A 72089-nucleotide genomic window follows, 5' to 3' on the forward strand; every position below is an offset into this window, starting at 1 on the left:
TTTAAGAGCTTATTTTAAAATATTATTGATTAGATCCTGCCATGTTTTGAAAAAAATCTGTACAGATCCTCTAACTGAGTATTTGATTTTTTCCAATTTAAAAATAGCATAAAACATCGGTTTCCCACTGACTTAAAAGAGGAGAGTTTGGGTTCTTCCAATTTATCAGAATGAGTCTGCATGCCAAGAGTGTAGTGAATGCAATCACAGTTTGTTTGTCCTTCTCCACTTTAAACCCATCAGGAAGAACATCAAGAACAACTGTTAATGGGTTAGGAGGGATTGTGAGTCCAAGGCTGTCTGAAAGGTAATAAAAAAGTTTGGTCCAGAATGATGTTAATTTGGTGCAGGCCCAAACCATGTGCCCCAGTGAGGCTGGGACTTGATTGCAGCTTTCACAGGTTGGATCTTGCCCTGGAAGCATTTTGGAGAGTTTTAGGCGAGACAGATGTGCTTGATATATAATTTTGAGTTGAATAATTGTATGCTTTGTGCATATGGAGCTCGAGTGAATTCTCTGCATTGCTATTTTCCACTCCTTTTTTGATATATTGATTAAGAGATCTTTTTTCCAGTGTCCTCTTGGATCTTTGAAAGGGAGGGACTGTAAAATAATTTTATATATTGCAGAGATGGTGTCTAAGTACTTGAAATTGAGCAATAGTTTTTCCATGTATGGACGAGGGTGCAAGATAAAGAAAATAGGGCAGGTTCTGTTTAACAAAGTTCCTAATTTGAAGATAATGAAAGAAATGTGTAGCTGACTGTCTATATAAAGATCTCTAAGCAAGTTAAACCCAAATTTTTTCCAGATATTAAAAACTGCATATGTTTGCGAAGGTTGAAAGAGGTGGTTCTCATGCAGAGGTGCCACAGATAAAAGCTTCTCCATCTGAAAATGCTTTCTACATTGGTTCCATATTCTGAGTGAGTGAAGCACAATTGGGTTGTTAGTATATTGCCGATAACTTGCATTTATTGGGGCACAAGGAAGGGAATATAAAGAAGTACTGCAGGATTTTACTTCTATTGCTGACCAGGCCTGTGTATGTTCATCTATTTGTGTCCAGATTTTTATAGCTTGTATGTTTGCTGCTTAGCAATAAAACTGGAAGTTAGGTAGAGCCATGCCACCTTCTGCCTTAGGTCTTTGTAGAGTCGCTCTTTGGATATGTGGATGTTTTGAGTTCCAAATAAATGAAGTTTATTGTTGAATCTAATTGCTTAAAAAAATATTTATTGATGTATATTGGAATGTTTTGAAATAAAAAAAGAAGCTTAGGAAGAATATTAATCTTAACAATGTTAATGCTTCCAGCTAGAGTGAGATGAAGGGTTGACCATCTATGCAAGTCTTGCTTAATTTTTTCCATGCAGATGGCAAAATTTTGTTGATAAAGATCTTTATGTTGTGATATTTACCCCTAGGTATTTAAACTGTTATGCAATGATAAAAGGTAGGGTGTCTAATCTAATATTATATGCTTGAGAGTTCACTGGAGAGAGTACACTTTTATTCAGATTAATTCTGAGACCAGAGATCTTTTGAAATTCTGTGAGTGCTGTTAAGACTGCAGGCACAGAATTTTGTGTGTCTGATATATACAGTACCATATCATCTGCATATAGAGAAATTTTCTGTGCCAGTCCTTCTCTGATAATCCCCTTTATCTGATCAGCATTTTGACAGTGAAACGTCAGTGGTTCAATGGCCATTGCAAATAGCAGCGGTGACAAGGGTCATCCATGTCTGGTACCTCGTTCTAATTTAAAGTAGTCTGAACAAATGTTGTTGATACAAATTGAAGCTTCTGGATTAGTATACAGTAGTTTGATCCATGCACAAATGTTTGGGCCAAACCCAAATTTCTCCAATGTTGTGAAAAGGTATTTCCATTAAATCATGTCAAATGCTTTTTCTGTATTGAATGATGATAATATTTCTGGGCTGTTTGACTTTGTTGGTGAGTATATTACATTAAACGGGCGACAAAGATTGTAAGATAAGTGTCAACCCTTGATAAATCCAGTTTGATTTTGTGATATTACCGAAGGGAGCACTTTCTCCATCCTTCTAGCTATGATTTATGAGAGTATCTTAACATCATTATTTAAAAGTGAAATTGGTCTCTATGATGCACATTGTAATAAGTTCTTATTTTGTTTAGGAAAGACGGTGATTAATGCTTGGTGAAAAGTTTGAGGAAGAGTTTGATTGTCTCTAGCTTCTGTAAATGTTGCTAATAGGAGGGGAGCTCGCTGAGCTGAGAATGTCTTATAAAATTCTGCAGGGTAGCCATCAGGGCCTGCTGCTTTCCTGCCTTGAAGTGACTTTATAGCATCTAGTAATTCTGATAGCACCAGAGGTTTATCCAGTTCCTATGCACTAAGAGTATCTATTTGTGGTATCTGTAATGTATCCAGAAATGTATTAGATTATGTGCTGTCTTCTTTAAATTCAATAGAATATAAAGATTTATAGTAGTCTCTAAATGTGTGCATTATATTTTTATGGTTGATGAACTGTCTGTTCTAATAATATTGAGCACAAGACTTGAATCATGAGTGGATGGAGTAGCGGTGAACTGCAGAACACACTCATGCACATTCCTTTACTCACACTTATAGTCGCCACTTAATCCTATATGAATGCCATAGGGGAGGAAAACAGGAATACCCAAAACAAATGGAGAATGTGCAAAATCTACTCGGGCAGTAACCAGGCCAGTAACATCTAATCACTACACCACCATACCATCCATCTTCAGATATATTTGGAGCAGTCTGAGTCCATCCGTGGGGTGGAGTGGAAAATATAACAACATTCTCAAACTCCTTTAATCCAATTTATGGTTAGGATATTGGCCCTATCACAGTAGCATTGGGTACTGGGCCATAACCATCACTGGACAGAATACCAATCTGTTGTAAAGCCCACTGACATGCACATACCACACTCACACATCGTTTGAGGCTAATTTAGAGTCACCAGTTAACCTACCTGCACATCTTTAGTGATGTAGAAGGAAAATTCCACAAGAACAACAATTTGGCATGAGATGTGAACCCAGGAACCTGGATCAATGAAGCAGTAGCACTAAACACTACCCTACCTTAATTGCCAAGTGGAAGACGTAATTGACTCAAGTGTCATGTCTTTCTTCTTATGTCAGAAAGATAAGTGAACTTGTAGGCCAACAATAAAATGTAATTTCCTATGTGCTTTTGTTTTGTTACTGTGGACACCCGGGGGCACTCTAATTCCCCAAACACCCACCACAAGCAGGCCCAGACACAAGTTTAAAGCACAAAGGGTCTTTATCGTGGGAAACCCTTCCACACCAAGCGTTTCTTGCCACAAATACACAATAAAGCACAAGGTAGCATACAGCAATTCTGTGTTCTCTCTGTCTCCCACAAATCACTGCCTCCTCCACTCTTTCCTGCAAGCTTTGTCCTCTTTCTTCCAACTCTGGATTCTGGAGCAGTGGCAGTGGGCTTCTTTGATCCTACACCTGGGAGTACTTCTGGTGGCCTATTAATGTGGTCTGGAAGCATTTCTAGGTGAGAGGGAAGCCCAACAAAGTAGCGCTCTGCATTCCCAACAGCACCCCCTGGTGGTACCCATGGAATTCAACAGGGCTGTACCGAACTCCAACCCCTATGGCAGTGGTTCTCAATCTGTGGGGCGGGCTCCCTGGGGGGATCACGAAGTAACAAAAAGGGGGATGCGAAGATGTGTAAAAAAGAAAACAAGAATCAAAAATATGAAAAATACATCTATTGAAACCAAAACAAATTAACTTAAACTACATTCTGATACTAGAAAAATAAATATAGAGTTAGATAAATGTCGATAAAAGTTAAGCAGCTATAATAAAATATGCATCTATGATATATCATTAATAAAAAAAGAACAAAGTGGTATTAGTGGGCTCCTTTCCAAAAAACTTTGGGTTTGCGCCATTAAAACTGTTATGAAAACTCGGGTCGCAGATACTTAAAGGTTGAGAAATGCTGTCCTGTGGAGCCATGTCGGAAACTGAGGCACTGCTGCAGTAGGCTTCCATCTAGCATGCTGGGGAAGATAATGGCCTGTGCATATTCTCTAACTCGGTCCTTCCTTTTTTAAAAATTGAACTGGCCTGGTGAGGGCACTGGCCGTCCATCACACTACATATGATCATCTGTCATAAGTGTTGTGTTGTATTGCGCTGTTTTGTATTATGTAGCGCCATGTAAACATTCTGAAGCAAAGTTTTGCTAAGAGTTTATCCACATCACCTACTTTTTATACCTGCTTAATCCTCCTCAAGGTTATTGGAAGGTGGAAAGACTTAAATGGGTAGCCAGTTCACCCGAGCACATACTTACACACCCTCATTATTTCATGCCATCTCTGTTTCTCTATTTTCTGAATCTACTTGATACCCTGATCCAGCCCCACTGTAATGCGGGACATTTGACTATTCTAGCAGCACTGGGTGCTAGGCAGGAACAAGAGCTAAACAGAATGGCAGTCTCTTGAAGGATACAATCCCACATTCTTCACCCTTCTCATCCATCTGTTTCTTTAAGCTATTTAATCTTCACATGTGGAATCATCTTTAAATGAAACAACGGTCTTGTGCAGGGCACTGGATCCTAGATGCCTACATGAGTGACACCTTCCCAATGTGGAATCTCAAATGAAACCGACATATACTGTATATCTTTTGGAGTGCAGACATAATGCATCCTGTGGGGACTCAACACAGAAAGTAACTGAGGTTCTTGAAGGTGTGAGGCAGATACCATACTATTTATTTCAAAGACACAGACTTAGATGTAAAAAAATATTCAAATAAAAACTGGCATCTGACTAATAGTTTAGTTTAAATGAAAATCATAAACTACAGCTTCTCCCTTCCCTAATTTAACAGTCCTAATAAGAACGAAGTCTAAGTACTGTCTGTTTTAGCTCTTAGCTTTTTTACCGCTTCCACAGTTACATTTCGCTTTGCATTAATTGTTTATCAGCAGCACCAAACCGGACAATTCCATCCGCCTTATCTCTTGAAACCAGACTAAATGAAACAAGTGAAGTTGTACAGACATACTTGGGTGATACAGAACTGCGTGCAGGTGCCACACCAGTGCACTTTATCCTTTTGGTCTTGATTCTCCTTGCAGATTAGACAAGCACTGATAAGTGGATTGCTCTACACGTAAGCACCACTGTCAAACCTTTAAGCAAAGAAAAAAAAGAGTTTTCATTAGTACGATGAATGGAATACTGAATCAGAAAAATTACAAACTTAAGTTTTTTTTTTCTTTGTTACAATGCAAGAATCCATTGTTTTTTATAGTCAAATATTTCAATGCTACCCGCAATCTGAATCTTGTGTACAAAGTAGATTTGGGTTTAGAGTCACCTGTTACCACAAAACAGTTCTGTCCAGGGCTGCTGCTGGTATACTGAACTGGATAAGTAATTCAAAAATCTGTACATAATTAAACAAATGAATGAAATGTTTTGATATGAACAGGACATGCAGCTCAGTTTGGCTTGTTAATTTCTATTATTTTAAGGCCTAAATCACTTCTTGTGAATAACTTTTATTACTTTAAATGAGCCTTTACAAACCTTTACAGTGAATGAATAATTTACATAAGGAATTGCAAAAAAAGGACTACACTTGATGAATAAATGATTTTTTTAAATGTGAAGAAGAATTATATACTGTTCATTTAAATTAACATATAAAAGATATTTACAAAGTGTGACTTAGCATTTAATGGCATTTAATTATTTAAAATACTAGGGGGCTCTGCCCCCTGCTCGCTTCGCTCGCCACCCCCTGTGTGGGCGCTATGTGCTAGCCACTTCACGGCTGTGCTGCTTACGTATAGGGAATCTGATGTACTGTACAATTTAAACAGATTTTTATTTTCTTGGGAATTGTTACATATGCATAATAGACCTAACTATTTTATACTATAGCGAGCAATTAGACAACGTAACATATAACTGCCTATGAGTGAATATCGTTTCTGTCTCTTTAATAAATAATCCAACTTTTTTGAATGTTTGTCCCTGTGATTTGTTAATTGTCATAGCAAAAGCTATTCTAAATGGGAAACTGTAAATGTTTTAATACGAATGGCATATCAAGATCTCCTTTGGTGTCTAAAGTTTTCCACGGAAGATGTACTACATTGCCTTTCTTGTCAGAATTGTTCGACCAATTTTGAAAACAACTAATCTTGTCCTATTGCGTAGCCCATCACTCATACATAAATTACGCAGTAACATCATCATCAGTAATTCGGCCGGTGGGAGACTGGATGGTGTTAATGTTTGTAGATATTCTTCGTGATATTATAAGTTGATGTTTTCAACTTCCGCACAATCACCACCACCAACTGCTTCAGCATAGTCTATTGATACACATTTAACCAATTTCCTGTGTAACCAATCGACAATTTTCGTGTAAATTTGTTTGACTTCATTGTTTCCCCGTGTACTCATTTTTTCTGTTGATAACCCTTTGGGATAAAATTCTTCATTAAGATTTGGACATAATAAGTCTTCTTTTATTTGGAATGTAAAGTGAGGAAAAAGTAAAAATTTATGAGTTGAGAGCGCAGGAACTATGTCTGACAAAAGCATTCACATGAATGAGAGGTGAGAGGAGTGTGGACATGGGCCATTAACCGTAAATGGCTGAGAGGAGGGCGGGGCTTGATAAAATCTCTTGGCAATAGTCTCTTCTCATCTCGTCTCAAGACTTTTTTTATAATAGGTATGAGCTGACAATCTGTAAAGCATTAGATAGTATTTGCAAAAGGCAAATTAATGAAAGTAAAGTATCAAGCATATCAAGGTGCCCAGGCAAGGATATATTATTGAAAGATTAAAATGAATGCCAGTAGCCATAAGAGACATGGCTGGGTAGTGGCAATATCAAGAAGTGAAGGCTTTTTTTTATCTGGAAGGTCCTGCAGTCCTGCTAGTTGTACTGGCATTTCTACAGGCAAAGAACACAAATGGCCTCTGTTTCTCAAAAATCTATTATTTAGATGAATTACCATTGATAGTACAGGATTCAGTCCTGGGTGTGAATTATCCACTGTCCTTGGTCACATTTACAATGCTGTTTGTGACCAAAGCAACTGTGATAAGCATGGCATGTGGGTGACAGAGCAAGAACTAAGTAATATAATTGATTGCCATGCCCTGTTTTCTGTGTGTCTGCTTAATTACCATATAGCCATGTAATATAGCACAATTATATCTGACCTTGACAGGTACAGTGTACTCAGCAACTTAACTGCTTTTCAAAGATTAGACAGTGATAATGGCAATAGGTCAGGATTTGTTTTTTCCTCCTTTTTTTTTCTTTCTTTTTAACTTTAGTCTGTTAGGGTAGTTCCAGGAATCTGCAGGGTAACCTTTCACCAACAGATCAACTGGCAGTTTAAATTATACCTAGAAGTGAACAGTCAATCCATAGTCGATATTCACATTTAGGCAATCCATCAGAAAGGAGGCTGCGGATCAGCTGATTATGATACAATTGGTTGATTTGGTCAGAGTGACCTGAACAAAAGAAAATAATTTCGTTTATTGTCGTTTCATTTCCTTTAAATAAAATATGCTGAGTAGGATCATAAAAATGTAGTTTATCGTGCCAGTCTTTAACTACATTTTCATCAGGCACAGTGACATACTAAACTGTATAAATTATACTGATAAGCGTTATGGAAGAAAATTTGCTAAGCATTTAGTAAGTATTTTATACAGGCTGGAATGGTGGCAGTTGGCAGCTAAGAGCACATGGAATGTCACTAAAGCAAGTGTGACTGTGAATTAAAACCGTGAAAAGTACGCCGTTTGTACTCTAATAATAATAATAATAATTCTTTACACTTATTTAGAACTTTTCTCACTTCTTCAAAGCGCTTTGCAAACTTCACACAGAGAGGACGTGGGATGCAAACCCATTATCTCCATACTGGCCAAAGCCCTACCAGTAATGAGTCTCGGTCAGCATACTGTTTTTGTTTAGTAGCCAGCAGAGGCAGTTCTTCATGTTTAACAAGTGCTGAAAAGCTCATGTTGCACAACGAGCAACAAGCAGTATTTTTGTAAGGTCTGAATAACCATGAAAAGTGTCAGATTGTGGAGCACTGCAGACTTTTTATTTCATTCAGTAGCCTTTTATCTAATGTTAGATTTTGTTTGAAGACATGAAAACATTTGATGTCAACCACTTGCAATAATGGAGAAACCATGAAGGGGACAGATGCATTTTATAGCACTGTCAAGTAGTTTTAATTTGTGTCAGTGAAGATCGCACTAGGTCACCTGCACTGTCCTAGACTTTAAATGCTGTCTGTCCATGCAGTCTCATGGTGGCACAGTAGTTAGCACTTTTAACTTATAGCTCAAGTATCTGGGGTTCCATACCAGGTGTGGGCTCTCTTTGTTTGTTCATGCAGGGTTTCTTCCCCCATCCAAAAGTCGTTCAAATGGTGACTCCAAATTGGCCCAGTGTGGGTGAGTGGGTGGGCGAGTGTCCTCCGCTATGGACTAGCACCTGTGTTATAGTGGGTCTGGCAGTTTTTACAAAATAAATAATGAACTCGCTTGTGCTGGGGAATGCAGCAGGTGCAAGCGATCTGCCATGAAGATGCCCTATCTCTGTGTTGCCTTGCTGGCATGTGTGAGCAGTCTGATTGCCTTATTATCAACCTGGTGCGGCAATCAGGCAATCTCATCTGGAACAGCACCCCAGCATATAAAAGGGGAGCGCATGTTAAGAGAGAAAAAAAAAGAAAGTAAAAGGATCAAGAAAAGAGAATGGAGGTTGAAAGACAGGAGAAGAAGCAGGCAGGAGAAAGAGAGAGAAAAACAAGTCTGTGTAATGTACAGAAGCAGGTGGACGGGAGTGAAACCCTAAGAGGAGTGTGTGGCCATCGCTCAGGAAGTTGCTGTGGGTCACTCCTGTTGAGCATTTTGGGAGCAGGAGCGACCATCATGCTCAGAAGTACTTTCGCTGGGTGGAATCATTGGCAGAGGTGGTAGCGCAGATCGCCCACGCTGGGTGGAGCCTGGATTGGCAGCAGTTCAGGTTGAGTAGGGCTCGGGATTGCCTGCAGATGTCGTGGGACTGGAGCTGGGGACACAGGCAGGATAAGATGGGTGTCTGCACCTGCTGGTCGACGTCTCTCCAGGCTACGAGGTCCGAATAGGATAAGCTGGAGAGGCGTCTGTTTTAAAGGAAGGTACCAGGGCTTGCAGATTTTCAAGAGTTTCTTGCACTGTGTTGTTTTAACCTCGTTTTTAATGGATTTTTCTACTTATTGATTTTTAACCTCCACGGAACACTTTGTTTTATGGATTATTTATTTATTGACAGCACTGAATGCTTTTATTTGTTTTAAAAAAAAGCACTTGTACTTTTCAATAGACCTCGAATGACGAACAAAAAATTTGGTCAGCGTTTTCCCGCGCCCGGACGTGGGTCACCGGGGCCCCCCTCTGGAGCCAGGCCTGGAGGTAGGGCTCAATGGCGAGCACCTGGTGGCTGGGCCTGCACTCATGGGGCTCGGCTGGGCACAGCCCTAACAGGGTCCTCCTCCCCATGGACTCACCACCTATGGGAGGGGCCAAGGAGGTTGGGTGCAGTGTGAGTTGGGTGGTGGCCGAAGGCGGGGACCTTGGCGGTCTGATCCTCGGCTACAGAAACTGGCTCTTGGGGCGTGGAATGTCACCTCTCTGAAGGGGAAGGAGCCTGAGCTAGTGCGCGAGGTCGAGAGGTTCCGGCTAGATATAGTCGGACTCACCTCGACGCACAGCTTGGACTCTGGAACCAATCTCCTTGAGAGAGGCTGGACTCTCTACCACTCTGGAGTTGCCCGGTGAGGCGCCGAGCAGGTGTGGGCATACTTATTGCCCCCCAACTTTGAGCCTGTGCATTGGGGTTTACCCCGGTGGACGAGAGGGTGGCCTCCCTCCGCCTTGGGTGGGGAAGGGTCCTGACTGTTGTTTGGGCGTATGTGCCGAACATCAGTTTGGAGTACCCACCCTTTTGGAGTCTCTGGAGGGGTGCTAGAGGGCATACCTTCTGGGGATTCCCTCATACTCTTGAGAAACTTCAATGCTGACGTGGGCAATGACAGTGAGACCTGGAAGGGCGTGACTGGGAGGAATGGTCCCCCCGATCTGAACCCGAGCGGTGTTTTGTTATTGGACTTCTGTGCTTGTCATGGATTGTCCATAACGAACACCATGTTCAAGCATAGGGGTGTTCATATGTGCACTTGGCACCAGGACACCCTAGGCCTCAGGTCGATGATCGACTTTGTGGTGTGTTGTGGACTTGCGGCCATATGTCTTGGACACTCGGGTGAAGAGAGGGGCGGAGCTGTCAACTGATCACCACCTGGGGGAGGGTTGGCATTGATGGTGGGGGAAGATGCCGGTCAGACCTGGTAGGCCCAAACGTGTTGTGAGGGTCTGCTGGGAACGGCTGGCAGAGTCCCCTGTCAGAAGTAGCTTCAACTCCCACCTCCGGCAGAACTTCAACCACGTCCCAGGGAGGTGGGGACATTGAGTCCAATGGGCCATGTTTCGTGCCTCTATTGTTAAGGCGGCTGACCAGAGCTGCGGCTGTAAGGTGGTCGGTGCCTGTTGTGGTGGCAATCCCCGAACCTGTTGGTGGACACCGGCGATGAGGGATGCCGTCAAGCTGAAGAAGGAGTCCTATAGGACTTTTTGTCCTGTGGGTCTCTGGAGGCAGCTGATAGGTACCGGCAGGCCAAGCGGAATCGGCTTCGTTGTTGCTGAGGCAAAACTTCGGGCATGGGAGGAGTTTGGAGGCCATGGAGAACGACTTTCGGACGGCTTCGAGGAGATTCTGGTCCACCGTCCAGCGTCTCAGGAGAGGGAAGCAGTGCAGTGTCAACACCATATATGGTGGGGATGGTGCGCTGCTGACCTTGACTCGGGACGTTGTGGATCGGTGGGGGAGTACTTCGAAGACCTCCTCAATCCCACTAACATGCCTTCCAATGAGGAAGCAGAGCCTGGGGACTCTGAGGTGGGCTCTCCCATCTCTGGGACTGAAGTCACCGAGGTGGTCAAAAAACTCCTTGGTGGCAGGGCCCCGGGGGTGGATGAGATACACCCGGAGTTCCTTAAGGCTCTGGATGTTGTAGGACTGTCTTGGTTGACCGTCTCTGCAACATCGCATGGACATCAGGGACAGTGCCTCTGGATTGGCAGACCGGGGTGGTGGTCCCCTCTTTAAAAGGGGACGGAGGGTGTGTTCCAGCTACAGAGGGATCACACTCCTCAGCCTCCCTGGAAAAGTCTATTCGGGGGTTCCGTCGGATAGTCGAACCTCTGATTCAGGAGGAACAGTGTGGTTTTCGTCCTGGTTATGGAACAGTGGACCAGCTCTTCGCCCTTAGCAGAGTCCTGGAGGGTGCATGGGAGTTTGCCCAACCAGTCTACATGTGTTTTGTGGACTTGGAAAGGCATTGACCGTGTCCCTCGGGGAATCCTGTGGGGGTGCTCGGAGTATGGGGTACGGACCCCTGATAAGAGTTGTTCGGTTCCTGTACAACCGGTGTCCGAGCTTGGTCCGCATTGCCGGCAGTAAGTCGAGCCCGTTTCCAGTGAGAGTTGGACTCCGCCAGGGCTGCCCTTTGTCACCGATTCTGTTCATAACTTTTATGGACAGAATTTCTAGGCAGCCAGGGTGTTGAAGGGGTCCGGTTTGGTGGACTCAGGATTGGGTCACTGCTTTTTGCAGATGATGTTGTCCTGTTTGCTTCATCAGGCCGTGATCTTCAGCTCTCTCTGGATCGGTTCGCAGCTGAGTGTGAAGCGGCTGGGATGAGAATCAGCACCTCCAAATCCGAGACATGGTCCTCAGCCGGAAAAGGGTGGAGTGCCCTCTCAGGGTTGGGGAGATCCTGCCCCAAGTGGAGGAGTTCAAGTATCTCGGGTCTTGTTCACGAGTGAGGGAAGAATGGAGCGTGAGATCGACAGGCGGATCGGTGCGGCATCCGCAGTGATGTGGGCTCTGCATCGGTCTGTCGTGGTGAAAAAGGAGCTGAGCCGTAAGGCAAAGCTCTCAATTTACCAGTCGATCTACGCTCCTACCCTCACCTATGGTCATGAGCTATGGGTAGTGACCGAAAGAACAAGATCGCGAATACAAGCGGCTGAAATGAGTTTCCTCTGCAGGGTGTCTGGGCTTTCCCTTAAAGATAGGGTGAAAAGCTCAGTCATCCGGGAGGGGCTCACTACTCCTCCGCATCGAGAGGAGTCAGATGAGGTGGCTCGGGCATCTGATCAGGATGCCTCCTAGACGCCTCCCTGGTGAGGTGTTCCGGGCACGTCCAACCGGGAGGAGGCCCCGGGGAAGACCCAGGACACGCTGGAGGGACTATGTCTCCCGGCTGGCCTGGGAACGCCTTGGGATTCTCCCGGAAGAGCTGGAAGAAGTGGCCGGGGAGAGGGAAATCTGGGCCTCTCTGCTCAAGCTGCTGCACCTGTGACCCGACCTCGGATAAGTGGAAGAGGATGGATGGATGTACTTTTCACTATCTCCTTGCTTAGTGTGTTTTGTCCTCATCTGTCATGCTCATCCCTATCATGACTGGTTCAAGAGGCTCCCAAAAACGAAGATGGAGCAAAGAGCCAGCCCGCACCGTCACAGCACCCTGCTGGTTTAACCAGATATTCTTGCTACTTCAAATACCCTGAGGTTGTAGGTTCACATCCTGCTACTGACACTGTGTCACCATGAGCAAGTCACTTGACCTGCCTGTGCTCCAATGATAAAACCACAAGAAATGTAACCAATTGTATCATAAATATTGTAAGTCACCTTAGATAAAGGTGTCAGCCAAATATGTTAATGTAAATGATCTCCTTTGAAATGGTCAAAAGGAATCTAGATTTTAGAAAACCAGTAACAGCATGGTATCATCTCCATATTTTAAATTTGTAAGGGAGGTAAATTTACCAGATCAGTCATTAATATACTAGCTGTGTTACCTGCCTTCTCCTTGGAAATATCCAAAGACAACTGGCCTCAGTTATAGTGCTGAGGGCTAATCTGATGCATCATAAGCACAATGTAAGTAACTGATGAGATTTTTTGATACAATATTTTATTTTTTTGCCCAGGAATAAAACATTCCTGTTGTAGATCAATTTCTGCTTTTCCTAGTGACTGACTTTGGCTTTGTTAGAGTGTATTCTATGCATGGCTGCCTTTCACTCCTTTTCTGAGATGTTAAGTGAAAGATCCTTTCCCCATTGTACATTGGGATCTTGGAATGGAAGGGACTTTAAAATGTTTTTATAACTTGTAGAGATGCTGTCTAGGTCTTCAAGACTGATCGATATTGCCTCTGGAATAGAAATGGGTGTGAGGTGAGGAAAATTGGTCAGATTCCTTTTAGCAAAGTTTCTGATTTGAAAGTAGTGGAGAAAGTGTTGATTGGAAGTTAATTTTGAAAAGTAATTGTTGATTAGGAAAGACATTATCTACATGCAATTCTCTAGGGTTTTGGATACTTGTTTTTGGATACAAGTGGTTGCAGTTTAGAGTATAATCGAATGGGGGAGGTGGGGCTGGGCCCCCCTTGGTGTGACGCATGTGTACTGTGTCCGTCCCCTCTCTTCTGACATCAGTCACTGTTTACTGCCTTGAGGAAGCCAACTCCTGTATTTCTCTCTCCCTCCCAGGCAGCTGGTCTTGAAGTGTATTGCACATCTTACTTCAGCTTCAGTGAACCTCCTTCTTCCACATCAGTGATCACAACACCTCCATCCATGTACACCATTTTTGAGTGATGCTGTTGGGCTAGCGCCGTTTAATTGGCATCCTGTCTGAACCGAGTAGGGGAAAAAATAAAGGTAGGGGACCTCATGTACAACGCCTGAGGATTTACACTAAAAAGTTCCATGCGCTTCCCCTTTATAAATCCCATTCAATGCGAATTTCAACGCATATGCACACACCTACAGCACAACCCAACTCCTCTCAGAATTTGCATATTTGAATATGTAAATCAATATAAGTAGCCATTGCATTCAGTGTTATGTTAAAAGACAATAGTAAAAGCATGTGCCAAAAAAGAACAATGTGAAGTGGAGGTCCTACTCAGTGAAGCTGCAGGCAAGGGAAAACATACAATTTGGTGGCTTAAACACTGGTATGAGCAACAGAATGAAACTGATGGAGTGGCACTCAAATGTTCAAGTTCAGAATGTCACACAGTGCCTAAAATAAAAAAAGAAGTGGTCAGATGTCAAAGTCAACATGAAAAGGTGAGTACCTGAGTGTCATACAGAAGTGTATTAGAATCACAGAGAAGAAAAAACAAAAATGGGGACAAAGTGGAGAAAAAAATGTTTATTTTGTCATTCAAGTAGAAAAAAAATTGTCATTAAAGTAGAACATCGTAAACTCGATCTTAAAATTGATGTTTAATTTACTAACATTTCTCAAATCCCATTGTAACTGCTGTAATGCGCGAGACCCTGGATAGAATAATTTAGTGCAGGTGTACAGTCTCTTTCAAATGTACTAACTCTCAATTCCTGTCCTTCCATTTTCTGTCTACACGTAACCAATTGCTACACAAGTGTCTGTAATAAATGAAAGACCAGATCCAATGCTGATTCTTCAAAACTTTTAAGGAACACTGAAGAATTTCTGTAATGCATGTTTTATTATTCCATCCCATCAATCTATCCTGGGTCACGCCAGGCAAGCATAGAACGCAAGACAGGAACAGTTCCCTGGATGGGGTGCCAGCTCATGGCTACTGCTGTGCCACCGTGCCACTACATGTTTAATCATTAAAAGTATACTTTATTAAATATTAAATAAAGTTAACAATTTGTAAAATGTAATATACATACTATAATACATTTCATCATAAAAATGATATCAAGTGTACATCCCAGTATTCTAACAGTACACAGCTCCAAGAGGATCGCTCATGGAAATCTAAATCGACTTAGAAGTCAGTTGTAATCTGTAAATATGTGCTTTCTTCTGTTGAATTGAATTTAATTTGTTTATTGTCATTGTATGGTACAATGACATTCAATACGCAACACCTACATAAATGTATTTTTCTATAAAATGCTGAAAAAATATTAAAAATACAATGAAAAACACAATATGAAAGCATAAGTAAAATATATACTTGTACATGCAGTGCAGATACTGCAAATGATTCATATGATTGTGCAGTGTTACAGTTGTTGTGCAATTTTACAGTGAGGTAACTGTGATTATAAGTACAAGCAGGTCTATTCGGAGCACTTGATAGGCCGATTAAGCGCATTTATAGCTCTTAGGCTGAAACTGTTTCCGAGCCTCAAGCTCCGTGCAGAAAAAGGTCTGAAGTGCCTGCCAGATGAAGGAAGTTCAAATAGACTGTGGCACAGGTGAGTGGAATCCCATGCAGATGCTAGTGGCTTTCTTGAAGCAGCTATATATGTCCTCCAGGGCTAGAAGATGTATCCCGATAATCCTCTGTACCACTGTAGAGCTGTCTGATCAGGTGCTGTGCAGCTATGACCATACACAAATACAATAAATAAAATATTCTTCGGTGCATTGAGAGTAGCAACGCTAAAGCAGCAGTGGTATTTGGAATAGTTTGGCCATTCCTTGCACCATTATATTGTTTCAGAATGATTACAATCAAGTGGTTTAAATTTGTAAACAATATGCAATTATTTGGTATATCTGATAAATCCCACATCATGGATTCAATTCTAAAAAAGAAAGGGAAACGACACAGAAACGGTAGCACTGCTTTGGCGCTGGGTGCCACCAGTTTTGGAAAACTGAGCAGAAACGTGTGGATGAGGCTGCCATGAAAATGTGCTTGGGCTTTACGCCAAGTTTAGTTTGTATACATCTCGAAGTGTGGAAACGGGCGTATGCACGGTTTATACATGATGCCAAGGGTGTCTTAAAAATGGCCCACCTGCAGTAACATTATTATTGACAAGTACAGTCAACCCTCGTTTATCGCGGTTAATCCGTTCCAGACTCTGCCGTGATAAATGAATTTCCGCGAAGTAGGATTCTTTATTTATAAATCGAATATTTTTGCAGTTAGAGCATAGAAAACCTGTTTACGACCTTCTAAATACAGTAATCCCTCCTCGATCGCGGGGGTTGCGTTCCGAAGTAGAAACCATATGTTTGTATGGTTATTTTTATATATTTTAAGCCCTTATAAACTCTCCCACGCTGTTAACATTATTAGAGCCCTCTAGACATGAAATAACACCCTTTAGTCAAACGTTTAAACTGTGCTTCATTACAAGACAGAGATGGCAGTTCTTTCTCACAATTAAAAGAATGCAAACATATGTTATCTTCAAAGGAGCACCGTGAAGAGCAGATAATGTCAGAGAGAGCGCTCGCTAAGAAAAGCAAACAATCAAAAATCAATACGTGCTTTTAAGTATACAGAAGCACCACGATAAAGCGGCATTTTGTAGAGGAGCGTCCTATCTTCTAGGCAAACAGCCACTGTGTAAACAGCCCCCTCTGCTCACACCCCCTCCGTCAGGCAGAGAGAGTGAGAGAGACAGAGAGAAGCAAACAAAACAAGCGCCACGCGGGAAGCATATCTTATAGTATTGAGGAGTTTTAGTTAATATGTAATACGTGCCCTGATTGGGTAGCTTCTAAGCCATCCGCCAATAGCGTCCCTTGTATGAAATCAACAGGGCAAACAAACTGAGGAAGCATGTAACCTAAATTAAAAGACCCATTGTCTGCAGAAAGTGGCGAACCAGCGAAAAATCCGTGATATATATTTAGATGTGCTTACATTTAAAATCCGCGATAGAGTGAAGCCGCCAAAGTCGAAGCGCGATATAGCGAGAGATTACTGTATCAACTAATAAAATAAAATAGTCCTGACATTTAAATCAAATCTAAGTGTTTTTCAGATTTGGGGTTACTTAGTTTTTCTTTTGTAGATGGAGGTTTTTACTGTTAATTATGGGTAGTTTGATATGTCCCTTCTTAGAGGATGCCTACAGGCCTTGATGTACCATCCTGCCAAATTTCAGCTTTTTAACCGAATGGGAAATAGTGCTTTTGTTGGTGAGTGAGTCAATCAACATTGTATTTTTTATATAGATATTGTATCTAAAACACATACAAAACATAAAACATTAAATTGATATGTCTGCTTCAAGTTTGTCTGTTGGCTTGTAATTAGTGAGGGTGCTTTTTAACCAAATGACGTGTGACATTATCAGTGAGTTCACTAAGTTTTTCCTGATGTTAACTGAAGGTGAAGTATATTAGAAGTCAATAAAGGTGATTGTTGGAATTTTGTACTCCAACATGTCATTTAAACGTGTATATCATTATGAGTAGGGGTTGACAGGGACCTTCCTAAATGGCATGGAACAAGAGTACTGCACAGGGTGCAGAAAACCTTCACTGCCTAGAAGACAGCGAGGACATCTACTTGTCTGGCAGGCACAGAACAATTCTACATGCCTTGGGGAGAAGTAGACTGCCCTCTGCACAGTGGCGTAGCGTGGGTGTCAGCCGCCCCTTTATTTAGGTATTTCAATTTAAAAGACTAAATTATACAGTAATTCTAAAGAATTTTTCGGCACGAATAATCATCATTATTGTGTATTGTACAGGTTACAAATAAAAAAGTCATGTATACATGTTTTACTGTACTGAGTACAGACGGTGTTGCCAGTCACTACAATGAGCAAGATGTCATTATTATACATTCTGGATTCCCCAGTTTCGTCACAGAATAAGTAATGAAAAATTCCGTGCTCATTTCAATCGGTCTAAATGGTAGGAGCGTCAAAAATCTGAAATGAAATGGTTCAAATTTTTACAAGATATTATTATTATTATTTATTGTGAAATTGTTTATTATTTATTGTGAAATTTTGCAGCCCGGGGCGGTCCGCCCCTGCTGCCCCCACTACGCTACGCCACTGCCTCCGCAAGGTGTTTTGGAAGAGAAACCTCGAACTCCACCGTGGTGCCTTAAAGAGAATCTAAACAAAGTACCTCAGCACAGCTGAAAGTGGCCGACCCTCCACTAAAACACAGAGAGAGAATACCAAATAATAATAAGGCTGGCACAAAGTACAGTATTATATGATCCATAGCCTGGAAAACTGGGATAATGTCAGTCTGGAATGGCTAGGATGCCAGTGCTGTCCCTCTAGTTCCTAGTGGGCAGCACATGATCCCCTGTTTGGATAACTCTGGTCATGTTGCTCCCTTTAAATTTCAAGCTGGAATGTGATGCTGTCTTAAGGGTCTGGTCCTTTACAGACGGTTAAGGACTTCTGTTCTTGTAAGAAAAGCAGGCTGTCTGTGGTCAGAGTGTGACGGAGCTGAGAGACGAGTTCACTGGTGATGCGAAGGGAGGTGGGGTTCGAAAGAGGCAAACTGACCGAAAGAAGGTGAGTCACCAGAACTGGTTTGTACTGCAGATGTTTACTGTCATTTCACAACATATACTATACAATGACTCTAGAGCGTCTGTTTACTGATATATTACAAGTTAAAACCAAATTAGCTGTTGTATTGTGCTTTTACAAAACTCAAGTCGTTTTGACTCGTATTTAATTTCCTTTTTTGTGTTCTCTGTGTTGATAGCTGAACTGAAGACTTCTGCTCAAAACATTATTATCAAGTCAATTTTAATTTTTCACCTTCTTTCCATTCATCATTCATCAGTATTCCATTTGAAATGTAATAAATGTATTTTCTTTTGTAAAACACATAATGACACTAAAGGGCCAGCATAATGACAGGTAGTATAAATTATAAGAATCTGTCTTGGTGCAACACAAAATTCAGAGCAAAATATAAAATGCATGACACTGTCAGTATCAATAACGTGGCATAACATCCTCTTGAACTGAGACAGACTAAGGCGAATGAGAACACACAACAAGAGTGGTGCAAAACTAACTTCCTTTTGTGAGGAAGTTAAAACCAACAAATAAATACAGTAAATAAATACTTCATAAACACAAGGATAAAACCTAACCAGAATTGCCTTTAAAATTCTTTATCCATTGCCCTCTCCCTCTCTCTCAAGCCCTCATCTTGCCCCACTTACCTATCTTCAGAAATGCAGAGCGGGACCAAAACCCTGGCTTCCATCTCGGCCACTATCCCTGGGTGTCCACCAGTATGCACTGAGCCCGATTCAGTGTTCTCTGGGCCGCAGTGTACACTGGATCTATAGGAGCCCCTCCTCGACTCCTGTCCCAGCCACCGTTCCTTGATGTCCACCGGAATGTACAGAACTCCACCTTCTTTATTGCCTCCATCAGAGTCTGCAGGATTTCTAGGAGCCCAGATTTGTTCTGTTCTCCATAGCATGGCAGAAGCGATTCAGTCCTCCCCTGGCATGCCTCTCATGCGGCTCCACCGCGGGTCTTGTGATCGCTTCACCACCTTCTCGCCACACTGATCCCAACTGATTCTACTCTTTGGCCATTCCTTTTATATACGTCTTCAATTCATTTCCACGCTTTTCATTCCCGTAGGCTCGTTTTATTCATCGCGGGTGCAGATGCCGATCGAAATGATCGCATATGCACATGAAAGTATCAGCCGCCAATCAGGCCGGGCAGTGTGGTGTAGCAGTTAAGGATTTGGATTTTAAACCCTGAGATTGTGGGTTCAGATACCACTTGACCTGCCTGTGTTCCAATTGGAAACACAAAAAAAGAAATGTAACCAATTTTATCGTTAATGTTGTAAGTCGCCTTGGAAAAAGGCATCAGCCAAATAAGTAAATGTAAATTTCCTCACATGAAAGTGACCAGGGACCACAACTGGCTTAGGACCTACGACATGCAGTGGGAAAAGTGCCTGATATCATTGATCATTAACACCTTAATTAAGCACTGGGCTGTAAACCTGCAAAGATCTCACATTTTGAGCTAGGAAGTGGTCCATTATTGTGTTCCTCACCTCACAACAGGAACTGTAATCTTTATGCAAAAATAGGTGACGTGCAAAGAAGTGTGATGTGGTGCGACGTGTCACGTGATCGGGAATTTATAGCCCCCCCCCAATGTTACAAAGCCATCACAACTTCACAGATAAGATTATTGCTTCGCTGTGACTAATGGTATGGGAAAGCAGCTATGAAGAGTGATGCGGTGTGAAGTGCGCTGCATTATCTTCACTGATAACTCTGCAAAGTCCAAACCACTAACAGATTTGTAAAATGGCCCAGATGCTTGTGGTAAATGAATCAGCAATTCATCACCTGAGCCTCACCCACAATAGTTCCTGGTTGGAAAAAAAAAAAAAAGTACACACCCTGGAGTAGGAGCAAAAAAATAAAAAGTACCAGGAACCTCCTACCAGGTGGGAACACTAGAAAAGTTCCAGAGTTTCTAAAAAGTTCCTGCAGTGCAACAGAGCCCATCACATGCAAGTTGAACCAAAGTGATCAACAAAAACACAAACAACTGTGAAGAGGGAATACAACTGGCGAGGGGCAATCATACTACAGGAAAAAGGTGAGGTTACAGTAGATGTAGAAGATTAACCTGCAGATCCTGCACCATGGCAAAAGTGGGCATACTGTAGGAACCACATAGGCAGAAATTTCATGACAGACAGGTGCTTCCTATCAAACCGCTTAGCACTGCCATGTTAAGCCACTCTACTTGTGTTCAATATAGCATTTTAAATGACTATTTACTTTTCATGAAATGAGAAACACTAGAGGGCACTAGCTGGTAAGAACTTACTAGGAGTAAGAACATTTGGATAGAAGACACCACGGTCATTGTAAGTTTCCATCTGCAAGGACTGCTAGAGAATGGTACGGTACGCTATATGTGGTCCGTGTTCTAGAAGAGCAACAGGCAGGCACACCAAGGGCTTTGAGATACAGGAGGTCTGGGTGGGTGTGTGGAAAAGAGCAGGCAGCCTAACAGTAGACAGCCAATGAGAGAGTGGCACCAGAGAAGAAATGGCAGGGAGGGCAACAGCAGAGTCGCACAGTCTAAGAGGAGCTTGATTAAATTGGAGAGGAGCTGACCAGAGGACATTGTTCTTTCAAAAGTAATAGAGGATGCTGGGTGCAGACACACTGGGGCAAAAAGATGATGTCCTAGCCTGGTATCCTAGGAACAAAATGACAACTGTTTCTGACTTGAGAAGAACTTGACTTCAACTGATCTTATTACTAGTCGGGGCTGCAGGGATAACTGCACAGAGTTGGCAGGAAAGTGGGATGACCCCATAACTGGCAGAAGGTAAAGGTGGGAACACACTGCTGTGGTGTGGTGTGGTACTGTGCTTAGCAAGCAGACAAATAGTCATTTAAGATCTACATTATCAGATTTTGATTTGATGAGGCCCAGAGAGAAAGGTGGTTTGTTGTTTTCCTGCTTATTTTGTGCCATTTTTGTAAATGTGTATCCCTCCCTCAGGTAATAAACACATAGTTTTTTTGTACATTTCACTCCCCTTGTAATGTTATGTGGGTAGAGGACTATCCCAAGCCCTCTGTCACATGCTAAACACTAAAAACTAATGAGTTAAAGCAGTTTGATGCTATGCAAGTGTGTCACAACTGTGGAGTAGTTCAATAAAAGTGGCAATAAACTGCACACCTAGGACAGATGGCATATAGAAAACAATTATTACACTATATAAAGTAGACTTTAGAGACACCTCGATCCATGATAAAAATGAATAAATAGCCAAATTAAATGAGAACACAAATCGCCTAAACAGATGAGCAGAGGCATATTAAAAGTATCATGGTGGAGAAAAATTAAAAAGAAAGTAGACCTACAGAAACACTAAGGAGGTTAAAATGGAAGGTTTAATGATTAACTGAAAAATAGAATTATCACTGAAGTTGAAACAAACAAATATTTTTCATGGCACTTTACTAGTTTAAGAAAAAAATAGAAGATCCTAATCATGTAAAAGGTGAAATTATTGAAAAGAAATAGCGTAAAGCAATTTAATTAAATATGCATAGAATGCCAGTGGGAGAAGAAAAAAAGTCTATGTTAAAGGTACAAGAGTCAGATGTACAGCCCCAAAGGGCCTGATGGCATGAAAGACACCATTTAAACCTTTCTCAGAGCATTTTGCAGCAATCAACTGCAGTAGAGGACAAAAGCAAAACATTCGTCATAACATACGAGGTGTGGCAGAAAAGTAATGAGACTGGCAACACTGCAAGCGATCTGGCAATGCTGCGCTGTTGTCCTTGATAGAGAACGTGCATCAGTACCCTCCCATAGCTCAGTGCGAGTTTCAACTCCTTCTGTTAACTACGTGATTTTTGTGACTGTTGCGAAGTTGTGTTTTTGGTTGTGCGTCACAAAAGGGGAAATCATCCACAAAGAATTTGTTCCTCCAGGACAAACTGTCAACCAGGTTTTTTATAAAGACGTCCTTGAAAGGCTCAGAAAAAGGGTCATTCGCGTGAGACCAGACATTGCAGACAAATAGATGCTCCATCATGACAACGCCCCATGTCACACTGCCCTCTCCATAACAGAATTTTTGACCTCAAAAGGCATTCCTGTGGTTCCCCAGCCCCCTAATTCACCTGACCTCAGTCCGTGTGCCTTTTTCCTTTTTCCTAAACTGAAAAATGTCCTCAAAGGACGTCATTTTGGGACTTTAGAAAACATCCAAAAGAGTGTAACGGACATGCTGAAGACCATACCGGTTGAAGACTTCCAGCGCTGCTACCAACAGTGGGAACAACGTCTCCATCGGTGTGTAGCTGCCCAAGGGAACTACTTTGAAGGGGATAACATTGATGTTTGAAAAAAATAAAAACTTTGGTAAATAAAAAATGAGTCTCATTACTTTTCTGCCACACCTCGTACATTGAATTTCAAATGGCCTTAGATACAATGCTGCAACAAAAGATTCATTTTGGAACTAGAAGTAATGGACATCAAAGATGACTTAGGCCGTGTTTATACTTCATGCAATGTGACGCGTGCTCAAGCGGACACTACTGCTACGCAAGTATCGTACTGTTTATACTTGTGCGCCTACTTTTAAGTAAATCTGGAAGATTCCACCGGGTGCCAGTGCGAGATATTATGTGAACTGCCTGAAACATCCATTAAACTCCAAGGACACCTTGCCACAATACCTCTGAAAAGGATGTTTAATGATTACATCCATCAATCCAGGGATGCGCCCATTCCAGCTAGCATTGGGCACAAGACAAACAATCCCTGGACGGGGTATCAGCACATCACAAAGTGAACACAAGCACACAAATACACTAGTGTCATTTTTGTGTCACCAAATCCCCAACCCTTCATGCCTTTGGAAGGAAACTGGAGCACACTGTGGAAACCCACCTGTCCTCAACATGCAAACTCCAGGCCGGGAACACCAGTAGTGTGACCCCCTGCAGTATCGCTCTGCCACCGTGCTGCCCCCACATGTGTAATTATTAACAGCATTCCTTATTTATTATTATTATAAAAAAAAAAATTAAAAAAGACAGTTGTTAAGTGAAACTTTTAAAATGTACAGTATCATGCCATTACGTTGAACAATATGCGTCACTTGAATATAAAAGCACCATGAATGCATTTGTATGTTGGCATTTTGCTTCACCACATCAAGCCATTCATCAAACATCGAAGTGCGCACATCGATCCTGCAGGATCCACAAAGCAGCTTTCTGTCACATGTAGACAGTAAACAGAGACTCTGATGTCACGTTCCAACTTAATCATACTGCACCCCCCAAGTTTTTGCTGGTATTGCAACTAACGCACATGTTCAGAGGATGCATCAAATGGACGCTGGGAAGCGTGATTCGTGCACGTACTCGTTCTGAGCGTGAAGTATAAACCTGCCGTTAAACTGGATTTCAAGGTGAATCATTTACCAGAAACAAAGAGCACAAATAAGAGAGGAGCACATCACTGGAGGAGAGTTCATATAGGAGTCTCTTAAAGACCTGGATTTGAAAATAAGTTAGTAATTGCTAGAGCGACTGGAAATACCAAGGCAAGAAAAATTCTAATAGACCTGGACAATCTTCAAAACTGTGTAAATTCTTGCAAAATACAAAGTACTGCATCAAGGCAAAAGGGAAATTAGTTCTAAATGTGGGCAGATGATGTACTATAGGAAGCAATCAAGTTTAACCAAATTGGGAGTCCTGCAGTACTGCAATGCAGTCCTACAAGCTTGACGGCTAAAAGCAACTAAACACATCCATCAACTAAAGAACATGTTGCGCCATGAAATCACTTTAGTCTAAAGCCAAGACGTTTGTATGGAGACCTAGACTCTGGTATTATTCCTTCATGTAAAGGGTCATGGGAATCTAGAAAAAAAATAGTCATGTAGCTAAAAACAAAGACATGGAGTAAATGAAGTTATGTAAATTACTGTAAACTTATTCACACCAGAATCATGCAGTAGGGGGTCTGAACCTAAACATAACAACAAAGACTTGAGAGTGCTAGTGGACCCATCACTGTCCTCAACCATACTGTACAACATTACAGACCAGACAAGCTAATAACATGCTAGACTAGATTATATTGCCCACAGGGGACTGGGCGGTCTAATGGTCTGGAATCCCTATAGATTTTGTTTTTTTCTCCAGCCGTCTGGAGTTTTTTTTTTTTGTTTTTTCTATCCACCCTGGCCATTGGACCTTACTCTTATTCTATGTTAATCAATGTTGACTTATTCTATTATCTTACTGGGTCTTATTTTTCTATTCTTCATTATGTAAAGCACTTTGAGCTACTGTTTGTATGAAAATGTGCTATATAAATAAATGTTGTTGTTGTTATTATAGATGTACGCTTGTGGCAGATGGCTGGGGCCTAACCCAGCTGGGATGCATGTGTAATGGAAGGACCAAGGGAAAGAACACATACATGGTATTACCTCCTCAAGAGCACTAGATGGCAGTCCCCCTGGGTTGCAGCAGTGCCTCGGACTCCCACAGAGATGGAGCTCTGGTTGGGTTTTATGGGTGCCGCCAAGTCTGCGGAGTCCTACTTTGTTGGGCTTCTGCACTGTGCTAGTGGGCTACCGGAAGTGCTCCTGGATGAGCCCACTGCCACCACACGAGGAACCAGAGCCAAAGTTGGAAGGAGAAAAGGAGGCGGCAGACAGAAGAAGAAGAAGAAAGAGAGAGTGTGTTGTATTGTGCCTTGTGCTTTTATTAAGCTTGTATAAAGCACTGTAGGTGGGAAACAAAAGGAAAGCATTTCCCACACTAATAAAAAATGTGTATGTTGCTAGACTTGTCTGCGCCGAGTTTGTATAGTGTCAACATGTACGGTACTGTGCAAACGTCTTGGGAACTTCTGAATGCTGCTTTAATGGGAATGCTATAACACATAACGCAACAAATAGTTTTTTTTCCCCCCAAATAATCAGTAGGCCTCCTAGAAAAAACAGTAAACAAAAAAAAAAAAAATTGAAAGCAATATTTGGATTGACCACCTTTTCCCTTAAAAAACAGCAACAACACTTTTATGTCCACGGTCATGCTATTTCTGAAGGTACTCACGTGGTCTGTTGGAGACCTTTGGAGTTTTACTCCAGACTTGGGTCTTATCTCCCTACAAGATGTCCCACACTGGCTTCATGATGTAGAGTTTAGAGCTCTGCGAGGGCCACACCTTCTATTGCAGGATTCCCTACTGGGTATGCCAGGGTCCCATGCAGACAGTAATGCCGGACATCATCTTGCTTCATTGGGAAGCTAGCTTGATGTATAATTTGTTTGCTGCACTGAAGTTTCTGTGGCCAACCACTGTGTTTTCAGTCCCCATCCTTGGCCATCTGTTCGTGCTTCTGCAGAAGTGCTTGGATAGCACATATGGAAATATCTGTCTGCTGTGAAAGTTCTGCTTGTGGGGGAGACATTGATGATGCAGGTTGGCCAAACTTGTGTCTTGTCACTTTTGCCATGGTTCTATATACAAACACAAAGACAGCCCCCCCACCTGTACTGACATAAGCCACTTCAAAATAATATATAGAGGTGATTAAGAAACATTTCTTATAAATTAATTACCCTGTGTGAAATCAATCTACAGATTTTAACTCAAATGCTGCACTATAACTGAAAATCTGTATATTTAAATTTTATAAAATTAACGGTTCACACACTGAGCTATGGACGCTTAAACGTTTGAAATATACTCAAAATTTTTATTTGCGGTACAATTATATTCAGTATTATGCTAAATTAAGAGCAGTCCCAAATCTTTTCCATCGTGTACATAAGTGATCCTCTCTTCATCTCAATGGAAGAGCATTTGCTACTGAGTGGCGAAAAAAGTAACACGTGAATAAATATGTACAGTGGTCTTATTTTATACATGAAGTCTTCCTAGAGAATCGGAATGACTGTGAAATGTCTTGATTTTGCCTTGGCTTCACCACGCTCCTCAGCAGCATAACTGCTCAGGTGCCAACTTTGCTTTTTCTCCAACTGTGTTAAGGTACATGCAGACAAAAAATTGAGTCCTTATCAGGATAAGACGACATTAGAAGGTGCAAGTCAGTAAGTACATCATGGCCTAGAAATGGCAAAAATATTCATTTCTTTCCAGCCTCCTCCATTTGCACTTGTTCGACGTTGCAAAAAAGAAGTTCCTCGTAATAATGTCTGGTCACCTGAAATATTCAATGTATTCCTTGAACTAGCACAATGTTCCAGGCTCTAGGACTTGCTTGTTCTGTTTTCTGTTCCTTTGGTGGTCTTTCTGTACCTGAAGCTATTTAATGGGTTCTGTCTTTTGTTCTGTTGATAATGAAAAATAAAACAAAATATGTCAACAGCTGGTGATGTTATTTAAAAATTTCTGTTTTTGTTAAGTCAGTTATAGCTTTATTAATATTAACCATGTAAATATTCTTTTAATATAAAATGAGGAAAACAAGTACTGATTATTAACTCCAGGAGACTTTAGTTTCTCAAACATATAAAATATTTTCAGGGAAACAATAAAATTAAGCAACAGTGAAATTGACTAAATCTGGCACTAAAACACTCGAGCTGCAACTGACACAGTGTCACAGGAAAACAAATTTACACATGTCCTTTCAAGTACACAAAACACAGTATCATAAATATTTCCAGCTATTTCATGTATTTCAATTGAAATTATAAATGAACTGTATTAACCTGTTAATTTATTTAAAATTCCTCAATCATCTACATGAACTGAGAGGTAATCTATAGAAAAAGCACTAAATGTAAATAAAATGAATTTCTTCATAATCTGATAGACAAATATCACCAAGACTTCAAGGGATAGAAGAAAAAACAAAAAGGTAATTGAAAAACAAAGTGTCTGGTTACAGGTTAATGCAGTTGTACACAATTTTTATAACTATCTTTTTAACTCTAAATTCTTCTGTTTTGCACTTAAACTTCTGATCTCTGTCACAGTTTAGCCAACCACACCAAAAGAGGGAGTGTTAGTAGAGATAGAAGGCAGACGGATTAACAGAGAAGAGAGTTTTCTGCAGTCAGAAGAGCAGACAGACAGTTTGCAGACAAGCAGCAGTTAGAAAAAGGTCAAAACTTTAAAGGGTAAAATGATTTTTTTCTCTACTTCCCACATTTGTAAAAACAAAGGTTTCAAACCATTAGTTATCTTTGTGCACATATGCTGATGTTGACAGAGACTATGTTTATGGGTGACATTGGGATAAAAGATTTCTCAGATTTGTTGTGTTACAATACTTGCACAGCTACTTTTCAGAGGGGGTTTAGGGATGTCTCACCTCAGCCGTTCCAAGCTTTTAAAAGTCAGCTTCAGGCTGGAATAGCGGCACACATACAGTCCTAGAATGGAGGAGCCTGGACATCAATTACAGAGCAACCACGACACATATAAGAGACTCCCACTGGAAGAAGGCGGTCAAACTGTACTCGGTGACTGAAGCAGCTTGAATAGCCCTTAGTAGCCTCACTGTAAACAGCTCTAGCAAAAGCAGGTATTGATTTTCTTTAATTTCACTATTATTTTCGGTTGTATAGATTTTGCATGTTACAACAATTATACAGGGTGGTGCAGACCCTTTACCTTCATTTGTGCATTTTTTCCTCTTGCACACTCACAGCACAAAATGCTGTTTTAATGATTTATTTATTTATGGTTCAGCTGCATAGTTTGAGGATAGGCCTGGGTAAAAATATCAATCTTCCTATTAATCGTTATTTTTCATTTAAACAATTTGATATTGATTGATCTTGTGAATCTCTAGCCTGCTTAATAAATATATATTTACAATTGTGCTTGAAAGTTTGTGAACCCTTTAGAATTTTCTATATTTCTGCATAAATATGACCTAAAACATCATCAGATTTTCACTCAAGTAGTAGATAAAGGAAAACCAGTTAAACAAATGAGACAAAAATATTATACTTGGTCATTAATTTATTGAGGAAAATGATCGAATATTACATATTTGTGAGTGGCAAAAATATGTGAACCTCTAGGATTAGCAGTTAGTTTGAAGGTGAAATTCGAGTCAGGTGTTTTCAATCAATGTGATGACAATCAGGTGTGAGTGAGCACCTTGTGTTATTTAAAGAACAGAGATCTATCAAAGTCTGCTCTTCACAACACATGTTTGTTGAAGTGTATCATGGCACGAACAAAGGAGATTTCTGAGGACCTCAGAAAAAGAGTTGTTGATGCTCATCAGGCCGGAAAAAGTTACAAAACCATCTCTAAAGAGTTTGGACTTGTGTACAGATGGAGGAAATTCATGACCATTGTTACCTCCCCAGGAGTGGTCAATCAACAAAGATCACTCCAAGAGCAAAGCGTGTAATAGTCGGCGAGGTCACAAAGGACCCCAGGGTAACTTCTAGGCAACTGAAGGCCTCTCTTACATTGGCTAATGTTCATGTTCATGAGTCCACCATCAGGAGAGTACTGAACAACAATGGTGTGCATGGCAGGGTTGCAAAGAGAAAGCCACTGCTCTCCAAAAAAAAAAAAAACATTGCTGCTTGTCGGCAGTTTGCTAAAGATCACATGGGCAAACCAGAAGGCTATTGGAAGAATGTTTTGTGGACGGATGAGACCAAAATAGAACTTTTTGGTTTAAATGAAAAGCCTTTTGTTTGGAGAAAGGAAAACACTGCATTCCAGCATAAGACCCTTATCCCATCTGTGAAACATGGTGGTGGTAGTATCACGGTTTGGGCCTGTTTTGCTGCATCTGGGCCAGGATGGCTTGCCTTCATTTTGCTGCATCTGGGCCAGGATGGCTTGCCTTCATTGATGGAACAATGAATTCTGAATTATATCAGAGAATTCTAAAGGAAAATGTCAGGACATCTGTCCATGAAGTGAATGAATCTCAACAGAAGGTGGGACATGCAGCTAGACAACAACCCTAAGCACACAAGTCGTTCTATCAAAGAATGGTTAAACAAGAATAAAGTTAATGTTTTGGAATGGCCAAGTCAAAGTCCTGACCTTAATCCAATCGAAATGTTGTGGAAGGACCTGAAGTGAGCAGTTAATGTGAGGAAACCCACCAACATCCTAGAGTTGAAGCTGTTCTGTACAGAGGAATGGGCTAAAACTCCTCTAAGCCGGTGTGCAGGAATGATCAAAAGTTACCGGAAACATTTAGTTGCAGTTATTGCTGCAAAGGGGGGTCACACCAGATACTGAAATGACCAAGTATAATATTTTTGTCTCATTTGTTTAACTGGTTTCTCTTTACTTTTAGGACTTCAGTGGAAATATGATGATGATTTAGGTCATATTTATGCAGAAATACAGAAAATTCTAAAGGGTTCACAAACTTTCAAGCACAACTGTAGATTTTTGTTCATCTTTGTTTTTGGGATCTGGTCTGGAAAATTTTGCTGTTAAGCCTGTTAAGACTTTTTATGGGAAAATGCACTTTACTACATTGCATAGAATGGTGTGTCCTCCTCAAGTAAAATTAGTGCCTACACTTAAATCAGATGTGTGGAATTACTACGGATTCAAACAGTGTGTCAATAAAGAACAATTTCAGTTAGCTATATGTTTATTTTAAAACTAAGCAATTTAAACACAATTGATAATCTTGAACTGATTTTTAAATTTTTTTTAATGATGTCAACCTAGCAGGGGCTGCAGCACCCAGTTTGAAACACATTGGCTTAAAATGTAAAGGATGTCAAACAATGAGATTAAGGAAAAACAGATTATATGTGTTTGTCTAAATTAGTTAAAATTGTAAAATGATAAAAATGCTTTGTAAAGCATACTCACATATCTTCTTGATACATCCCTAGACTTCATCAAAGAATTCTTTTGCCTCTTCTTCTTAATTAAAGGACAGGCTACCCCTTTCAGAGTTTGAGGAACTAGAGAAGAAGAAAAAAAAAACCAGAATGAACACTCGGTGGGTGCCAAACGTTAAAAGCAGCCTAAATTCACAAGAAATAAACATTACAAAGTCTTGACAGAAAGACATGTTAACTGTAGGGCCATGATTTCTTGTGGTGGGTGCACTGTAACGGCAACCTCCTTTAACAAAGTATTTTATTTTCTTGTGTTACTGGCATTTATCATAAACTAGCCAAAGTACTTGGCGCTGCCCAGGTATATTTGTAGAATGGGTTATGGAAAGAAAGCAAAGATTTATGTGTTTTTATTGCTGACCCTGTTGTTATTGCTAGCTATCCCAACTGTAATCCACACTACCCCTGTATCAATGTCTCTGCTCTCCCGAGTTCAGAATTTATTGATTTTGGGCCGACTAAATTACAGAATTACAGTAACTCCTTGCCGGGTTGTAACCGTGAAAACTGTCATGCCCAGCTCGTCTGTCCTCATAGTTCAAGGTAGACCGTTCACAGTTTTAAATTAGGAAGAAAAGCCAAAAAAGCAGGAGTTAAACGACAATACTTCGATTCTCCTTTTGTGTTGCACTAAAGCCCCACTTTTGATCAACTAACACCCCCTTGGAAAAGCACTTGATTCTCCTTTTTATATTGCAGTAGATAGGAACAGCACACAGCATTGCCCGGGTAAGTAATGTTAATCACTGGTCATTTCGTCTGCTAGTCTTGCTTTATTCTGTTCAGGTGTTTTGTTTACTCTAATCCAGCAGGTGGCACTGCTGTGCAGACTGTAGCACAGAGGAGGTGAAAGGAAAAAAAAAACCTTTGCAGTCTATCTTGTCCACAGAGTGCTAGAGAGCAACTATACAAATGTTCGTGCAGATTGGTTAAAGGGCGTAGGATTGGATATACAGACAGATCATTTTTTTTATATATATACACATTTATATATCAATTAAACCTATAAACCATTTCTTGTGAATGCCCTATAAAGTGATGGCTCCTAGTGGGAAGAATCAGAGACCCAGTTTGATGATGTTATCACTGATCTCTCACCACTTTCAATAGTGTGATCAACTTTTTATTGTTTGTGCTCAAACTGACAAGAATAAACTGACATAACATACAAAGTAACCCAAACCACCCACTCCCATCCATCCTGAGCCAAAGGATTACAGTAATCTCTCCTCGATCGCGGGGGTTGCGTTCCAGACCCCCCCGCGATAGATGAAAATCCTCGAAGTGGAAACCATATGTTTGTATGGTTATTTTTATATATTTTAAGCCCTTATAAACTCTCCCACCCTGTTAACATTATTAGAGCCCTCTAGACATGAAATAACACCCTTTAGTCAAACGTTTAAACTGTGCTCCATGACAAGACAGAGATGACAGTTCTTTCTCACAATTAAAAGAAAGCAAACATATATTATCTTCAAAGGAGCGCCGTCATAAAGGAGCGCGTCAGGAGCAGAGAACGTCAGAGAGAGCGCTCGCAAAGAAAAGCAAACAATCAAAAAATCAATACATGCTTTTAAGTATACAGAAGCACTGCGATAAAGCGGCATTTTGTAGAGGAGCGTCCGTGTCCTCTGTGCAAACAGCCCCTCTGCTCACACCCTCTCCGTCACGCAGAGAGAGCGAGAAAGATAGAGAGAAGCAAACAAGCACCGCGCGGGAAGCATATTTTATAGCATTGAGGAGTTTTAGTTAATATGTAATACATGCTCTGATTGGGTAGCTTCTAAGCCAACCGCCAATAGCATCCCTTGTATGAAATCAACTGGGCAATCAAACTGAGGAAGCATGTAACCTAAATTAAAAGACCCACTGTCCGCAGAAAGCAGCGAACAAGCGAAAAATCTGTGATATATATTTAGATGTGCTTACATTTAAAATCCGCGATAGAGTGAAGCCGCGAAAGTCGAAGCGCGATATAGCGAGGGATTACTGTATTTATATTTAAAAAAAAAAATCACGAGTTGCTGGCTGAGATTTAAACAATTGCGCCACAGCAGACCAGGATTCAATTGCACTGCTGGAAGCACCATTAATCCGCACTGCAGACAACTCCAAATGTATTAAATTGTAGAAGGGGGACAATCAGTTATCGGCAGTGACGCATTCAGGCGTCTTCCAGCGGGAGGCAATGATCAGTTTGTGTTCATAATATTTGAGCGGTAAGCCTAGAAAGGTCTAAATAAAAAAAATATTTGAGGTAACAGAGGGACACTACAGGAATGAAAGAGACAGTAGGTGACATACGTGTGTCCAAAAGGAAAAGTGGGGAACAGTGCTGGAACATATGGAGGAAAGTGCAATGTTAACCAAGGGAATATAATTGACAGAGGATCAGCAGTGAGACCCAACAGAAACCGCTCTCAGGAAGTAGGATAGTATCTGTAGAATTTTGAACTGGGTGTGCTGAAAGTTTGGTTTTCTAGAAAAAGGCCTTACATTGGAGAGAACTGCGTCCTATGAAAGGAGTGAAGGGAGACGAGAAAGGTCTCCGGACCAAAGAGAAATCAAGGGCAGTGGTTTACATGATGCTTTGCAAAGTGAAGAGTAGAGGGTAGAGACAGATTTTTCTCTTGGGAAAGAACAAAACAAAGAGTGATTTGGTAGAGGGGATAGTCAGAGAAATCCCACATGTTCTGAGCACTGATCGGTGTTGAAGGTAGAAGAAGAAACTGGAACCAGGGAGATTAAAATGTGCTTGTAAAGACTGGAACGCCATAAGCCCTGAACTATTAAACAGATCTCCCAGCATATAATTTCAGCATGCTGCCAAGGAGTAAATACACAGGAGTGAGGGAGTGCCATTTTCCACAGGGCGCAAGTAACTTTTCTACACAATGCCAGATGTTGATGGCGAATAGCAAAGATAGGTCCCAAGGATCGTTTGGTGGCATTAGGCTTCAAGGAGGTAAACGGGGCACCTTGAAGTGAAAGTGGATAAGCAAGGGAGGATTCTATAGGGAGCCATGGAGGGGGATGAGGGGGAGGACACAGCCATTACTTACTTTTTCACATGATTGTACAACTATAAAAAATTTAGGACTATTCCAGCATTGCAATTCAACCTCTGCTCTGCTAGTGCTGAGTGAACAGAGCCAATGTGTCCAAAACAAACATACTAGACATCTCTTTATAGCACTCAAATAAATTCAACATTTTACATGCTTATAACTGTTTTTAGTCCTGTAATATATGGGACAGTGCAGGAGTATGTGTGGCAGAAAATGGAGCCTATCTATGTCAGCAGTCTTGTAAGAAGGCAGTTCTCTACTCCCTGTAGCTACACAGCCACTTAAGAGGGCACAAATCTTCTCGCCTGCTGACTTTAGTGCTACACTCACTCATTTTTCACATACTAATAGTTTAAATAGTTGTCAAGAGCAGCATAATGAAAAAAAAATTACAATACTGCTGGCGCATAAAGATTAAATAAATAAAAGTACAATTTTAATTATGGGAACTAAGCAGGAAGTACTGGAGGGGTAAAGCAAAGATCAGAGAAGACTGAATATAACAAAAATCAGGAATATTGTATCATTTAAAAACTTAAATTGCTACTACTACAAATTAAATAATATTAAATGCAATATTTTAAAAGTTCAAGATGAAGACTCTTATTTATTAAGTAATAAGAAGCTTAATGCACACCATTTACTGAAAGTTTACACAGGTTCACAGTTATTTAAGTGCATTATTACCTCAACTACTGCTTATTAAACTAGATATTCATGTTTCTTTATTTATTCATTTATTGCACTGCACTTTATTTATAAATCTGTGTTAACATTCTGAACCTGTACTCGGTGAAAAGCACTGAGAAATATATATGAATAACCTGATCTGAAGTTATAATATGTTTATAAAAAAATCCACAACACAAATTAACCCTTAAACCGCTGGTTCCGGCTATAGTCGGTACCCAATGCAATTTGGCAGCCCGCTGGAGCCAAGTATATTTGGTGACGTACATTCATTGATCGTCGTAACTGGCTATAGTCGCTTCCCAGTGCAATTTGCCAGTATGCCAGAGCTGATCAGTCAGTGTCGTATATTCGTTGAGCAGCCAGCTCTTGACCACTACCGCCTCCCTGCAGCCTCACGGTCTCTGGAATTCAGTCGCTGTACTAGACTAGCCTGCAAGCGTCAGCGTTTAACTCTGTGCTTGCGTGCAGCCAGTTCAAGCGCAGTTGGCTCTGTGATTTACTGAATTTCATTAATAGCGTCAATTGCACCTTGTACATATTGTTCCAGTAGTTTTTTTTTTTTTAATAGTTTTTACAGTTTACTGGCAGTGTGTAAAATGATTGGTGTTGCAGTAATTGTGATGTTCTTTGCATGTTCCATTAAAATTTCACTTTTTCTTGGTGAATTGTAACATTTACTTAAAAAGTGCAGCACTTCCAGGGGTGCATTAACCCCCAAGTATGTGGCAGTTTAAGGGTTAAAATATTAACTGGATATATAACGATTTCAGAGCAAAAAATAAAAATTACAAAATCTGTCAAGATAAACTACATGAACATCTTCGACCGACTAAGTAGCATGTGGATCAGTCCATACCATTTGCACTTCGACAATATACTCAATGAGAGCTGATAGTCTACTTACTGAGATAGTCGGGCACATTTTTAAGGTGAGGTTTCACAATAGCAGGGTGCAGGTCTTTGTCGTGACGCAGCAACTGCAGATCCCTGGGATTATCTTCAAAGTAAGTCTGTGGGAGTTAAGTCAAAAACATATAAAAATGATTATTCTCATAAATATTTATCTGATTACCAAAGGCTTCCGCTTCATAAACTCAGTAACCTGTACTCTCTCACACTGACATTTCCTCATAATGGATTATTATGTTTTAAGTGACAGTGTCATGTCAAAGGACTCTGAAAATAAAACCAGGTTCAAGAACATACCTTAAGCTTTTCTGAATTCAGCAGCTCATTTTTAATTTCTTTCAGCCTTGCCTCTCGCACAGCTTGCTTGGTAACAGAACGCATAGCATCCTGAAATGACGAAGATAAAGAAAAGTTTATACCTAACTTTACAGCGATCTAAATCCACATAGCAGTCATGTGACATGCCTATTACTTACTCTGCATCTGTATCTGAAGCCTTCGATCTCTTGCATCTTAAATGTATAAGGCTTCAGGGAACAACTTGAGTCCTCTAAAAGAAAGTAAATGTTTAAAGAAGACTGAGCATTCCAGATTTGTGAAATATTTACAAAAACACACACCGCATAATTCAGTCTTCTACTTTTAACATACCGCCAACTTGCCCTGCCTGTGTGTGCAAATTTCACTCAGATTTAACAAATAGCATTACCTGTCATTAGTGCTTCCTGAATGTCTGACAACTGCTGCAGTTCAGAATGTGAAACAAAAGTCAAAGCTGTGCCAGGATTGTCTGCTCGAGCAGTCCTTCAGAAACAGAAAATTGAGATCATGGTGTTTACCATACTATGAAACATTTTGAGAGCAAGTTCTTAACAGTTATGTGATGTGTATTCTGACTATTGACCAGTGAAGGCCAATAAGCGTAATTATAAAATAGTTAGATAATTACAAGTTTTTTCTTTTTGTTACTAACAAAACAAAACCTTAAAATAGACTATAGAGTTTAAAACATTTTGAAAATAATGATTTATTGAAAACTTTTAAATCTATATTTTTACATACAAGAATTGCGTGCCTCAAAAACAATCCTACCACCAGGCATTGTTTCCCCCCCCCACAGTGTTTTTGTGATGCCAGCCATAATTTGGTTAAAAATCACATTTCTGGTCTTCTCATCACCTGCCAATGTGCTTTTAGTGTAATTAATGAATCTCACAGTATTTCGTTTTTGGTGTGTCCCAACTATCTATCGTTTACACTGCAGTTAAAAAGAATCCATTGAGGGATTATTTTTACAAATAAAGATTCAGTATATGACAACATGTATACCGTATGCACTTTGTTGTTTAGCTAAAAATGAAACACATGCATTATATACGCTCACCTTCCTCATGTGTTACAATGGGTTTTGATTAAATGAACTGACCACAGAACGGCAGTGGATCTTTGAGGCAGCAACACTAACCACAATGTCACTTGTTTTCAGAAACTTTTAGGATTTATCTGATAATCTTGGAGATATCCAAGGTATTTTAAGGCTTCAATATGAAATTAGTTTACCAATGTTAAGAAACAATAAAGCTGAAAACAAACACTCCCAGTGATCTCAATCAGCTTACTTAAGGGCAGGGAACATAACCTAACTTTCTGGGACATAGAGGAAACTGAGGAAGCCCTAGCACTTTTACTCAAGTCTCATTCGTGAGAGGAAGATGACAGTCTCTCTCTGGCAGAATACTAACAAACGAAAATCACAGTAAACACCACCTATTTTGTGACCTGGCATAAATGAGATCTAACCTGGAAGATTGGATACAAAGGAAGGACTTTAGCCAAATGCCAGTTTATTGGAAAGTTTTCATAATCACAGCTCCTCACACTGGTGCAATTTGGCAATTTAAAATCAACAACAGATGGTATACCTTTTAGATAAAACCTACAACAAAGGTAGAGAAACCCACACAAAATTGACATTGTGTCCATGCACTGTGCCCATCATGTTACCCTCATACTAAACTCATTCAAGAACCTTAACCCTCTCAATTGCTCTCTGAAGGTGTAATGTTCATTTTCTGGGATCACCCCGGCACACCCCCCTACTGAACAGTTATCGAAGCATACATTTTCTGAGCACTAAACTTTGCTAATTTCAAAAAATAACGAAGAATGAGAATACCTTCCAACTCTATGTATATAGGATTCCAAAGTCGGGGGGAAGTCAAAATTAATAACATTTGCCACATTCTGAAAGTCAATTCCTCTTGAGACGCCATACTCCTTGTCCTGACCACTGTAGTAATGGTGATAACAAAAACACTTAATGATGATCAAAGCAAAAGGAAAACTGCAAACATCAGAAATGGCAGGAGATCACATTTCATGTGACATATGACATTTTATATAAAATTAGGTTTGTGCTCATGAATTTATGGTTAGTACTATTTTAACAAATTTGTCAAAAAATAACTGTAGACCTTTATTTACCTGGAGCTATGGTTTTGTTTCCTTTTCTTCTTTTTACTTTTCTTTTCATCTGTCGTTGATACTGGTTTTGGTTCATTAAGACACTGCTCATCTGTGGCAATAATGTAGTCATAGAAGCCTTTATTAAACTGTTGAATAATGTGACACCTGACAAAAAAAGACAAAAAATGAATGGAAAAAAAAAGAAACTGCTTATTAAATACAAATTAATGACAGATTTCCTGAATTTTTATTATTGACTAGCCAGGTAATAATTAAAAAATATTTCCTAACTCTTGGCCTGTGTGCGCCTTCAGTGCCTTTCCTCTGTATTTAAGTGTGTGAATGTCTCTTCACTGGCTCTCCCATCAAGCCTGATTCCAAGACTCTGTCATTATTTTTAAGGCACGTTTCTCACCTCCTGTCTGGTTTTCTACTTTCTATCTTTGAACGCAACTCTTTCAACATGCAGTTTTATTCCTTCTTGTGCGTCTCACACTTGCACTTCCTCTTAGGTTACGTCATCACGGCAAAACTGACACCAAAGCCAAACCAACCAATCGTTTTGCTCAGAGGGGCTGGACACGCTGACCTTAGTGTTTATTTTATTATACAGTAGACAAATTTATAAAATTAATTTAGACCCAAGTCCACATAACTAACTGCAAAACACACTAGCAGTAGTTTGCATGTTAAATATAACACATTTGCTGAAAATATGTTAACCCTAAGCCTAACCCTAATTTCCTTCAAATTCCTCCTACTAATTATTAAACAAAGAAAATTTTAATTTGATTGTTCTTCAGAATTTAAGTACATTTTCTAAACGGACAATTTCATTGTGAATATTTAAAGAAAATTTGCGTTTAGGTGTCAAACTGACTTAGAATAGTTGAAACACAAACCTAAAATTTGTTTTTTCTCTTCTCTGTCATTTGGATGTTAAAGATCCAAAACAGCATAAACAAAAGCTATAACATTGGCTACATGCATATTAATACACACATTTAAATTAATTGTAGAACAAAGTAAGGCTTCTCGCAAGGCTTCCAGTGGCACAGAAGGCATTCTGAAAACTCTGCAAGATCAAGATGCATCCAGAAAGACATTCATTTAAAGTTTTCTAAGAGCAATTTGACCTCTTGTCTAGTCAGATGGACAACCATGAGCAGGACTTGACCTGTACCTGAAAATGAACTGTGACCCGATCAGCAGAAGTTAGAACTAGGTGTGCATCTCCTCTTTACTCTTTCATTTCCTCTTTGGAGCTCTTGTGGCTAGACAAGCTCTAGAATCCCTCTGAATACCTTTTGTGCCACTGACTGGACCCAATATGGGAGTAAAAGCTTTACTTCAAGAAAGGACTAGCTTGTATAAGACAAGCTCTTAGACTCAAAGAACAAAATGTCACACCTTGTCTGGTAGATTGTTTATTTATAATTGTAAATAAGAGTCAGACCTGGACTGAATAGGGAGTTCAGAGTTGAGGACACAAGCAGGAATACTGAACTGCTCCAAAAACAGCTTTAAGCGATAGCAGCGATCAATGCAGCCAACAAATAGGAGAGTCTTGCCACGGACCAGCCGCAGTTTTAGTAAAGTGTAGATAAGTAGAAACTTGTCCTCCTCTTCACAACAGATGTGGTACTGTGTGAGCTGGGAGCTGTTGGGTAGCTGGGACCCTTGAAGCTTCAGGATCACCTATAAAGATAAATACAAGAAACCAAAATCGTTTATACAATGAAACTGCACAGTACATCTCCAGAATGGTCTAAGAAACATCACGATCATACTGGCTCTAAATGTTTGTAATCAGTTATAAAATATTTTTTGGTTAGTCAGTAAAAAGAAAAAAGATAAGTAAAATAATGGACTTTACTCTGTATCCTACATATTAAAAAGAAACAAAAACAACTGAAAATAAGCTAGAAAGAAAACTACAAGAGGATGGAGTCTGATTTATTGTTATATATAAGAAATATGCAGTTATGGCCGTGTAAGCAATAATGTACTTATGATTTATTGAAGGATGTTGCTCTACCTTACACAACCTGACAGAACATGTAATCACAATTAATAATTCAAAGCTTAGAACAACAAAAATTAACAAATGGATTTATTTCAATGTGAAGAACATAAAAGTGACTGTAATAAAGACAGAACACACAGAACTGCTTACTTTAAAAAGCACATTCTGTGACTTAGTCAGCAGTAGCACCACAATTAAGGCAGACCTTCCTACAAGTAGCCATTTAAAATCCTAGAGGGGGAGTTTACTCAAATGGAAAAGGGTCTGAAGAGCTACAGTGTGCAAAAGATATTAAAGGAAAAAGAAAATTAAAGCCTGTTATGTCAAAATAATTTTTACTATTTAAGATATTTTTGCAATTATTTTATGGAAAATACAGTAGGCGTTTTATCTGATTGGTCTCTGTCATCTCTGAAAAACTCTAAAACCATCTCACCGGATTGTGAAGAACAAGCTTCTTCAGTGACTCGACATCTTCATTAAATGTAGCCGACATCAAAAAGGCTTGGTAGATCTTTGGCAGATGACTATTGGAAATAAAAAAAACGTATATAAAAATATACAGTGTGTGTTATACAGTCATATGAACAAGTGCACACCATGAAATGTTTTTGCTTCTTTAACGTAAGATTTGACCAGTTAAACAATACCTATGGTTAAAGGAGATGTAACAAGCATCATGGCACATTTAAATTTTGTACTCCATTTTATAAGTTTAATAAACATAAATGCAAATTTTGCATGTGGAAAAATGAAGTACACGCCTTCATTTATCACTACCACAAATACCAAAAATTAGAATCGGGTACAAATCATTAGCACATCATTAGAGAGGATCTTGTCTGAACATTCAGTCATTAAATTTTCTTGTTGTTGTTGAATTGTGTGTTGTCATCATGATTGGATCGAAAGAGCTCTCTGATCCCTTCAGAATGACCTTATAGATGTCTGAGAGTCTGGAAAGAGATTTTTTAAAAAGATCTCAGAACATTTGGAAATCAACCATTCTACTGTCTGAAAGATCACCAAAAAAGTGGAGACAATTTCAGACAACAGCCAACTTGTATAGCACCAGGCCACCCCAGCAACTTTAGCCCAAGTGCAAGATGCATGATGGTGAAAGAAGTCTCTAAAAACCCTAGTATTTCAAAAAAAGACCTGTAGGTAACTGTACCCACTGTTGATGTTAAAGTGCAGTGGAGTTTGCAAAGTGCTACGAGTAGTAAGAAAAGTGCTATATAAATGTAAAGATTTATTATTATTGCATGGAGTTATTTGGCTACAGTACAAGAAGATATTCTGGCCGAAAACCAAATGCAGGACTTGACCAGAAGAACCGGATACCAAATGTAAAGCATGTTGGTGGAAATAGTTTGAGGCTGCTTTGCTTAATGAGGGCCTGAATAGTTCTCCATAGAATCCACTATGAATTCTTCATTGTGTCTTGGAGATAACATGAGACCATCGGTCAGAAGACTGAAGCTCATCAGAAAAGGAGTGGAAAGTAGCAATGCAGAGAATTCACTCGAGCTCCATATGCGCAAAGCATACAATTATACAACTTAAAATTATTTATCGAGCACATCTGTCTCGACTAAAACTCTCCAAAATGTTTCCAGGGCATGATCCAACCTGCGAACGTTGCAACCAAGCCCCAGCCTCACTGGGTCACATGTTCTGGGCCTGCACCAAATTAACATTATTCTGGACAAAAATTTTTAATTACCTCTCAGACAGTCTTGGACTCACAATCCCTCCTAACCCATTAACAGCTGTGTTTGGGGTTCTTCCAGAGGGTCTTAAGGTGGAGAAAGACAAACAAATTGTGATTGCATTCACTACACTGTTGGCACGCAGACTTATTCTGATAAACTGGAAGAACCCAAACTCTCCTCTTTTAAGTCAGTGGGAAACCGATGTGTTATATTATTTGAAATTGGAAAAAAATCAAATACTCAGTTAGAGGATCCATACAGACTTTTTTCAAAACATGGCAGGATCTAATCAGTAATATTTTAAAATAAGTTTATAAAGCACAGAGAATTTATTAATTTAGGTATTTTTACAAGCCTTAAATTTTACACCGTTTAGCTTGCTCTCTCTCTCAGGGGTGGGGATCGATCTGTTCTTAACATAATTCTTTTTTTTTGTAAAAACTTGATTGCTATGTATGGATTGTAATAAAATTCAACTGAGAATGAGCCTTACAACATGACAGTCACTCTAAACACAGTAGTACATTCACCAAGGAATGGCTGAAAAGAAAGAAAAGGAGTGTTCTGGAATGTCAAAGTCTGGATATGAATCCCATCGAGATGCTGGGTGGGATTTGAAACAGGCAGTGCATGCAGGGCACCCCTCAGACATCGGATTGGTAAAAGAATTCTGTATGGAGGAGTTGTAAAAACGTTCTCCTTGCTGATGTCAAAGTCTGCTAGGCACTTATGGGAAATGTTTAATTGAGGGGGCAGCACCAGTTATCAGAGCCAAGGGTGGACATAACTTTTTCCATGGACAGAAATAGAATATTTACACTTTTTCATTGAATAAATTATTGCAAAGTCAAATTTTCATTTAATGTTTCTGTTACATCACCTTTATCAAAAGATACTGTTTAAATGAAGGTCAAATCTTGATATGCCTATGTCATTTTTACGTGACTGTACGCATGAGGCACATATCAGTCACACATGTAAATCCTTAATAAAGGAATTTGCAGCTGGAAAAGGACACAACCCGCTATACAACACACAAATCAGTCAAATTAGAATGTTTAAACATTTGCCATCACCTCCTTTTGGTTATAAAGCACTCAGTTATGGCTAGTGATGAAACACTATTGCAGTATACAGTAGTATCTTTAACAACACATGGTGCACATGTAATCGCTCCTTCGCTCTTACATGGACTGTACTACAATATTAGACCAACTTGCTGAGAACTAAATGGCCCGAGTGAAGTAACACCTGCTGGACAAAGGCACGTTAATCAGCTGCAGTTTGTAAACTACGCTTGGAGCCCACGTTTGTCCGACTGTCAAATCTAAACAGCAATACTGCACTCCATATTTGCACCCCACCAGTTGCTCTGGGGTGCAACATGGCCATGACATTTTACGTCCAACGATTAGGACATCTACCAATAAATGTTCATGAATTATAGCAAAATCGACAACACACAAAATTTTCAAAAGATAAACCTTCAACAGGCAAAAATCATATGCATTATTTGAAAAATCTTTTTTCCATATCCCTTTCACACACTTTGATGTTTTTGTACTTTAAAGCTTATGAGTGCAAGGAGTCTTGGTTTCGTCACACATGAACTATGCTGTGGTCAATAAAATAGTGTAGGATTGCACAGGAGGGATATGCTCTTAAGTAGCTGCTCTGGAACAGCATTTGCTCTTTGACGTATACATCTGCAGAAAACACTACATACATGACAATGCAGAAGACTTGGTGCTTATCTGTGACGTTAGGTAAGAAATTAATTTCTCTGTGCCATATCTGTGACTTAGTTGCCTGTTCTGGAACCTGAGATCCTCATTCTAGACTGGTTTGCTGTAAAGTCTTCCTTTCTTGTATTTCTTTCTTTTGCTTCTACTCATTTTCCTAAAGTACCTTATTATTATACGACATTCATTGTTTAAGACATGCCTCTGATTGGTTGGCATTTTCTACACAATGAGAGAACCCAAAACATAACATGAGCACTGCAGTTTTAGGATAGAAAAAGTCAAAGTCAGAACATTTGCTGGATCTCACCAGAGCAAGTTTTTGAGATCATTCTCAAAGCCAAAGGAAAATATCAAGTCTGCCTCATCAATAACAAGCATTTCCAAGGAATTCTTCAAGGTGAGATTCTGAGCATTCATGTGAGCCAGAACTCGGGAGGGAGTACCCACAACAATGTCTGGCTTCTCCATAAGGATGGGTCTGCAAAACACAAACACAAAAGGTTAGCTCAGCCCTGCAGTGTTTTTAACCAACATTTCTTCTGGCTCCTCTAAAACGTTTCAAGGATGCTCACCTCTGTGCCGAAATATCAGCCTGACCACAGATGTTTGCCACTCGCACATCCCTAGCACAAAAAGCAGTCAGCTGGCAGATCATGATTTGAACCTGCTGTCCCAGCTCTTTGCTGGGCACAAGAATTAGAGCACGAACGGCTTGTTCTGTTATACGCTGCAAGAAGAGACGACAAAAATATCCAGTTACGCTTTTCCAGCTTTTAAAGGCTATTTACAGTAATGGCGATTGGTAAAGTATAAAAAGATGAAAACTTGTTTTATGTATGCATGGAAATGTGCTGACGTACCAGTAGTATTTACTGAGCAGTCCGTCTTTATTGTGTACTTAGGCTGTCTATGGTCTTGATCAGTCCAGAGTGATTTGAATGTAATAGGAAACGGTTATGACAAAATTCAATTTTAAACAGTAATTATGAATTCTATTCATTTTAAAATGTGTGATGTACATTTCTAAGGCTAAATAATTTTTTGAAATATGATTAACAACACTTCCTTTCTATAGCCCAAAGTGCTAGAAGAAAAAACTTTCAAGAAAAACAAATTGAAATGGATAAGAAAAAAATGAATAAATGGCACACCTAAAATATTAAACATTACATTTCAATTCACACTTAGTAACAGATTAAAAAAAAAGACCTCATTTATAGATTTATTTCAAGTCTGATGCTACGTTCAGATGACCAGGGAAGACAGAAAAATAAAAAAAAACTCTTCAGGTGCTGAGATGGTGGGGGAAAAAAAAATAAAATAAATTTGCAGGGGTTCCAAGGCCAAAAGACCTTCCAGCATCCACTTGGCATCATTTATTGTTTTATAAAATTTATCATGAAGAATATTTTAGATACACAAAAAATGACGACACTGCACTAAACAGCACTAGCTATGTTCTGAGATTCTTCAAGTTGGGAAGCCGAAAGGTTTGAGGTCAGGCAGTTCTGCTCACTAATCATGGCCCTGGAGAGTGGTGTCTTACTGCAATCTCACTGTACTCTACAAACATGACAATAATGACCCTAGAAATCTATTCTAGCAAAGCTGTATTTAAAAATACAAGACACAAGCGAGGTGGTGCTGTGGTGGGGTTTAATGTGGCTTATTATTACAAATCTTCATTGCTTCTGTAATATATATCGGATTGATTACATTTCTGATTGAACACCCTTCCACATTTTGTTTCACTGAAACTTACTTAAATTCTTACCCTTTGTTTGCAATTCATATTTTTAGAATTAACAAAATATTTTGTGACGTGTCACTGTAGAATATATAACTCAACACAGAGATGTTACCCAAATATACCAACTACAAAGCCACAAAACCACATTCTTACTTTTTTCCTCCATATGAGATTTAATCTTTTCTAAACAAACTCAAGTGAATGAGACAGAGTTGTTATTGACAGAAAGGCTGTACCTGCTTGACAGTCAGGATGTGCTGAATAACCGGCACCGCATACGCAGCGGTTTTACCAGAGCCAGTGCGAGCTCTTGCCAAAATGTCTTTTCCATCGAGTGCAAGAGGGATTGCCTTCTCTTGGATCAAGGTGGGCTGAAGCCAACCCATGTCTGCTATTGCCTGGGGTGAGAAAAAAAGTATTAAATCATGGGAAGGAACAGCATGTTGAAATAAATAAAAAAAAAAAAAAACAGAACAGAACAGAGGCACACACTGCTATGAAAAATGGGGAGGAAAAGAAAGTACACATGAACAGCTTGATAAAAAGGGCAGCAAGTAAGGCTTAATAATATGGCCGTCAAGACATAAACCAATTTGGACTAAATGTGATACAATCGGCTTGTTTACATGTGTTTCGATAAGCCGGTTATCCATAGAAATCCGACTTCTAAAATGCCATGTAAAGCTTTATTGCAGTTAGAGAAATGAGGTTATTGGCCACTAAGAAACCTGCTTAACAGACAGAGAGAGAGATTTCACCACAAATAACCAAATTATACGGCCACGTAAACCCATAACAGGGTTACTCTTAAGGATGTTGTAATCTGCGCATGTTTGTTGCACTCTGTCAACCTGCACATGTATTTGCTTCTCACACTCTTTCAGCAACCATGGGTAGAAGCATCCAGAAAATAAATTTCCAGAGACAAATATTTGGTGATCACATTATTCCTTCTCCTGGCTGAAATAACCAGTCTCAACATTTTAGAAACCACCAAATCTGTACTGATAAGACAACAACATTTATTTATATAGCACATCTTCATACAAACAGTAGCTCAAAGTGCTTTACAAAATGAAGAATAGAAAAATAAGAGACACAGTAAGAAAACAAAATAAGTCAACATTAATTAACATAGAATAAGAGTAAGGTCCAATGGCCAGGGTGGACAGAAAAAAACAAAAAAAAAAAAACTCCAGACGGCCGGAGAAAAAATAAAATCTGCAGGGATTCCAGACCATTAGACCTCCCAGTCCCCTCTGGGCATTCTACCTAACATAAATGAAACAGTCCTGTTTGTAGTTAGGGTTCTCTCGGAAGGACTTGATGATGATGGTCACGCAGACTTCTGCCTTTTAATCCATCATTCATTGTTGGAGCATCATGAAGCTTTGAGTAGGTGGCAAGCCGAATGCACAGTGCTGAATTAGGATCCACAATCTCAAGAACAATAGGGTAACACATTAAAGGTAACTTGCGTTACGCAATTGGATAACTTTTTAAAGCAACAAGTAACCTAAATCAACACTTATGTTATTATTATTTCATAAGCACTCAATCACAGAAAGCAGAAAAGAGCTCGTTAAATGCCCTTTGGTAACAAAGACCTAGAATGTACTTCTAAAATACAAGAAAATCATCACAGGCATCATTTTTATTTACGGAATCACGGTGGGTGATTATAAGGTTTGATTCTTTTTTGCACAATTTAATGACTGCAGCATTTTTCCAAAGGAGAACTCCAGAAGAATCATGGCACATGTAAAAGTGAATTTTTAAGAATCCAGGTTTCAGCCTTAACTGGATTATTCACCTTAACACTATCATGTGTGGCCATGTAAATGTACTCAATGAAGTGGCTGTGAGCAAAAATCCCTTAAAGCCAGAAGGAGAAACAAATGTGCAAAAACTTTTATTCTGTAAGAAAGCTTCAGAGAAAGGACAGGATACAAATTATACACAACATATAGCCAATGAAAAAAAAAAAAAAGCAATGACCCAAAAACATATTCTGCAGTTGCTCATGTAGGGGAAGTACACCAGCAGCCATTACAAATTCAAATGTAACATTCCATCCATTATCCAACCTGCTATATCCTAACTCAAATGTAACATTCTCCAAACGGATTAAAATCCACTGGAAGATATTTGGGGATTGCAGCTAATTCTGGATAAGGCACCATATCCTTAGACACCCAAGGGACCAACTCCGAATTACAAAACTCACCCAGGAGACACAGATTAGGGATATGGAAAGAAAACTGGAGTGTCTACAAAAACCCAGAGACACGGAGAGAACATACAAATCAAACACAGATACTGGTCGAATTGTCACTTGAACCCAGGAGTGCTGAATTTGTGAGGCATCAGTGCAAACCAAATAAACGGATAACTTGTTCTAAGCAGAAAACTTTGTAAGGATATCTTTTTAGCAAGTGTGCTGTTGTCATCTCTTCCATCCTGATTTTGTCTGCCTAGATGCAGATTTTGGATACATACTCGTACAATGCGTAGATCCACCCCCATTTCACTCTTTACTTTGGACGCACAGAGAACTTCCATTAGGAATGGTTTTATGATTGTTTATGTGCCAGTTATAAATCCTCACAATATAAAGGAGTCAAAATACTCCATGGCTGGCGTTCTGCCTGATCGCAGCATGCACTTTACAATCTGAGCACTTCCTCGTATTCCATCATTTAACATACCGAGGTGTGGCAGAAAAGTAATGAGACTGGCAACACTGTAAGCGATCTGGCAACGCTGCGCTGTTGTCCTTGATAGAGCATGTGTATCAGTACTCTCCCATAGCTCAGTGCGAGTTTCAACTCCTTCCGTTAACTACGTGATTTTTGTGACTGCTATTAGCGAAGTTGTGTTTTGGTTGTGCGTCCACGCAAAATGGAACAGCGGAATTTGGAGCAAAGTTGTGCCATTAAACGACAAGTGTGACATTTGAAAAGTTAAAACAGGCCTATGGGGAACATTCTTTATCCCGAGCTCAAGTTTTTTGCTGGCACAAATCATTTTTGGAAGGCAGAAAACACGTTGAAGATGAACACCGTTCAGGGAGGACTTCAACTTCGAAAACCAATGAAAACATTGAACATGTGAACACTCTCGTGAGATCAGACCGTCGTTTAACATTAAGAATGTTGAGTGAACAATTAAATTTGAATAGATTTACCGTTCGTCAAATTTTGACTGAATATTTGCCCATGCGAAAGGTCTGTGCCAAAATGGTGCTGAAAAACTGCCCTCTCCATAACAGAATTTTTGACCTCAAAAGGCATTCCTGTGGTTCCCCAGCCCCCTTATTCACCTGACCTCAGTCCGTGTGACTTTTTCCTTTTTCCTAAACTGAAAAATTCCTCAAAGGACGTCATTTCGGGACTTTAGAAAACATCCAAAAGAGTGTAACGGACATGCTGAAGACCATACCGGTTGAAGACTTCCAGCGCTGCTACCAACAGTGGGAACAACGTCTCCATTGGTGTGTAGCTGCCCAAGGGAACTACTTTGAAGGGGATAACATTGATGTTTGAAAAAAATAAAAACTTTGGTAAATAAAAAATCAGTCTCATTACTTTTCTGCCACACCTCGTATGCATAAGTATTCCTGTTAGAACAGTAACGATGATGACGACAACATTAACATCTTTATATATAATGCGCTGCTGTGGCTGTTTGTTTGTCTGTCCAGGATTTTAAATCACCTGTAGCTTGCAAACCGATTGACCTGAAATTTGGCGCACATACTGTATACTACGTGACGTCCACTATCCACTTTCGGGGGGATGATTAACCTCGAAAGTTATCCCTCTTTTTATTTTTATTGTAGAACCAACTCTTGGCAGCAGCCAGTTGTGTGGCCGTGCAGCACATGCGTGACGAGCGCCATTCTCATTCCCTACCACATTCACCATCACTTCCCCTACCTCAGTCACGGTCCTGGAGGGCCATAGGTACTACGGGTTTTCATTCCAGCCAGTGTCCTAATTAGAACTCAGTCCTTGCTGATAATGACGGTGTTTAACTCTAAGCCTTGTCAGCGTTACCATTCAGAACCATTAACTGCCTATTTTAGATTTTAGAGCTGCATTTTAGTTTTAATTGTTGCATGTTTTCTAAATCAGACATTAGTTAATAATGACATGCAGATAACCGATAAACCAGCAGCTCTCCAGCTCACGTGTTTACCATGAAGTATCTGTGATAAAAACTTTTAGAAATGAATGAGAGGGGAATTGGAAGGACCATTAAGTTTAATTTTTTTCTGGCCCACAAAACACTTGGATAATGTTGTCACAGAAGGAAACTCTACAGTGCAATTAAACTTGCTCTTGGATGGATGCAATCAACAAGCCAAACAGTTCAACACCAAGTTTCATTATCAGCATGGACTGCTTTTTAATCAGGAAACTAGTTGGAATAAAAACCTGCAGCCACTGCGGCCCTCCATGAAGACCCCTGCCCTACACCTCTTCATATCTGGAATCATTCTTGATGCAGATTGAACACTTAAGTGCCAGCTTAAGCGAAAAATTACAACACAATTGTAACGCAAACACTGACTTAATCAGTTTTAATGTGGCAAGATGCAGACGAAAGAAGAGAAGCAGCGGGTCGCTAGGGTGGAGAAAAGAAGAGCTGCTCAGGAAGCAGAAAGCGCATCACCCTCTGAGCAAACGAATGGTAAACGTACAGAGAAAGAATGATGAAAACTAGGAATTCTCAAGTCAAGTGGATTCACTGCACGTTATCCTGCATTGCGTCATTACTGGTATCTTAATATTAACAATTCAGGCAGACAGACAGATAGATAGAACTTCATTTTCCCCAGGGGGAGATTTGGCTTTCTACAGACACTCTTTATATAAAAAAAAATAAATACATAAATGGGCAGATAAATATATAGATATATACACACACCAGAAAGACTAAAAAGTAAGAAAAATGTTAAAAGAAAGACAATTTCTGACTTGGCCATCCCAGTTCCAGTGTGGCCTTATGCAGACGTATTGCTGTTGGTATGAAGAAGCCCCAGTAGTGCATCTTGACAAACTTCTGCCGAATAACTCGATGGCTGAAAGTCTTCAGTGTTATTGTGTCAGAGACAGGATGTGCAGCATTTTACATACTTGCACTCATTTTCGTTTAAATTCTCTCCCTTGCTACTTTCCAATATGTGAAATTAATTAAAAATGAAACACACAGTGGCTACGTGCTATGAACAGAGGTTTTGTATCATTTTTACTAAATGTATTGTTTCTTTTTTAAAGCTGGTATTTGTAAAATGGAACTACCATTAATCAATGATCTGATCCATTATGTTATATTGCTGTATGTATACAGTATATTAGTTGCATTTACACATTTTGTAAATAAAATAGTCAAATTTATATTCATTTACCTCATGGCTATAGTAAACTTCTACTTTTCTTTGGCATCATTTATTAAAAATGGAGTGGACAGGAGAAGGCAGTATCAAGACAAAGGTGAGGCAGAGTAGAGGATGGTGACAAGCAGAGAGTTACCTTGTTTGTGTCTTGTTTGCAAAGAAAATGTGGAGGGAGTTATCTGTTGACATATTCCAGCCTGTGTCAGGTATTGAAAAAGTTACTTTTGGCCTTCAATAAAATTGAGTTTGACACTCTTTCTCTACAGTTTACTCAGAATGGTGAGACAGCAGCAGTTCTGTGGACAGAAATGACTTGTTGAGAGAGGTCAGGCTGGTCTGAACTGACAGAAAGGCTACAGTACTACTATGGTGAGCGCGATAGGCTCCCAGCATATGCAAAATGTTGGAACTTGAGGCAGATGACTACAACAGCAGAAGACCATGTTGAGTTCCAACTCATGTCAGCCAAGAAAAGAAAGCTGAGGCTGCACTGGGCAGAAACTCACCAAAACAGAACAGTTGAAGGCTGGACAAAGCATATCCTGGTCTGATGGGGCACACAGATGGTAGGGGCAGAATTTGGCACCAACAGCGTGAATCTACGCACCTAACCTGCCTTGTGTCAACAGTCCAGGCTTGTGGTGGTGGTGAGTAAAAGTGTGGGAATGTACTCCTGGCACACTTTGGACCTGTTAATAACAATCAGTCATCGCTGGACTGGCATGGCCTATTTGAGTATTGCTGCTGACCATGTGCATCCCTTCATGACCACAGTTGACCCTTCTTTTAATGGATGGTTCCAGCATGATAACGCACCATCTCACAAAGCAAAACGCTTCTCAATCTGGTTACATGAATATGGCAAAGAGTTCAGTGGAAGACCACTGAGATGTGGTAGAACAGGAGATTTGCAGCTGACAAATCTGCTAGTGTGATGCAATCATGTCAACTTGGACCAGAAAGTTTTCCTTTTACTGTACTCCTTTTTCACTTTATCAATAAAAATTTGACCAGAATGTCAATGGAATAACATCTTGTTGAATCCATGCCATGAAGAACTGAGGCTGCTTTGAGAGTAAATGGAGGAATAATGCAACAGTTTGCAATATGTGTATATACTGAACTTGAAAGTCACATTGGGTCAAGGGATCAGTCAACAGTGATAATGATCTGTAATTAGCATCACAACTCTTGTTATGAGGATTGCCATGGGATGTTGGAACCCCTCTATTCTGTATTCTACTCTTCTGTGCACAGAACTTTATGACAGATGTCACCAAATGCTCGAATTTAGCTCGGAAGTCTGAACGGTGCCTCGTCTGGGGACTACAGTACCTCAGCAGCAGGTGACACAACCCCATCAGTCCTGTTTGAAGTCGGCAACAGAGGATTTGCCAGCTGCATTTGGAGGAACGCATGAGAAAGCCTTGGTCAGCATCAATCCATCGTTAGGTCCCCTCCGACACACACCCACACTCGTCCTGGGCAAATGTGGAATCGCCAGGACACCTCGTCAAGCACGTCTTTGTGGAAATGGCTCGGAGTGCCGAAGAAAACCCCTTTCCTAAGCACGCCTAAGCAGCTGGATTTTTTTTTCAAACCTACACACTTTCCTAGTGGGACTTATGATTCCAAATAACGTATAGGAACTTTTTTTTTCCCCAGATGCTAGATTTGTCATATCTCAGAACACGAAGCACGTTTAAGAATATGAATGCACGAACGCCTTACCACGTACGGGCTCGGTGTTTTCACTTGTGCCGTCACCTAAACCGGAGGATGATCTACGGGCACAAACAACATCTTCGCCGCTATCTCCACACCAACATCAGGTTTGAGAACAGTGGCAGTTCCTTGCCTGCAGCTGTTAACTTTAAGCAGTTAAACACGCAGCCTCAGATTAACTGTAAAATCGATACACCAAGTCACTAGCCCACGTAAACCACACTGTCAAAAATATATGCTGTGGAGGCATAGCTAAGTCGGGACTTCTGAATAATTCTTCACAGGCACCTCCTTCCTGTGTATCGCGAACTTTTTACCTTCAAGATGCGATCTTCCAGTCCCATCTCGTGAAACTGCAGTCTATCCGCAGCCATGTTTCCACGTGCAGTGTGTGGAACGAAGCGAAGTGTCAATGAGCAGGGAAAGAACCTCCGTGATGACTACAGTGCAGGGAAGGCAGCGTCACCTGCCGAGCGGAGGTCGCAGTTCCCTACTGCCGTTCATTGATTGTCGAAGGGGACTGAGAAATAACCTCTTGGTTAGAGCAGAGATCCATCCATTATCCAATCCGCTATATCCTAACTACAGGGTCACGGGGGTCTGCTGGAGCCAATCCCAGCCAACACAGGGCGCAAGGCAGGAAACAAACCCTGGCAGGGCGCCAGCCCATAATTACAAAATATAACATACAATTACACATACATCAGCAGGTGGGCACAATACACAGTACGTGGCAGGTAGGATCAGGTTACGGGAGTTCAGTTACCTTATGGCCTGCGGAAAGAAGCTGTCCCTGAAGCGGGTGCAACGAGTGGTGTTACTCTTCAGAAGGCAGAAATGAGTAGATAAAGGATTGGATTCAGATCAGCTCAAGACATCTGGTTGAGTAGATAGTATATAAGCTGTGGAAGGAAGGTCAGCCCCAAAGATTTCAGAAACTGTACTGCCGGTTCCTTGGAAAACTTTGTGATTCTGGCAAGTCAGGTTACCAAACCACACTGGGATGCACCCGATCAGGATGCTTCCAATTTAGCAGTAGTAGAAGTTCAACCCAAAACTCTTCGGTCTCCTCAGGAGAAAGGATCTGTATGGTGCTGAGCCTTTTTGAGTAAGCAGGTGGCGTCGACAAACCGTGAAAGGCAGTCGACGATCTGCACACACACAGGAACCTGAAGCTGCTGTCTGGACATTTTGAATTCATCTGCACAACTAATGTACAGTATGGATAGCACCTGTGATTTCTACTGTATATAGAACACATACACATAATTGGTCAGATTGAACTTTTTTGTAAATTAACTATTCAGCATTTTCTGTACAATGCGCTTGCCAGCCCCTTTAACTGCTTACATTGAAGTGTAATTTTATGAAATATGATATGTGAACATAAGCTTGTAATCCTGAATACATTACTACAGTCGAATTTAAAGCATTGCCGTTTTAATATTAACTTCTGCTTTACCGTATTTAAATTTGAAGTGCAACTATGAACTTTCACGCAAGAAATAAACAAATACACCTAAAGCTATTTGTGTAATGTCTTTAGTACTTCCCAGTTTTGGAATTTGAATGTGCTGTTCTGCTTTTTAAAATACATTTTTAACAAATATGAGGCACTCTAACAAAGACTGGAGTGTAACAGTTTGCATGTTGATATACAGCACGTCTGCTTGTTCAACAAGGTTTAGACTATGTTCCTAGCTAAAATGATATTTTTATTAACTGTTTTATTATCTTGCACGTCAGCAGGATACGTCTTGAGGCGTACAGTGCTTATGATAACGGGTGTTGCACTGTTTGCAGCGAATATGCCGTGTTCGCAGGTGACCTTGTTCAACAAATAATTCGTTGTGCTGCTTCTTAAGTGAACGGTTTTCTTTTCAAGCACCCCACAATTCCTTGCGAAGCCAGCGTGACATCACAGAACAGTAGCAGCAATGCGCACAACTTTCACGCGTCTACTGTAAGATCGTTGCCTATGTCACCATCGCTAGTTTGCAAGCATGGGCAAAATAAAAAAAAAAACTGTTTTAGCTACTGAGATAGGCTGAAACCATCCTCTTCCAAGTCACCAAAGCGCTCGACAGAACTGTGCCATATTTTCCCTCCCCACTCGTTTTATGTCGTACTGTCACGTCAGTGAAATTATAAAGGTAAAGGTTGAGAAACACTTCCAGACCTACATATTGCATACGTTAAAAAAAAAAAGTGACGAGTACTACCACCGTTTATATATCATCGATCCATGTGCGCTGTTATCACAACACCACTTATCTAGCATGCATGCAAATTAGCCATGTGCCCAACATCTTAAAACAAGCCCCCCCATCCACTTCACTCATCAGAAAACACAAGGCATTCTGTGAAGTAATTAAAACATTTGTCACGATTTACAAAGGCGTTTCTTTCTTCTCGATGGACCAAGAAAGTGTGAAACATCTGCACAGATACATCGGAAACAAGAATGGCGTTCTTTCTGTGCCCGGAGCCCCAACTTCAAACAATGGAACGCGTTAGACTTGCACCACCGCTTCTTGTGCCCCACGACTGCAACTCTGTGAGCGCAATGACTACTTTATTTACTACTTGCTAGTTTGTGGCCGTTTGTTGTATTTCATTTGTGGTATTTGTTCCGTCAGTATATGCAGTGGTCAAAGACTGCTGCCTTACAGCTCAGATAACACACTAATTTGTCTTGCATATTCGGCAGCCTTTCCCGTAGCACTCAGGGATGCTTAAGTGACCATTGCTCCATTATAATCCACTCAGATCAAGTTCAGTTCCTCCTTCCCTATTGACGTCAACGAATTTCGCAGAGTTCGCGAGGTCTGCAAATATTTCTGTGATTTTGCTGAATTTGAGAAGAAAAGAAATCCAAACGACATTAGAGCAATGCAGACTTTTCCATGAGACTTTTCTCCGATTCCCTGTGATAATGCATTATTGACACTTCAGAAAGTACCCTCGTATTTGTGTCAGGAGTATATCCGTTCTTCTTGGGTCTGTGTAGGTTTTTCTCTGACATCCCAAGGACGCGTAAGGTAAGTTGTTACAATTCTAAAATGACGTTGTGTGAGCGCTTGTGCGCATGAGCAAGCTCTGTGATGGACTCACACTCGTAGACATACAGTACACAGATTTTGGCGAATCGTTTAAATACAATTATATATGCCCATTTATACACTAATAATGGCAATTGTTAAATAATAATAATTATTATTAAATAATTCCACCCATATAAGTAACATTTCTCGGACTGCCTTCTTCCATCTCCGAAACATTTCTAGACTTCGTCCTATTCTTACGCACCACAGTACTGAAGTACTGGTTAATGTCCGAGTCACTTCACGTATAGATTACTGTAATGCTATTCTATCTGGCATCCATGGCTCATAACTTCTTCAAAATTCTGCTGCTAGGATAATAACCTGTTCTAAATCCACTGAACATATTACACCTATTCTCTCTCAACTTCACAGGCTCCCTGTTAAATTCCGAATACAATACAAAATACCGCTCTGAGCATTTAAAGCTCTCCACAACCTCATTGATCTCCTACAGATTTACACTCCTTCTCGCTCACTCAGATCCTGTAATTTGAAGAGTATTCAGTCTGGCAATATGGTGCAGCCTTAGTTTGTGGAAGACAGACACAACTAAAAGACATGAATATAAAAATGATGGTTGTCAATTTCAAACTCTGTTTCCTCAATGTGCTCCTTGAGAAAAAACGCATCATCTGAACCAATCTCAGCCCGAACAAACTGATTGATCAAAGATATACTGACAGCTTGCACTAATGTCGACTGTCGGATAACACGCTCAGCTACTTTGACCGCCTTGACTGTACCCTCAGAAAGAATCATCAAACTTCCTTTGTTTTTTAATGTGTGCAAGTGGTAGCTTTGATCATATGATGCCAGTACAGCATCTGCTACCAAACTAGCACGGCACACATCACAGGACAGCTTTCTCAAAATCCTGTCTAAGGGCTACCTCCCACTGCTTCCTGAGGTGGATTTCTTTGGGAAACCTTCAAAGTTTGAGAAATGTTAAATGTTAACAGCTAACAACAATCTACATACACTGTGTGCACAATTATTAGGCAAGTTGTATTTTTGAGGATTAATTTTAATATGGAACAAACACAGTGCTATCAGTCAATCCAAAATGTTAATAAACCTGAAACCTGAATGTTTCACAACGGAAATGTGGGTGTGAACATCATCAGGGAAATACATATGTGCGCACAATTATTAGGCAACTATTAGTGTGCAGATTTATTAAAGCTAACTAAAAGCAACTAAAGGAAAAATGAAAATTTTCCCATCTCACTTGTTTATTTTCATCTGTTATAGTGAGAATAATAAACAAACACCTCAAAATTTACAAATAAACATCTCTGACATTTCAAAAAAAATAAATCAATCAATCAATGACCAATATAGCCACCCTTCTTTCCAATAGCAGTCATAAGCCTTTCCATTCATGGAGTCTGTCAGTTTCTTGATCTGTTGACGATCAGCTTTTTGTTGAGCAGTGACTACAGCCTCCCAGACACTCTTCAGAGAGGTGTATTGTTTTTCTCCCCCGTAAATCTAGCATTTAAGAAGTGCCCACAAGTTCTTGATAGGGTTTAGGTCACATGAGGAAGGGGGGCCATGTCATTATTCCTTCATCTTTAAGGCCTTTACTGGCTGGCCACAGTGGAGAACTTCGATGCAAGTGATGGAGCATTGGCCTGCATAAAAATCATGGTCTTTTTCCTGTATCACTGTTTGAAGAAAGTGTCTTCGAAAAACTGGCAGTAGGTTTGGGAGTTGATTTTGAGTTCATCTTCAATGCAAAAGGTCCAACTAGCTCATCTTTAAAAATACCAGCTCATACCAGTACCCCACCTCCACGTTGGAGTGGAGCTCTGTGCCCATTACTGATCCACAGGTCCATCCATCTGGTCCATCAAGAGTCACTCTCATCTCATCGGTCCATAAAACCTTTGAAAAAAATCTGTCTTCAGATATTTCTTGGCCCAGTTTTGACGTTTCAACTTATGTTTCTTGTTCAGTGGTGGTTGGGTTTCAGCCCTCCTTACCTTGGCCATGTCTTTGAGCACTGAACACCTTGTACTTCTGGGCACTCCAGGTAGGTTGCAGCTCTGGAATATGAAAGTACTGGAGGATAATGGGTTCCTGGTAGCTTCACGTTTGATTCTTCTCAAATCTTTGGCAGCTAATTTGCGTCTTTTGTTCTCAACACGTTTCTTGCGACCCTGTTGACTATTTGCAACAAAATGTTTGATGGTTCTGTGATCACACACCAATATCTTAGCAATTCCAAAAGTGCTGCATCCCTCTGAAAGACTTTTTACAATTTTTGACTTTTCAGAGTCAGTTAAATCTCTTTTTTGGCCCATTTTGCCCGAGGAAAACTAGCTGCCTAATAATTCTGCACACCTTGATATAGGGTGTTGATCTCCTTAGGCCACACCCTCCCTCATTACACAAATACACATCACCTGACGTGCTTAAATCCAATAAGCATTCAAGTTAATACAGCTTGGAGTTGGAATATACGCATTAAAAATGATGATATGGTCAAAATACTCACTTGCCTAATAATTGTGCACACAGTGTAGTTAGTGACTAAATACAATTAGCCAAAACGTCGTTTGGAAGCTCACTTGACCATATAAATGCATAGCTTTGCTATCTTAGCCTGGTGTAGCTAAAGTTAAGATTAGAAAATCCCATTTTATAATCTTAACTTTAGCTAATGGCCAAATATAACCAAACAAATTGTAATTCCCGGGATCTGCTTTGGAGCGTACAGTGTTTTGTACAATCCAAAGCAGCACATGCTTGAGGCATATTTATGCATTATTTCACACCGCAGCAGTGCCACTCACAATATGGCAGCGACGTTGACGTACGATGCTGCTGGTCATGCGGCGTCTAGTAATTCTATGTCTATGCTCACACCCCTTCGAAGGCTGGCTTCTTCCTGTCACCCAATTCTGCCAGGACAGACTCGGAATTAGGGTGGCACGGTGGCGCAGTGGTAGCACTGCTGCCTCAGGAGACCCATGTTTCGCTTCCTGGGTCTTCCCTGCGTGGAGTTTGCATGTCTGCATGGGTTTCCTCCCACAGTCCAAAGACATGCAGGTTAGGTGCATTGGCGATCCTAAATTGTCCCTAATGTGTGTGTGTGTGTGTGTGTGTGTGTGTGTGTGTGCCCTGCAGTTTTTCCTGCCTTGCGCAACAGTGTTGGCTGGGATTGGCTCCAGCAGACCCCCGTGACCCTGTAGTTAGGATATAGTGGGTTGGATACTGACTGACTGACTGACAGACTCCGAATTAAATTCTGCGAGTTTAAGAATACTGTTGTTATTTAAACTGGAGCAGCACTAGATTCTTTAAATTCATTGTTTTGGAAATCACCAGGCCATGAAATGATATCTGCAACTGAATGTATTATAACTTAATATGATAAAATAAAAACACAGACACAATTAGTACCTAATTTAAGTCAGTTTTAACACTCCAACAAAATATAATATCCTGTAAACACATAAATTAAAGTATGCATCATTTTCTTAAAAAAAAAAAAAAAAAGTAAAATAAAAACCAAACACATTCTGGATGCAGAAACTAAATGTGTTAAAGTTCAAAAACTTTATGGAAAATGAAATGAAATGCAACTAAAAATAACAGCTTGATTTAATCTTTTGTAAAACTGATAAATACATCCGTAAGTAAAATTAAAATGCCTCCTCAGTGAAAATAGTTACCTGCAATTATTTTCTAATCTTTTACAGCTAGGATACCAGCTACTGTATTTAAGATTTTACATACTGTATGGTGGTAAGAAATCTACCATCAAATAAAATGGCAATGTGATTTAGTAATGTAAAGAAAAGGCTTTAGTTAACTTCAAAAAAACAAAACACACACACACCTCTATAAATTCAAGCTTTAGAGCTCCTTAAATTAATGTGAACATTAAACAGTACAGAACCCACTTTAAACCTCCTTAGTCACCTTAGCTTTCCAAGACAAAAATGAAAGACGTTAACAATTTTGTCATTCTGACATAAAAAGAGGATGTCAAAGATTCATTCAAGTCACCGGGTATCATTTGAGATGTGCCAAATATTATTCCGTAAACAGTAACTTATACCCTACTACACGTTCACCACACCTGGCTTTAAAATAGCAGATATGCCAAATTAGTACCATATAATCACTGCCTTTGGGAGAAAAATAAAAAAATAGTTTTAAAATAAAGTCCTTTTCCTGTAGAAATACACAGATTTAATAGGGAAATGAACACTGAAAACTGAATATCTATTAGATTAAATTACACATATTTGTGCAATTGTGAACAGAAAATATGCATGGAACAATATAAATTTGTTGGGGTGGTCCATTAGCAGCTTTCCCACTATTCCCAATTTTTAGACATTATCCTAACTTACAAAAAACAGTTTTATGGCGGCCTAGAGACATAATTTAAAATGAATGAGGAGATCAGAAAGGTGCATCGAGCCAACAGTCCCCAGGGTTCTCTAAATGAAAGCTAGAGTCTGAATGGATTCATCTCCTACCTGCATCTGGATGACTGCAGTGGTGTAGGACCAGAGCAAGATGGCGCTGTTGTACAATCCCTCTTGCACATTACGCCAGAAGGAAAGATTTTCCAGTTCATGTCAAAAAGTACTTCAGTGACACACCACACAACCCAATTTCCCCAACCCACTTTATCCCAGTGCAACATTTTATTGTCGAGGCAAAAAAAAAAAAAAAGATTTTCTGCAAATCTCATTTTATAATAAACGTCAATGAGAACTCCTTCCCAGCTGCTTAAAGGAGAATTGCAAGTAAAGGATGTTGAAATGGCAGAGCGCTACCTCAGACCAGCTTCTTTGCCTCAAAAAAGCTCTTCAGATGTTTCATCTGCCAGATTCCAGTGATGATAAGGATAATTGTTTGAGCAATCGACCACCATAAAACTCTCTGGTTCGTACTTTCACTGGTCATCCTGAAGCGCTCCTCTCGGTACTGTTGAGATAACCAAAAAAAAAAAAGTTCATAAGCAATCTTTGCACATCTCCATTTAAAGTGAAGATGACAATACAGAAGCATAGATCACTATTACATTGCCAGAAATCCATTTCCATTACATAGTAATTTCAAGAATTGCGTTCCAAACTTGTACAAATATAAGGTAGGAGATGGAGAGATTTCAGACTGGAGATGGGAGGAAAGGGAGTTGGGGGTGGACAGGGCTAAGCTTGGTGTGAGAGAGGGAGGCTGGTGCCCCTCGCAGGAGATAGCAGCTGGTTAACCCGAGCGGCATCGTAGTACACAGAGTTTGTGAGAAGTGCCGACACTACATACATACATACTGGTGTGGACCAGCTGATTTGAAACATTCCTGGAAAGCAGCAAAATGGAGAAGTGCCAGTAGGGAGTACCAGTCCACTTCAAGCACTGGTTCAGGTATAGCAGTGAACTCATTCAGTAACCTCTGCAATGGTCAATGTGGTGCATCCATCTTTATCTATTTGCTCCCACTTTTGCATTGTTACTTTTTTAAAACTATACTTTCAGTTTGCAGTAAAAGTAAGTAAAAGCTAAAAATATAGTTTAGATTTTAGTGTATGCATTATTCATGCAAATAGAAGTATACAGCGTTTGTAAAGCAGTGCATTATCAGGAAAATTTCCAACTGTAGTCAAAATTTTCATCACCATATAAAGCAAAATGTAATTCACACTCTCTTATAATAAATCTACTGTGCTAGTATTTGTAGCTTTTAGGATTCAAAGCAAGAGCAAGGTAATGGCAAAAACAAACTAAAATATGAAAGGATATAAAAGCTACAAAGAAATGCTGTTGATTCACCACCTCTAAACCTGCTCATTCCATTTTAGGACAGTAGGCTGTGGAAGCCCACCTCAACAGCATTAGGAAAGCAGGGACCAATCTGGACATCTGGAGTGCTAGCTCATCAAGATGCAGTGTAAAAGGAGCACCTTTTTCTCCAGTTATAGATAAGCCTGCGCTTTGGTAAATACACAGCAGGAAGAAAGGTGCTGGAGTTACAAACCTAGACTTGAAGACCACCACTAACTTGGGGACAAACCCAGAATTGTGACAGAAAAGCAAAAACATTGCATGGCATGTCTTCAGGACCACTGATCCCACAGTTTATCATTTATTTTTTTGTTTGTTTTAGAAAGCCCAGTGTGCAGCCAGGTACAAGCTTCTTTATTTTTAGTGGCACATTAACAGTTTCTGTAGCCTCTGGGTCAATATGAAGAAAATTAAACTTTCTGTAAACCAAACATCAAAGCATTTTCTGTTTGGGGTCATTTTTATACTCGACACAAGCTTTACATCTATAAATCCAAAAGAAAAATGTACACAACTTTCTTTCTTCCTAGCAAACAGCTTTTACAAGGCAGCCCACTTTGTCTATTAACACCACAGACTTGGTGTGTAATACCACTGTGAAGAGACAGAGCCACTGAACTAAGTGAGGCCATGATATAATAGAACCCACCCACATTGTTTAGTGTCTAGTTTCTAACCCAGACTAAATAGTTATTTTCTTTTTTAAAAAGATAATTATATTAAGAGATTTACTTGTGTTTTTTTTCTAGTCTGTATACACTGCATTTATAATGTTGCAGATTTTAATAAAAATCACAACATCTTTAAAGAATTAATATGCAACTTTTAGTAAACTGTGCAATCTGTACAAATAAAGAGAGCTCTTTTTTTTTTTTAAATAAAGTAAACCTAGACATCTTCTCAGTGTCCCAAAGTGTCCCCCAAAGCCTTACCCTCTGGTAATTCTGCTCCTTCTGTATTTGCTCCACCTGATCCAAGAGCTGCCGGACTCGAAGTTGCAGCTCAGTGAGCTTGTCTTTGGCTGCAATCTCAGGGTAGTCGTTGGTGTGTTCACCAACTTGAATATCCAGATGAACTCTCTGAAATTAAAAAATATGCTTATGCAGTACATTTGACTTACCATTAAAGTTTAATGTTACAAAAATAAAGAAAGGTCACATGAAGTGCTTATTATCTGGAAATATTCTGCAAAACCTCATGATGTGTTGTACATGTACAGTATCATCTCCAGACAGAGGAGCAGCTTCAGCGACAGACTGCTGTCACTGTCCTGCTCCACTGACAGACTGAAGAGATCATTCCTCCCCCACACTATGAGACTCTTCAATTCTACCTGGGGTTGGGGGGTGGGTAAATGTTAACATCCACTATAATTATATTGTTGGACTTAAGTGCAGCATTTGCCACCATTGACCATTCGATTTTACTGCACAGGCTAGAAAATGATGTTGGGCTTACAGGCCCTGTGCTCGCTTGGTTTAGTTAGTACAGAAATGTGCCGACAGTACTCCATTATTATACACAGAAGTTCAATATGGTGTCCCACAGGGCTCAGTACTGGGACCTTTACTGTTTTCACTTTACATGCTTCCACTGGGATCTCTAATTAGGAAACATAATGTAAATTTTCACTCGTATGCAAATGACACCCAGTTATACCTTTCATTTAAATCAAATGAAGTTTCTCAGATGTTGTCTTTAATTAGTTGTGTTAGTGAATTAAAAGGAGTGGATGAATGAGAACTGCTTGTCTTTAAATACAGATAAAACAGAGATGTTAATTGTTGGAGGGAATGACGCTGATCACAACAATATTTTGTCATCAATGAATTCAGTTGGAATCCCAATTAATTTTACTGAATCAGCCCACAATCTCGGAGTTCTCTTTGACTCTAGCATGTCATTTAAAGCACATATTACAAAGTTGTCCAAAACGTTTCTTCCATCTTAAAAATGTTAGGAAGTTAAGGTACTTTCTAAATAAACAGGATTCTGAGAAATTAATTCATGCATTTATCTCTAGTAGGATTGACTACTGCAATGCGGTGTTCACTGGCTGTTCAAACTGTTCTCTATACAGCCTCCAGTTAATTAGTATTATTACAAGAACAAGAAAACACAAACACATAACTCCAGTTCTTAAATCCTTACACTGGCTCCCGGTTAAGTTTAGGGCAGATTTCAAAATCCTCCTTTTAACATATAAAGCATTAAATGGCCAAGGTCCGGCTTACTTTCTGAGCTTATCATGACTTACAAACCTGAGCGCACATTAAGATCTCAAGATGCCGGTGTGCTTATGATTTCAAGGATTAATAAAATAACAGTGGGAGGTCGAGCTTTTAGTTACAGTGCCCCATAACTGTGAAATAGTCTGCCTGCTTCTACAAGAGATGCCCCTTCGGTCTCAGCCTTTTAAATCCAGGCTGAAGACTCACTACTTCACTACTAATCCTCACCTATTCTGTTTCTCTTCTCGGTACTCAAATGTGGCACGGCCCACATGCCAAGTTGTTTTGCCTGCCTATGGTAAAGTAATCCCTGCTGGCCCAGCACTGTTTCAGCCATGGAATGGCCAAATGGGGGAGACAGCTTGATGGATGAGGTCTCCTGGACTCTAAACAAATCCAAATCTTATTATGTGATATCATCTACTGTTAAATTCTGCTCCGTACTTCCAAAATTTTTCTTTTTATGCTGTATTGAGGATTTGTTCTGTTCTGTGTATTGTATTGACCCCTTCTTTTGACACCCACTGCACACTCAACCTACCTGGAAAGGGGTCTCTCTTTGAACTGCCTTTCCCAAGGTTTCTTCCATTTTTCCCTACAAGGTTTTTTTTGGGAGTTTTTCCTTGTCTTCTCAGAGAGTCAAGGCTGGGGGGCTGTCAAGAGGCAGGGTCTGTTAAAGCCCATTGCGGCACTTCCTGTGTGATTTTGGGTTATACAAAAATAAACTGTATTGTATTGTATTATACAAACTTTATCACTCTTTATTTTAATATTGTTTTTTTATCAGTATGCTGCTGCTGGAGTATGCGAATTTCCCCTTGGGATTAATAAAGTATCTATCTATAGAATAATCTTCTACTTGCTTGGTTAACTGCCAGATTTCACACATGCATACAGTCAAAGTAAAAAGTATGTGAAGCCCTAGGAATTATTTATATTTATGTCTAATTCCCATATAAAACATGGTCATTTCTTCATGTCAGTAACAATAATGAACAAACACAGTCTCCTGTAACTAAAGATACACAGATTTTCAGAGAATTTTTGACCATATTGAATAAATCATTCAAACCGTGAAACGGAAGGTTGGAAAAAGTAAGTGAACCCTAAGCTAATGACTTTTTAGAAAGCTCATTGCAGTCAGAATTTAGCACACCTGGAGTCCATTTAATGAAACAAGTTCAGAGGTGTGGACTAGAATTACTTTGATTGATAAAAAACACTATAAAAAGTTTGAGTCTGAGCTTTTGACAAGAAGCATATCCAGATGGGAATCCTGCCTCGCACAAAAGAGCTGTCTGAAGAGCTACGATGGAGAATTGTTCATTTACAGAAGGCTGGAAAGGGTTACAAAGTCATCTCAAAGATTTTAGATATTCATCAGTCTACTGTTAGGCGAGCTGCCTGTAAATGGAGACAATTTGGTATTGTGGCTACTCTGCCTAGAAGTGGGTGCCCTGCCAAGATGACCCCAAGAGCACAACGCAAAGTCATCAATGAGGTAAAGAAGAACCCTAGAGCGACAGCAAAGGACTTGGAAAAAGTCATTAGAGCTGGCTAACATCTCTGTTCATGAGTCAACTATACGCAAAACATTGAACAAGAAAGGAGGCCATGGCAGGACACCAAGAAAGAAGCCACTGCTATCAAAAAAAGAACATTGCTGAACGCCTGAAGTTTGCGAACTTGGACTTGGACACTCCACAACGGCACTGGGAAAATGTTTTGTGGAGTGATGAAACCAAAATTGAACCATTTGGGATGAACAAGCAGAACTTCATTTGGCGTATAAAGGGCACTGCATATCAACATCAAAACATCATCCCTACAGTAAAATATGGTGGAGGGAACATCATGATTTGGGCCTGCTTTGCTGCATCAGGGCCTGGACAGCTTGCCATCATTGAGGGGAAAATTAATTCACAAATTTATCAACAAATTCTCCAGGATAATGTGAGGGTGTCTGTCCATCAACTTAAGCTCAGAAGACGCTGGGTGATGCAACAGGACAATGACCCCAAATATCGTAGCAAATCCACAGCACAAGGGCTTCAGAAGAACAAACTCCACTTTTGGAGTGGCCCAGTCAAAGCCCAGATCTCAGTCCTATTGAGATGCTGTGGAATGACTTGGAGAGCCATACACAGAAGACAACCAAATAATATGGAAGATTTAAGGCAGTTCCGTAGGGAAGAATGGGCTCAAATATACCCCCCGCCCCCCAAAACCACATGATGTGCAGGTCTGATCTGCAGTTACAGAAAGCGCTTGGTTGAGGTCATTGCTGCTAAAGGAGGGTCAACCAGTTATCAAATCCCCAAGTTTCGCTTACTTTTTCCACTACCACTGTGAACGTTGAATGCATTTGTAAAATAAAGACATGAAAGAGTAGAATGTTTTGTGTGTCATTGGCTTAAGCTCATTTTGTATATCAGTACCTGGGACTTAGATGAAGATCAGATCACTTTTTATGACCAATTCATGAAGTAAGCCAAATAATTACAAAGGGTTCACATACTTTTTACTTTGACTGTATGTATTATGTTGAATTTCTTCGTTCTTCCATTGTTTTTCTAGTACAGAATACACCATTAACTCTAACAATAAAATGTATTATTTTGGAATATACACAATAGTCTTGAATATCAATTCAAATTGAAACTGCAAATTGGTGTGTTCCGATAGAATTAGGATTTTTTTTAATAGAAAAATAGATAAATCGTGAAGTACACGTGAGCCAAATATCACTTTAATGTGACAAGGCCAATTTAGAATAACTAATAAACTTGAATTAACCTGCACATCTCTGGATTTTTGGTAGAGAAACCTGCAGTACCAAAACCAAAGCAGTACAGACATGGGGAGAAGGTGTGACTGAATATACTTCAATCAATGTGCATTTGACAACATCAACAGAAATTAAAACATAACACGATTTGTAACTGACAACAAAGAGTGCTTCTTTACAAAAACAGAGCCAAGGTCTAGAATTTATTGCCAAGTTGCACTCCTGAAGCAAACAACATATAATAAGTATGCAATTACATTTCACTGGTAAAAAAAAATCAATAAACTCATAATAATTAAGAAGAACAAGATCATAAACTTAAAATATCTTCAAAGCATAAACCTCAGTTGACTCTACTTTACTTACTCACTGCAGCAGTCACTAAATGTTGTGTGTGTGAGAGAGAGAGAGAGAGAGAGAGAGTGTGTGTTTCTGGGTAAGCCGACTAAACATCTACTAATCAAACCAGGTTAATGACTAGAATCACCTTCTACTTGTCTTTGAGTTTTCTTCAACTTCCCAAGCCGAAATGAATAATCTTCAGCTGATATCCAAATTACGATCATGAGATTTTTCCTTGTTTTAAAATGTTTTTGAACAAGTATGGTAGCATTTCCCACAGTACTTGTTTTTATACAGTGTAGCTTTGCCAATCCAGAATACTGTAAATATACTGTACAGTATATGCTAAGCTAATGAGCCCGACGTTTTATCAGCTAAAATAAACACATTTTCTTTCCACATGTAAAACTTGCTATCAAACGATGATGATGATGATGATGGTGGTCCACTCTGATTACCCCGTCACAAGATCAGAAACCTTATTCATGTGTGTAGTGTACAGAGGTCATTTTAGAGGCTAGAGCGCGAGTTAAGATTCAGTCAGGCCTGGAGTCTCCTTTTCCTGTACAGTTCTTTGCAGAGGCAGAGGCAATGGACATGGAATCAGAGACGTTACAGTTTATGCACTTAAAAAAAACATTCCTTTCAGTAAAGTGGACTATTTTATATGCAGTATACTGTTAATATGTTAATAAATCTTCTATAAAAAAAATAAACTAATTTAAGGGTTTCAAAGTTAGCCTACAGGATGGGAAACCTATTGTTTGTCAATCGAGTAAAAATAATCAATGATTTTGGGCTCTACAAAAATAAAATTGTATTGTATTTTTGATCTTAGTGAAAACTAAGGCTCATGCAACCCAGAGCAGGAATTCAGATGCTTATCACCTTCACTTCAGGTTATTCTGTTTTTGTTGTATAATAATATTTACCTACTTCCCATTGTCCAGACTAATATACAACCCACCACCCATTTTCTAACATTTAGTGCACCAATATGATGATGAACAGACGGGTGATATTTTCTCATTTTCTTCTCTGTAATTATAAATTTAATTTTTATTGTATTTTTTTATTTTTGGAAACCAACTGTATTTCCTGCAATGCAGATTACAATTTACTAATTACATAACAAAAATCTTCGGAATAATACCACAATTCCAAAAGCATGTAGTTGGCAGTAATATATGCAGCGATGCACAATAACTAAAACTGTTCTCATATTTACCAGCTTTCCCCCAGCAAACAGTGTCATTCTTGTGGAGTTAGAGTGCAGACAGATTTGATGTTCTCCTGGGGTGTGTGAGGTGAAAGTAAATCTGCCCTCTGATCCATACTGTCTTGACAGGACTACCTGTAATAAAGAACAAAATAATTATTTGAATTAAGTACATTTAAGAACATAATTAATGCTACAATGAAACTGTATTTGTTCAATAACATGACTGTTCATTGCTCTTCTAAGAGAGTTTAGTGGAGTAAGAATAAGTAGCATCATTGAAAAAGGGCATGATGAACTAATAAGGTTTTAACCTGCTATCAAAGTAACCATGCAAAAAATAAGTTAGACTTCATGAAATAAAATGAATTATGTTGCATATCCAGGAATACTGTATGAATTCTATATTTTTAATACTTACAAATAAAATATAAAACTCACTATAACATGTATTTTAATACTTACAAATAAAATATAAAACTCACTATAACATGTACATTGAAAGCATTTCCCAAAACATTTTCAGCTTCTCTTCTACTGCATCTTTACAAAAAAATAATCATATAAGAATAGAAATATACAGGACAGAAAAATCATTAGAAAAACTGGAAACACAAGACATGTGAAGGGAAGTACAGACCTTGGAATCTGGATCTTTCACTTCCACATGCATTCCCAGTCCCGGTGTAGACGGTAAGAAAGCAGAGCTCTGTTTATCCCACAGCTGAGTCCGATATTTTCCTGTAGATAAAACAGCATATTGAAACTAAACAATTCTTTTTAGGATTATGGTACACAATTTTCTCAGTGTTATTATTGCTTAGTAAAATATAAAAAATACAATTGCTTTTTCAAATACATCAAATGAACCCTGCTGAAATTTTACCTAGACATTAATATAATTAAGCTTGAATACAATCAAATCAGATCCCACAAAGCACTTCAAAAAACAAAAAAAAAAAAAATCATACGTAGCATAAACGGACTACTGAGTGAAACAGAGGCCAATACGAATGCCTGGATGGGACATTAGTAGTTTTAGCTACTAGCTAACCAAATGTGCACGACAGACTGAATGGTCACCCCACCTGGTCATGTACAATTTTTAATATTCCAATGGACATTGCAAATGTTTAGAATACACTGCTGGAAATGGAAGTAAAGCAAATACAAAATAATTCTGAAGCACTATGCAAAAATAATATTAACAAAAATCAGGTCACACCAGTGTTCTACAACAACGTAATCACTGTAACATTTACCGGAGAATGTGAAGCACTGGCTAGCACAGCTACCTTAAAGCTTCAGGAATTTACATTTACTTTCCCATCCTGCCACCACAACTTTCTGCCCGTGTGTGTTTTCACAGGTAGCCTTACTTCTAACAGATAAAGAGGATGGAAAATTGGTGGACTGATGTCATTAGTTGAAAACATAAATGACAATTAATTGGGTTTAATTCTTATGGGATATGTTCTTGCTCCCCTTGATGCTGAACTTGATTAAGTAGGTTTCAGGATATTAAGATGAAAAATAACTGTTACCAGTACCCCACACATTTACAACAGAATGGAGGTTACAATTAAAAATGGTGAAATAGAAAACACATACTGTTGCTCCTCTGCACAAAGCACAATTTTGAGTTATAACTAGTTCTAGGCATAAACTATTATGAGCACTAATTAATATATACAGTACATAAAAGAGCTTTTCAAGCATATGTGGCATTTCCATTTAATATTTTATTCTAACAATTGACAAAATATTGCAGAATTTCCTAATCGATTACTTCTGTGAAATTAAGATAACTAGGGGGCTTTGCCCCCTGCTCGCTACGCTCACCAACCCCCGAGCTTGTGTTACACACACGTGGTTCAGCCTGTCACGTATGGGGATACAGATATACAATTTAAAAAGATTGTTATTTTAATGGGAAATGTTACATACTGTATGCATAATAGAACTAACTATTTTACATTACTGCGAGTAATTGAATATATTAAAAAAATAGTAAAACGTAATCATTTAAAACTAAATTATGTTTCATGTTTCGTTGCGTAATACAATTTTGTTCTGTTTGGATTTGAAATTAACACGCAAATACATTTTAAACTTACACTTTTACTGTAAAACTTCAGTAAAAACAATTTTTTGAATAAAATTTTTGTCAATATTTTACTGAATTTTGATTCTGTGTTTGGATTTTCACCATGACAACGCAACGTATAACTGCCCGTGATTGAATTTAGTTTCTTTCTCTCTTTTAAATAAAACGACTTTTTCGAATGTTTGGCTCTGAGATTTGTTAATTGTCTTTGCAAAAGCTATTCTAATGGGAACCTGTTAGCGTTTTAATACGAATGGCATATCAAGATCTCCTTTGGTGTCTAATGTTATCTCCTGATTGCCTTTCTTGGATACATCCTTCTTTCTACAGTAATTCGTGTGGTGGAAGGCCAGACGGAGTTAATGGTTGTAGGTATTTATTCTCTGGGATATTGTAAATTGATGTTTTCATCTTCCGCACAATCACCACCAACTGTTTCAGCATAGTCTGTTGGTACGCATTTAACTAATTTGCTGTGTAACTGATCATCATTTTTGGCAGTAATTCGTTTGACTTTATCGTTTTTTCTGTGCTAGGATTGCCCATGTACTCATTTTTTCTGTTGATAACCCTTTGGGATGAAATTCTTCAATAAGATTTGAACATAATACGTCTTCTTTAATTGGGAACTTAAAGTGAGGAAAACATTAAAATTTGTAAGAGATGAAAGAGCAGAAACTGTGTTTGTCCAAAACATTCACACGAATGAGAGGTGAGAGTACCATGTGCGTGGTTGAAAATGGTTGAGAGGAGGGAGTGGCTTAAAAAAATTTCATGGCCAAAGTCTGGTCTCATCCCAGGATTTTTTTTTATATAGAGAGATAATTAGACTTTTAAATATCCCATTGAGAAATATATTAGTGATGAATACAACCTAAGAAGATAATCTCTGTAGGTAGGTAAAGGGGAATTTCCATTGCAAAATACTTTTGTAACTTCAATTTTTGGATTTTAGATTTAAATAATACAACTCTGTTAAATCATAGTGGGCTCATTTTATTTTTTCAAATATGTGTAGGCTATCCTATGTATTCTGACAGGAGGTTCTACCACCAGGTTTGGAAACCCCCCACAGCAGGACCCCAAAGTGCTGCAGAGAGTTGGTGCAGTCCGCTAAACGCATCCCTGGGTGTGCACTCTCCAACTTCTACAACATCTACACCGAGTGATGTCACACCAGGGCAAAGAAAACGATTGGAATACCTGCCACTCCAACAACGGCCTCCTCTCTGTGCTGTGGTGTGCTGTGGTCAGTGAACGCTACTGCTGCCTGAAGACCAGCGGAGGATGATGGAGGATCAGCATCAGGTCAGTGCCTTTAGTTACACAATGGCCTTTTGCTAATTCCAATTCTATTATTTATGCTGCCATTGTACTTACTGATTTCACTGTTTAATGTTTTACATATCTTCGAGTCTAGTAGCTAAGCATTTCACTACACATTATACTGTATATAATTGTATTTGACAAATAAAAGTCGATTCGATTTAATACAAACTGTAACTTTAGCACGTTTCATCAAGTGACCAGTAGAAAACTGGTCCAGGGTGTAAAGTGCCATAATGCATCACCACATCTGAAGCTTATTGTGTACCCTGTTATTGGAGAACTCATTGTTAATATCTTTGTACAATGACAAGCCAGAAGAAAAAATGAAAAATAATTATGTATGACACTGCAGCTCCCTTCATGGGTGTTGCGTACAGTTAGGTCCATAAATATTTGGACAGAGACAACTTTTTTTCTAATTTTGGTTCTGTACATTACCACAATGAATTTTAAATGAAACAACTCAGATGCAGTTGAAGTGCAGACTTTCAGCTTTAATTCAATGAGTTGAACAAAAGATTGCATAAAAATGTGAGGCAACTAAAGCATTTTTTAACACAATCCCTTCATTTCAGGGGCTCAAAAGTAATTGGACAATTGACTCAAAGGCTATTTCATGGGCAGGTGTGTTCAAGTCCATCGTTATGTCTTATCAATTAAGCAGATAAAAGGCCTGGAGTTGATTTGGAGGTGTGGTGCTTGCATGTCGAAGATTTTGCTGTGAACAGACAACATGCGGTCAAAGGAGCTCTCCATGCAGGTGAAAGAAGCCATCCTTAAGCTGCGAAAACAGAAAAACCCATCCGAGAAATTGCTACAATATTACGAGTGGCAAAATCTATAGTTTGGTACATCCTGAGAAAGAAAGCAAGCACTGGTGAACTCAGCAACGCAAAAGACCTGGACGCCCACGGAAGACAACAGTGGTGGATGATCGCAGAATCATTTCCATGGTGAAGAGAAACCCCTTCACAACAGCCAACCAAGTGAACAACACTCTCCAGGGGGTAGGCATATCGATATCCAAGTCTACCATAAAGAGAAGACTGCATGAAAGTAAATACAGAGGGTGCACTGCAAGGTGCAAGCCACTCATAAGCCTCAAGAATAGAAAGGCTAGATTGGACTTTGCTAAAGAACATCTAAAAAAGCCAGCACAGTTCTGGAAAAACATTCTTTGGACAGATGAAACCAAGATCAACCTCTACCAGAATGATGGCAAGAAAAAGTATGGAGAAGGCGTGGAACAGCTCATTATCCAAAGCATACCACATCATCTGTAAAA

At 39.6% G+C, this 72089-nt stretch overlaps 2 protein-coding genes across 2 annotated transcripts in view; both read right to left on the reverse strand.

Annotated features, from left to right (window-relative positions):
- Nucleotides 1-26230: 26230 nt before the first annotated feature.
- On the reverse strand, nucleotides 26231-52394 carry ddx56 (DEAD (Asp-Glu-Ala-Asp) box helicase 56). Its single transcript, XM_039768618.1, has 14 exons — nucleotides 52191-52394; nucleotides 44984-45145; nucleotides 43570-43724; nucleotides 43305-43475; nucleotides 39974-40064; nucleotides 38968-39209; nucleotides 37530-37676; nucleotides 37222-37335; nucleotides 35755-35849; nucleotides 35522-35595; nucleotides 35343-35432; nucleotides 35041-35146; nucleotides 30341-30435; nucleotides 26231-26850 (listed from the first exon to the last, which is right to left on the reverse strand). The coding sequence occupies exons 1-14, from the start codon at nucleotides 52245-52247 to the stop codon at nucleotides 26770-26772; spliced, it is 1680 nt and encodes a 559-aa protein (XP_039624552.1). The 5' UTR covers nucleotides 52248-52394; the 3' UTR covers nucleotides 26231-26769.
- A 6177-nt stretch (nucleotides 52395-58571) lies between these two features.
- LOC120538968 (transmembrane emp24 domain-containing protein 4) overlaps nucleotides 58572-72089 on the reverse strand; it is a 16748-nt gene continuing 3230 nt past the window's right edge. Inside the window, exons 2-5 of the mRNA XM_039768619.1 lie at nucleotides 68009-68109; nucleotides 67378-67503; nucleotides 61721-61867; nucleotides 58572-59930 (exon numbers count right to left, since the gene is read on the reverse strand). Coding sequence (XP_039624553.1) covers nucleotides 59781-59930; nucleotides 61721-61867; nucleotides 67378-67503; nucleotides 68009-68109 — 524 coding nt within the window. The 3' untranslated portion in view covers nucleotides 58572-59780. The remainder of the gene's footprint in view (nucleotides 59931-61720; nucleotides 61868-67377; nucleotides 67504-68008; nucleotides 68110-72089) is intronic.

This window comes from Polypterus senegalus, chromosome 11, assembly GCF_016835505.1.
Source record: "Polypterus senegalus isolate Bchr_013 chromosome 11, ASM1683550v1, whole genome shotgun sequence".
Classification (NCBI taxonomy): domain Eukaryota; kingdom Metazoa; phylum Chordata; class Cladistia; order Polypteriformes; family Polypteridae; genus Polypterus; species Polypterus senegalus.

Coding starts and splice junctions, on each gene's coding strand:
- ddx56 (XM_039768618.1), bottom strand. CDS start 52,247: ATGGCTGCGGATAGACTGCAGTTTCACGAGATGGGACTGGAAGATCGC. Junction 45,146..52,190: donor TGGAAGATCGCATCTTGAAG/GTAAAAAGTTCG, acceptor TTCTCACCCCAG/GCAATAGCAGACATGGGTTG. Junction 35,850..37,221: donor TATATACATAGAGTTGGAAG/GTATTCTCATTC, acceptor CTGTTTCTGAAG/GACTGCTCGAGCAGACAATC.